The sequence below is a fragment of the Lichenostomus cassidix genome, chromosome 3 (genome assembly GCF_008360975.1).
Source record: "Lichenostomus cassidix isolate B80296 chromosome 3, HeHo_3.0, whole genome shotgun sequence".
NCBI lineage: Eukaryota > Metazoa > Chordata > Aves > Passeriformes > Meliphagidae > Lichenostomus > Lichenostomus cassidix.
In genome coordinates, this window is record NC_139483.1 from 25,282,098 (window position 1) to 25,354,186 (window position 72,089).

The 72,089-nt window shown below is 39.5% G+C and overlaps 1 long non-coding RNA gene across 1 annotated transcript; it reads left to right on the top strand.

Annotated features, from left to right (window-relative positions):
* Window positions 1-6,203: 6,203 nt before the first annotated feature.
* On the top strand, window positions 6,204-35,886 carry LOC146439310 (uncharacterized). The gene is made up of 3 exons (XR_014851239.1): window positions 6,204-6,315; window positions 32,355-32,454; window positions 33,651-35,886. It is a non-coding gene; the product is annotated as an uncharacterized LOC146439310 (long non-coding RNA).
* The last annotated feature ends 36,203 nt before the right edge of the window (window positions 35,887-72,089 follow it).

The window sequence follows — 72,089 nt, forward strand, 5'->3', positions numbered from 1 at the left end:
GTTTTCTTCGTTTTTAAGGCAGGGATTTTTAGCATTGATGTCAAACTGCAAATTCCCTTAACTCTTCTGAAATGTTTTGAGACACTGGTAGAAAGTGCTAGGATAGTGTACACCAGTGGTTATGTCTACAATGCTTTCTGCACAGCCTGGTCATCCCATGTTGTTTCCTCAGAAAGAGGCAATTTTGTTGCTTTCTATCTTTTTATTCACTTTTTAGATTCTTCTGAGTCCAATTAGGATGGTGTGTCCACTACCACAAATTGGTAGTCTAACACTGATTGTAAGCACACTGGTATATTCTGAAAGATTTGTTTTGAAAGTTGATTTTCAATATGATTCTCATCTGCAATGAAACAGCACTTACTTAACCCAGTAAAAATGAGGGCACCCTGATTCAAAATCACATAAAGCTAAAAGAAAGTCATTACATGACTTAGTAAATTTGCAAATGAATGTGTAAGTAAGGGGGGACCCTCAAATGATGCTCATTCCTCATATGAGGGAACCTGAGTCACGGCCAGTATTGCTGTCTCCGTTGCCTATTGCAATTTAGAAATCAGGCAGTGCACTCTAGAATTGGTCCCAGATTTTGAGACCCATTACTTCATCTCGTCTGCAAGATCCATCTCCCTCTCTGACCTGTGGACTCTGTTCCAACAGCTGAATGTAACAAACCTAACTTTTCTTTCCCATTTTTAAGGGTTTAGCCTATTACAGCTCCTTGCTTAGTCAGCAGCTGGCTTGCTGCCAAAAAACCCAGCGTATTGTTGTGTCTGGGTAAAAGCTGGATATTTTCCATGGCTGTCCAACAGCGGCATTGGGTCTTCATTGTCTTGTCGTGTGTAAAGTGTGTGGAAAGTAGAGGGAAGATGCACGTAGCGTTAGTCCAGATGGCATTCCACAGCCTGAGAAGAAACATCTTGACCCTCGAATCTGGGTTAAACTCAACAGATGCCAAGCCCCCAAAAACAAAGAGCTGTTGTGGCTGATGACAGCAAAGGAGTGATAGGCCTTTGGTAACAGAAAGTGTCTTTTCTTTTGGATGTATTTCCCTGCAGATAACCAACACAGTGTCACTGGTAGAAGATTGCTTATTAAAAACAAGCAAAAAAAAAGATGGTTCTCTGCATTAGGCACTGTCCCCCTTCAGTTGTAAAATGTTGCCCCTGGGTGATGGGTTATGCTCGCAGAAAGGATTTGAACATTCAGGCTGCGCTGTGCTCTGACAGAGCCTGCATGCTAAAAGACCTTTTATTTTTTCCTGACTCTGACTCCAATTAATGTACTTTTTAAATGATTAAACATATCATGCTGTGACTTCTGAAATGTCAACAAGCTTCGAAACTTGGGAGACAGGAATGTAATAAAATAGGTAATAGGAGATTCAATAGTTAATAGAGGCCCTGAAGTGTGAGTGTATACAGTAGCTGTATATTGGAAACTGTGCAAATGAAGATGGCTTAGTATTGCAAACTGAGGAAGAAAATTGTTTTTAATTAGCACCTTCATAAGAACTGCTGATTAATACTGTTTGGTTTGGTGAAAAGCTTTCAGCTGAGTAATTTGTACAGCCATTACAACAGTTTTGTTAGACCAGGACTCCTGTTGTTAAACACAAACAGCAGATGATAATGGTGGAAGATGAGTTTGTCATGTAACAATTTACCTTATTGAAAAAAGCTTTATATAAAACCCAATACAGTAGGTACTAGCAGAAATCACATATTTTAAATCCTTTTAAGATTGCAGTGTGCGAGGCTAGTGTGTTTTTTCATGGAGGAGAAACAGATTTTATATCATTTATAAAATTATATATACAATTTAAAGGTGTTGTAGCATGGACAGACCACTTTAGTGGTAATGCTTTACATCAGGACAGTAAAGTGCTGGTATATTCAAACACCTCCTACAAAGGTGTTTATACAAAGTCGCTCTAAAAATTGGAAGGTAATTAAGTAATATTGTTCACATGCAAATGTATGTTGGTGCATTATGCACTGAAATTACAACTGGTGTTTGTGCGATGTCTGGCATTTATACCTAAGACTTTAAGGAGATTTCTCCCAGGTTAACTACTGTTCACAGCAATTGCTTCCCCTTCCTTTCAACTGACAAGAAAAAATTAAAACACCTTATCCATGTCTCCATAATACAAAGGCATATGCATTTTAGTGGCCCGGATAGAAAATTTAGTGCAGTCTGTAGAAACTGGGGGATTTTATTAAATGTGGTAACAATGAAGGAATATCTGCACTAAATTATGACGCTAACCAAGGATGGTAAGATCTGTAAATTATTGGAGTGCTATAATAGAACATGAGAGTTTTCCTTTAGACAGGCCTTCGGGGTAATAACAAGGGTTGAGACTCACGACAGTGCCAAATAAGCTTTAGACAGCATAATAGTCTGCAAAGAAAAGCCACAGAGCACTAATGTAAAAGAAGAGCTGTCCACCACATGCAGTAAAAATCACCAAAGGTCATTTTATGGTAGCAATTGTGACATAAAATTGGTGGTCATGCTACATGTCTAATACTCAGCACAGCTTTATAAATGATGGGCCCCTAGCGATGGCTGTCATTAAGTGCTTTCATCATAATAAACTTTAAACTGTTGGCTTTATGAATCGCCAGCCAGCTTCAGCTGTTCGTTGGATGGAGCTTGCAGTGCCTTAAGTGTGACAAGGCCTATTAGGAACTGCAACCATGTTTCAAGCGTACTTGGCTTTCCCACTCCTGGGGTGATTGCTGCCTATTAAATGGCATCTGGGAAGATTTTCCTCCAGCAATCTCTGATCAAGAGCTTTTTTGGGCTTTGACCTGCATTTCCTTCAAGACTTTCTCTGAGGAGTTTTATAAGAGCAAAACTCCAGAGGATTTATAGCCACTTCTGATTAATACCTTTTCAGTTTTTCTAGCAACTCTCCCACTGCTACATGGAGAAAAGCTTTCATTGTTCCTAAGGTGCTTATTTGTGACCTTTTCTCTGCTTTCTGATTCCCTCTAACATGTTCTCAGTGAAATCCTTGGTGTGCAACCAAGACAGTTGCTGAAGTTGCTGCAGCTTTCTATGCAGTGGCTTTGGTAGTTAAAAAAGAAAATTAATTTAGAAGGAACGCCTCCCATTTCTATTTCAACAGTGGTCTCGCAACTCACGGGTAACAGTTAAATGCCAGCAGTACGGATTTGCTCTCCTAAATGGTGTACATGAGGTAGAGAAACGCCAGTTCCATAGGGCTCCAGCTGTGGAGAATGCAGCTACATAATTATAACAAAAATTTCCTCCTTGAGCCCAGCTTCTCAAATCCCTGTGCAAAGAACCAGCCTCTGTGGCCCGTTGGCAGGGGGTAAGCAAGCTCTGCCATGGCAGGGCCACATCATTCCTTCCAGCAGCTTCCTGTCTTTGTAAGGAAACTGTCCCAGTCCCGAGTTCATTTGCGGTCCCTCGCTGTGTCGAGATGGAGCAGGCAGAGGAGCAAAATGGGAAGTGTTTGCAGCTTTAGAAAGGTCAGGCCAGCACCCCAAAGCTCCCCTGGGTGCAGCAGGTCTCAGTGGGAGACCTCTGGGCACACAGGCTGCCAGGAGCTGGTCCCCCTCTCACCTTGGCATGGGCTCAGGGCACAGCCCCTGAGGTGACACATTCCTGAAGCATGGAGCGCACCAGGCATAACTATACTGCTGAAATATAAAGTTGCATATAAAGATTTCATGGACTAGATTATATTTTCATCACCCTTATGCATATGAAGTCTTTTAATTTCTATAAATCTTACAGTGAGTTAGAATTAAATGGTATTAGTGTGAATAATAAATGTTTAGGGATCACTCATCTAAGAACTTGTAGTATTTAATTTACAAGGACTATACATTTTTCAAATCTCTTAACAGGGAAATTTAAGCACTTCTTGAAGTTTAAAAAAAAAGAGAAAAAATCCAAAAACACAACAGATCTGGAAAGCAAAAATGCTCTATTTTTCCAAGGATCCTGAATGAGTGACTCAGGAGGTATTGTTAATTGCAAAAGCTTTCTGTGTGTAACCTGGCTAATACTCATATTAGCATCTTTTTTAATCCAGGTAACATAATAGTCGAAGTGTCAGATGAATGTCTCAGAAGTGGACCATTAAAAATAAATTGTGAAACCTTTGAGAGATTAGCATTTGAATCCAGCCAGAAGCTCCTTGGGGTTCTTGGGTGTGGATCAGAGTCTGTAATGTATAAGTTGCTATCACAAACCACATCAGCCTCCAAGTTACTTGGAATGAGGAGACAGTAGCCACAATTATTAGTCTTAGCTCTGGAGTTGTTTTCTCTGGGAAGCAAATTAGCAAAATGAAATTTTCACTGCAAAAAGAGGTTCCATTTTCTGAAACTTTTCATTTCTAAGGAAGTTTTAAAAGCAAACAACAAATTGAGTACATTAAACTAGTATTTCCAGAGTAAATACTTACGTTTTATTTCATAGTAATGATAGTTAGCTCTTAACCAAGGCTAACGTGGACTTTACACATTCAACATGCTTTTTAGAGTCATTACTTACATAACATTGTGGGCTGATACAATAGAGAATGGTTTGCCTTTTCCCATGTTGGGAAACTGAGGCAAAGTGAAGTAGCACACATAGAAAGGCTCCATGACAGGCAAAAATGTATTTATAATGCAAGTTTCACTCAAAGACAGTTCTTAAACAGCAGACCTTTAACCATCCATCACAGCTTATTTTTGTGCTTGATGTTGGCATACCCCGGGAACTGCGTATTTTTCAACATCAGGTATCATTTGAAATTCCCTGAAGGGGTTATTGTCCTTTCTGATGGATGGTACCAGTGTTTGATTTCTCGGCAGATGTACTGAAATACAGACAGGAGTGTGGGATGTATAAGAAGTATTTTAATTTGGCATTTCCCTTCTTCTAATGTATTTCAGCAGCAAGCTGCTCATTTTCAAGGGATTGGGTAAGAGCACCAAAGAAAACACATGGAACTTTGTCAAATTTTTACAGGAGAAAAAGGGTGTTTATTTGTTTGGAGGGTGCTCTGATGGTCATTCCTACTGCTTCATACTGTTCTAGTGCTCCTACTGCTATGCTGTTTTCCAGGGGTTGGGGAAGATGCTTAGCAGAGGTGGCTCTAGGTTAACTCTTCGTGATCTCACCAGAAATCTGCAGAAATGGTTTGGGCCACTTTTTGAGACAAGTACTTCCACAGGCCTGCAGGCTACTAGAAGATTTAGGGATGAGGACCACACATAAAGCTTTGTGCAGAGTTAATTTCCAAAGGTCCGTGTGAATCACAGCAAAGGCATTAGTGCTGTGTGAGTGTATTCAATAATTGATGCAAACAGTTAAAGTGGTGACACAACAGGAAGCAAAGTGGTGATTTAACCTTGCATTCCCAGTGCAGGGAACACCAGCAGCTCAGCAGATTACTATAGAAAGGGCAGGTGTTTTTACTGTGGCTCTACAACAGCTTGTGCCAGGTGAGGTGCATCTGTGCTTTTCTGTGCCCACCCTGCAGACAAGGTGCTGCCAGATAACTGCATGGGGAACAAAAAGGGATCATGTCACAGGCACCAACATGCTGGGAATCTGCCAGCTTATGTAGTGAGGTAGAAATATTAGCAAACATGTGGGCAAAGAGTCCATTATGGAAATAAAGGGCATGGGAGAGCACAGAAACAGTGAGCCATATTTTACAGTGGTTTATAGGCTGCACAGAAAAGAAATGGGAGGGAAAAGATGGAATTCTCATCTGAGGGGGAGATATTCACCAGGACAAAAGTCCTTTGGAAAGGTGTTAAGCTCAGTTAAAAGGCAGCCCTTTCAAAGCACTTTCAGAGTTATTTTCAGCTGTGAGCAAAGCAGAGGAATATTGCCACTGGGTAGAAATTGCTGCCAAACAATGGTGGGTGGAAAGGATGCCTACTGCTGAACCCCAGTCCATTTCAGATCACTTTTGGCCTGCTCTTTTCTTTGTTGTAAGGCCCCATTACAGCAAAAAGGACTGCAAAGCATGAGCAGCATCCCATCCTGGCCCTCCATGCCAGGGTGGCAAGGGTTGGAGCCTTGTGTCCAAGGCCTGAAGGACTAAGCATGGGCTGCTTAAAGCATGGGGAGGGCACATCCTGTCAGGTCATGGCTTTAAGAAGGCCCTACTTGTGCACAAAAACTAGGAGTGAGAGCAAAGTGGTTCCAGGTGGGTTCATCACATGACAGTGGATAATCCCGACAGGCATGGAGCTCGGTGAGAAGTGCACCAGCTGTCAGAAGGGCAGCACACACAGCCTGCAGAGCAGCACGGCCACACTGGGGATGCAGGTAAGACTGAGCAGCTTAAATTCTTCTCCAACAGAATCAGTGCCATTTTTAAACTTTTGAAACACAGGCACAGGAACCTGCAAACCACGGATTCGTGTATGTTGAGGAGCCCAAGTATGAGCTACCATTTGTGTTGCAGTGCATCCATGGGATGTGCTGTGTGTGCACTCACCAGGAAAAGATAGAAGGTGAAGGAGCAGCAGGGAATGCTGAGTGCTGAGAGGGCTCACCCTGTGGTGTGTTGGCTTGCCTGGACTCAAGAATACAGTGTAAAGGCAGGGTATGATTGTACATGTGGTTCTGCCTTTATAGCAATCTACCCGATGCTAATGAGGTGACTAGGAATGTGTTTTCCCTAGGTAACCACTCTTGCCAGTAGGCAGGGGGCATTTTATCACCATACAGCCATGCTGTTATTGCTGCTGGATGGGATTCCCCCTGTCCCAGAGCCACCATCCATTTTACCTGGTGCTCCAACACACAGTGCTTCCCACCTGTGCCAAACAGGGTCAAGCTGAAATGAACACGTGCATGAACAGTTCAGATCATTGTACAATCAGATATCTGAGTTGCAGAAGCACAGCACATTTTTCTACTGCTGTTTAGAGGCTGATGTGTGTAGCCTTAACAACAATTTGTTTATTCATCCATCTCAGTAGCTTTGTTCCTGCTGACTTCTATCTAAAATGTGGCGTAATGCACATGTTATGAGCTATAGGGCAGTTCTGGCTTAGAGTGAGTCCATATGCACCAGAACTGGGGGGGGAGGGGGGGGGAAGGGTACTAAAAAAACCTCATAACATCTAGTTTGCTGTTAGTATTCCCCTTTGCTGATTTCATACCTTTTCATAGCATAGAAATAAGAATAAATTTAATACATAATGGTGAAAATGGGCATATTTTCAATGTAGGGAATATGGAGATATATCAGAATATTCAGAAATCTGAGCTTTTCCCAAAGTGTTGAAAAAGCTCTTTCAAATGTGGAGAGGAATGTCACTTTAAACATTCATTTAGAAAATATTGATGTAGCAATATGATGTTCTGCAATGCATCTTTTATGCTTAAAGCACAGGAACCGCTATATTCCCAGGTTTCTTTTAAAATCTGACTTCAAAAGGCAAATAGTCCTGCAGTGATAGTTCAAAACCCTTGTGCTTCTCTGAGGGATGTCTGTGGTACTTTAAACTGCGAGCTGACTGCAAGCTCAGGCACAACATGGCTTCATCTACGTTGACCTCAGCATGCTAAGCCAAGGAATACACTTGAGGTATTTGTGCTTTCTGTCCTGCTCTGGCCAGCTACACTGTGGCCAGTAGAAGTCCTGTGGTTTGTGTGCAAATGTCCAGTCTTGGCCTGTATGAGCTTCCTCTTTCAGGGAGGAGTAGCCTAAGGGTAGACTGCTTATAAATCCAAATCCTCCAGTGGGTAGCTTTGTGACCTGATAAAGAAGTTGTTTTGCTGCATTCTTAGATGGGATGTGTGGACTGCTGTGAGCCTGTTCTTTGTGCCATAGATCTGGGCTAAGCAGGACCATCAGCCTGAACCTTCTCTCTTGGTATTCCCTGAAGGATGCTTCTAGCCTGTGTTTGAGCTTACATCCTCCCAAGGTGCTCTTGTGCAACACAGACATAACCAGTGACTGTAGATTCTCCTGTGGTGGACCATTCCTTTTTCTCTGCTAGGTTAGCTGGGATGTAACTCAGAAACCTCTGCCCCTTTAAGTTTCCTAAAGGAAAACACAACTGCACAAACCTCCATTTGGCTTTGAAAAAGGGCTCTGATAATTTTCTTAAAACCAACCGGAAAATGTGAAGCATTACAAAACATTACACCAGAGCCCATTCGTGCTGCTTATATAGTAAAAGTTTATTTTTATAAACAATTGCTGTGTCTATCACATTTAGACCCAATAGGACCTTCTTACAGGGCCCTGTGACTCCATGAGAATAGAGGCAATTCTCTCTGGGCAGCTATGGATTACAAAGGAAGTCACTACCACTGGGAGTAATGTTATCTTAACAAAAATCTCCCTGCTGTTGCCCAAACCTTGACCTACTGTGTAGTTCTTTTTCTGCTAATATAACTCACTTGACATCTTTACCTTTGTATACCACTTTGCTGTAATTCCCTATGACCCTTTTAAAGAGCTATAGTGGTGGTAGGGCTTCATTGCAAAGATGAGCTGCAAAGTATAGCCAAATTTGAAGGCTCTGGATGGGAGAATAAAGGGTTTCTTGTTACTATTTCATATATAGCCCACCCTAAAGATATAACAATAAACCATACATGGCAGTGAAGATGATGTCTGCCCTCTGTTCTATACAGAATCATTGCAATGGCGCATTCCACACAGGCCTGTTCTTTCTGAAGCTTCCCTAGTTAGTTTTATTGCATCAGGGAAAGCAAAATGGCAAAAATACAAATTATGTTTGAAGTTTCCACACTTCCAACATTAAAAACAGATGCTTTGCTTTGCTGTGCTTTGCTTTTCTGAAGGATCTAGGAAGGTCTGAAGATCACCAATCCAGGTGATGGTGACATACTTTATATCACTTGTCAGGGCTCAAGAAAGATGAAAGCAGAATAGTATCAGGTGTTACATATTTTCTCCTTTTTCTTCCTGCTTATAGTTTTGATATTTGATTTTCAGCTGCTCTGATCCACCTCCGTTTTCTAGCTCCTTGCATTCCTCGAGGACTTTGTGCTCTGCATCCACAGGAGGAGGCCAAAGGGTTGTTTCTGGGAATGCAGGATGGTCATGCACAGGCAAGAACAATTTACAGGATGTGGTCGAACTCTACTCAGACAAGAGATTCTTTTTTCTGAAGTAAAATTGGCAACATGGAGACATCCTTTGAGATTCTAACTTTGCTGCCTCCTCAGTCAATGCCTGTACTCTTCAAGGGTAGTGAGGAAAGCTACATCTTCTCCTTTTGGTAGGATAATAGAAGTGAGGTTATCCACACTGACCTGCACCTTCTGACTTTTCAGTCAACCAGCAAGCTTTTTTCCATCACATGAAGCATGACCTGTTTTACTCCCCTGCTGTTCACTGGTACTTAGATAGCTGGATAACATAAAGGCTTTGGAACACAACTGGAGTTAGGATGCTGCTGGAGAGTATGGAAAACCTGCACAAAAATGCTGTGGTTTTGTCTCCCAAACCCATGAGCCCCTCACATGACAAATGTTGAGTAATGAGGTGTTCTCTGTCACCATCAACTTCACTTGTCCTTTTACATGAACTCCTGCTCAGTACTGAGATAGTACCACTTCTCCTTGGGACTTGCCATACCTTTAGGGTTCTCCACCCTTCCTTCTGTCCTTGCCATACAACACAGAGCCCTCCCTTGCTGCCATCTCTGTGGCACAGCTCCTCAGGCTGTGGAAGCTGTGACCCAGCCAGGGGTGCTGTGCTGAGGGCTCAAATGTCAGCAGTGTTTAGCCCTCCTGTGGGCAACATTGTCCCCACCCCGTCTATCCCTAGCACAGGCCTTTGTTTGCACCCCATGGGAGGAAAATAATCCCCCTGCCTCTGGCCACACCTGGATCCAGCCACCAATTTGGCACCTTGAAAAGTGGGCCAATTCTCTCACACTCTTGCCAGGACTAAAGCCAGGGTGAATGCAGCTAATTCTCACTGCCCTAATTAGGTGTTGAGTTAGCAAGGGGAGACCTCACCTCTTAGAATTTTTTTTTAAAAAGAGAGAGAGGAAAGAGAAAGGAGGGAGGAAAGAAGGCAGACACCAAGAGGGAAAGAAAGGGAGAAAAAGAGGGAGAAACAAACAAACAAACGTACTCCCTGAAAAAGAATAAAGAGACCACTGAGCACTTGACAGAGGTAACAGGGAGGGAGACTGGGAACAGTCCCTTGCTTGCAGGTGCAGGACAGAAGAGAGTGGCCTACACAGGTCAGAGGTTGGAGGAACACTGGGGACCTGGGGGGCAGCCACACTGAGAATGCCTTCCTACATTTTCTGGCTAGCTTTGGCTGTAGGTCTCTGGGGAAGCCTTTGCTGTGGAAATCAGACAAAGGTGTTCCTGTTGTTACTCATGAGAATTCAGTGGTTCAGAGAAATGCCCTGAAAATATGTTGGAATCTAGTTATGCAGCCTCAGACAAACAACAAAAAAAATTCTTCAGTAGTGCTCCACAAGTCCTGGCCAAAAATCAGCATTTCCCCCAGCTTATTTAAGGTGGGGGTGCCTTTCTCCCCATCCCCCCCTGAAGAAAAAGAAACTCACATCTGCTCTAGATGACTTGAAATAAAGGGGGCCAAAAGCTGTATGTGTGGTTTTCTTAGCTTCTCTACACAGAGAGCCAGGGCCATGGAAACATCAGACTAAGAGGCTTAGAGTAAATCCTGGCAGTCTCAGTGCTAGAAACTCTCCCACTGATAACCAAAGCCTAATAAATAAGTTTGAGAAAAAAACTAAATGAGAGTGCGTCAACGTTGAGCAGTTAATTAGGATCCCTCTAAGCATTTGTGCTGCAAGGAACAAGAAAATTAAGGAATATAAAAACATATGTTGGCAAGAGTGAGAACATGCTAAAAGTAAACACTGCTGTTATTATTAGCAGTAAAAATAATATTAATTAGTTGTATTACAGTAGCACCTAGTGGTGCTACTGGATCTCATCCCCAGATGAGATCAAGGTCCCCAAAATATAAAGGTCTTAAATAGAAGTTGCATAGAAGTGCCTCCATATATAGCATACCTATATTGACATGTGTACATAACATATAAATAGACACAAAAATCGAGTGATGAAGAAACCTCAGCAAATGGAAATCAGAGAACAGAATACTTTGTGACTTGGCTTTTCTTATTCCTATCTTTTTATGTGCTGCAGGGCAGCTGTTTGTAATTGTTATTTATGATACAGAGAATAGAGGACTGTATTTGTAGTGCAGGAGTCAGAGTGCATATATGTGTGTGACTGTGTGTGTATTCATATCTAGGTATGTCTATATGTCTGTGTGTGTGCACATAGACATATGTGTATATTCAGACCACATGAAGTTACTGTTTTCTTAACTCTGATCAGGACAACACAGAAAGCTTGGCTGAAGACTGAATAAAAGCTACCCCAAAGGCTCCATTTACTCCCCAAGCCCCATTTCTTCACTACAATGGAACTGCCACTGCCCTTTCTGTGCACATGTGGGCACTTTTGGAGAGAGATGTGTCTCCTCACTGCACTGTAAAATCCTCCCTAAAGAAAGTCATAGTTGAATACTGCCCTCAGCTTAACCAATATAGCTTTGTCTCAAAGGGTACAGAACTACTAGTTACAGTTGCTGCAGCTGCTGCTGACTTCTAGTAAATAATTTAATGATAAATTTTTAAAAACCCACCGCTTTTCCTGATGTGGATTTGCATGCCATAGCAGGGAGAGGCTATAATGACCCAGATGATACACAGTTAACTCTGGATTCCTGAAGAGATGGGAACTAATTTAATTGTTAATGTTTTACTGCCTGGGTTTCCTAAGAAAATGAGCCCTTGCAGATTATCTGGGTTCCTGTTTCAAACAGAGCAGTGCTGAGGGCTTTTTAGAAAAAAACCCTTGTTTTACTCTGAAATAACAGCAACAGTCTTGAGATTTCCAGTGCGGAAATTGCACGGCAGGTCGAGGCGTCAATTTAATGTTCGGAGACATGCTTCGTTTGAATGATAATTTCATTAGATTAGTTTGTAAACTTTTAATGCAGGTTGCATTATATGTCTAAGAAGAAACAATTTGTGTGACAGACTATCCTTCATAATCCCCCTCTTCAGCCTTCTGCTAACAAAAGACCCTTAATACTGAAGATGTTTTGTGGGAGGAGAAACATTTTCCAAACAAGTAGTTTCTCTGTTCCAGCCCAGGTAACAAAGAGGCCTTAGGAATTTCTGTGGGCCTTGTCAGGACTGGCCCATTGGTCTTAAAGCCACCTGCTGCTTAAGCCATTGGTCAATAGATTAACTGCTGCTATTACTAAGTGTTTAGGAAAGTAAGTTATGTGGCAGAGCAAACAAAATCAACTTCCTTAACACATGTTAATTCAAAATTTAATAAATCTGCACTGAGAACAGTAAAGCAATCAAGGACGGTGGGGTGCGCAGGAAAGCTCTTCGTATGCGCTGCCCCTCCAAGCAAAGTATCACATAGCAGATAAAAAGTCTTAAACAAAAGGATAATACTCTATTTGCTTTGCAAAACTAGCTTGACACTTGCCTCCACGCCTCTGCCTTCCTCCTTTTCTTCTGGCTTTTGGATGCTGTTTTGCGCTGAAGGTTTTGGGTGATTTCCAAACCTCAGTCTGAAGTTCACAACAAACAGTAAAAGTTGAGTGAATTCCTGGTGAAAAGGTGGGAAGATTCAAATACTGGCAAAAGCTGCAACACTCTACAGCCTTGCATGTCATTCTTACTCTGTAATAGAACGCATGTTTTAACAGAGCCCATCTCCCCAGAAAGAGAAAGCCTTGTGCCTTCCTTTGCCTGCATTTGGGGGTCTTTGCATGGCCATGGAAGTCCAGGAGGATTTTGGCAGGGGAGCCAAGGAGTTGGATCCGACCTGGGCAAAGGACAGAAAGGTGCTACCAATTCTTCTTAAAATAAGTCATTTAAGTTTGCCTACAGCTCTATGCTATTTCCTGAAATAAAATAAAGACTTGGGAGAAAAAATTTTGGTTTTGCATGCAAAAAAGGGGATAGGGCAATACCAGGTGCTGGAGCATGTTGGCTTAGGAGTTCTTGGGTTTCTGTCACATGCTTCAAGCACTTGCTATTTCTCATAATGCAAATTTAAGTAACTGGTCAAGTATCTTTCTCATTATCGTTTTGGAAAGAGCCACAAAAATTCTTGTAATAAATTTCCATTTTTGTAGTGTCTTTTCTTAACTCTTAACTTTCAGATTTCTGTAGTTCATTAATAACTAATTTGTTTCATATATGAGTCAGTTGTGACCTAAAACTGAAGATCAGGAACATGGTTGGCCTTACTTGGCTTAGAATCACAGGATGGATGCTGCTGTATGGGATGACTCTGTGTTTTGTCAGTGGATACTCAGGGGAAGAGAGAATTCCAGAACAGTGGCAATTCAGATCACAGATAAGTTGCCCACTGATATTTTCCCACTGAGTGTTTGAGGGAGGCAGAAGTAGAGAAATGCATCATAATGTATTCCTGCTCCAGCACATGCACACTTCTACCCAGCGTGAAATGTGGCAGCTGGAATTCCCCTTTTCTTCAGAAATTTGACCATTTGTCACTACTGGGTTTGGGATCTGGGTTTTTGCAGATTTCTCACAAGTCTAATACTCCAATACTGGTTTTGCCAAGCTCATTCCATTGGTTCCAAACATACATGCTGACAATCAGGTGCAGTACGTTGTTAGGAAACAAAGCATCTTCCAATCAAATTTTCAGGGGGAATTTCTCAGGATCAACATGCTGGGTTGTGATTTCCCAGGTCTGGCTTTGGCAGAGCCTTCCTTAACCTGGCACATGAATAAATGCTACTGCAGGCCTCCAGCCATGCTGTTTGGAGGACTGAAAATTCCCCCTTCATGAGGCTGTAAATCTCCTGAGAGGAGAATGTAGTACTAACTCCAAAATGTTTTCCTTGAAGACCTTGTTGAGCTGTTTCTTTTCCTGGTAGGGGAGCATTTAGACCTCTATGAACAAGATAAGATAAATTATTTATTGTGGCATGGTAGGTATTGCTAGGCTATCAGCTGCCATCGTGGAGCCCAAGCTGATGGTTGTAGCAAGATATTAGAAGCTATCTTTGAACAGGACATTTATCTCAGATTTTTATAATATATCAAAGCTCCTTGCATGTCTGGGAGTATTTGGGGGTCAGTAAAATGCTAAAAGTTCCAGCAGTACTGCTATCCTTTCTTTCCATCCCATGACTAATCACCCTCCCTTTGGGCAGTCTGGTAAAATTGTGATGCTAGGTTAAAATCAGAGGTCCGTGTATAATAGAAGATTGCCTGTGTCACATTCTGAAGTTCTTTGACTCCAGGACTTGCTCTCCTGATGGACATAGTGTAAAGAAAGCTAGATCTAGCCCTATATTTGTGCTCTGCAGTGAGGACATTTGCATTCAAAGTATCTTTTTCCAAGAAGGTGGGTGAGCATCTGTCTTCCCAGCTGACACCAAAGCTGGTTTTCAGCTAGTCTGCTGGCAAGAGACATGACTGAGTAGGGTCCCATTTGACAGCTGTAAGCTCAGGGTAGTTTAATGTAATGCAGTTAAAATGAAAGCACTTGCCTGGTTTGTTGTGCAACATCCCCACATTGCCTCAGCCTGGCAAGGTCAGCTGGATGATATTGTGAATGGATACGCCCTGATTCTTTTTCACTTATTTTTAATGTGATGTTGCTTTCTCTACACATATTTGTTGTATAAGCCAAGAAAAAATGTGGAGTAAAGGAATATATTTTTAGATGTTCCTTTTTTTGGAAAGCAAGAGATGCAGTCCCTTCTGGAATTTGATACTCGTAAGCTGAACAGTGCTTTACTGCTGTGATGCAGTTAAATCACACAATTTCTTTTCTGCCTCATAATGAAGAAACCTAAGCTCAACTATTAGCCTCCTTTGAGGCTAAGAATGCAAACTCCCTTTGAGAAAAGACTGATTTTAGATCATTTTCTGTTCTGAGTCTGCTAGGCATTACACAGGGTGCAAAGGCAATACACAGTGTAGCATGACACTTAAACTGTTATTACACTTATATTGCATTTAGAAAAAAAACTTCAATCATTCATAGTTAACCTAGGAGAGTGTTTTCCCCAATGTGATACTTAAATGTTTTTAAAATAATGGGATGATTTGTTTCTTTCCCCTGAATATGAGGCAGCAAGGTTAGAAGGGGAAGCAGAGGGGGGATGAAAAGTGGCTTATATTGTCAAGGTCTCCTTAACTGTTAAGCAGTGGGGGAAAGAATCAGACTGCTTTCCTGGGTGAAAACAGAGAGAGATTCTCCACTGATGACTGTCCTTCTAAGCCTTTCCTATCACAGGCTAGCAGTTAAAATAATACTCACCTACTGGGCATCCAGCAGAGTTGATCTACCTTTTCTGCTAGGAGGTTCACATCCAGTCAAGCCTGATTAATCTGTTGCAAGTCCTGAATGATCCCAAATATAACACATAACAGCTACACCTGTTTATCAAGTCAGTTCATTTCCCTTCCCCTATTCCACACTGAAAAGGAGCATTAATTAAAACAGTAAACAAACGAGCGCCTATTCTAAATCAGAGCTGCAGGCAAAGAAGAGATAACTTAGGCTCTTGAGAAGAGGGATTTTCAGTTAATTTATGGAATCTACTGTCACTCTCAGGGCAAGGGAGCTTACGTAGCTGGGAAATTGAAGCAGACAGGCTTTGTCTAAACACTTCTTTTTCAGTGAATATCTTCTCTTTTTTTCCTATTTTAATTTTTAATCAAGCCCTCTTTTCTTTTCTTTTTTTTTTTTTTTAAGAAAAGAAATTGCTAGATTTTTCCAGTGTTCTGGTGACTCATACAGCTCCTGTAAGATACCCAAAAGGTAGAGGAGAAGAGTGAGGAGGAGAGACAGGAAGCTGAGCTTTAAACAGCAGTGTGAGAATATGAAATGTTCCTTTAGCAAATTATTCCCTGAAAACTAATTGCTCTATTTCCATCCCTTTTATTCACCGTTTCCCCAGCATTTTCATCTGTACCCTGGTCCTGGACCAACACTCATGTGAGTGTTGGCTTTTGTCCTCTCAGATCCCCCATGACTGCAGGGAGCCCACCTGAATTAAATAGTTGCAAAACAGTGTTGAAAAGGGACACTGGGTTATGGTACTGAGGAGCTGTGGGGCTAAGGCAGCAGGCTGATCTGTGCAACATGGAAGTGAGCAGATGAGCAAGCTTACAGGACTGTGACAAAGGATCTGGTTCTGCCTGCACACATCCCAGAGGCTGTCAGGAGAGCACCGTGGGGATCACAGAGGCAAAGCCCGGGGGCTTCACTCCTGGTTGTGCTTTGCAGGTGCTGTTTGCACCCATCTCCCAAACTGGGGGCTGCCAGCCCCAGCTCTGCGGGAGGAGTCTCACAGGGAAATTGCCCTGGTGTGGGTGCTGCAAGGTCAGGGCCTCTGTTTCAATATGGATCTTGATTTGCTTTGGTTTTTATGAGGGAGGCACATATGCATTAAATTTTTGATAGAGGGGAAGAAACAGCAGGGGAGTGCCTCAGAGCTGCAGGAGAAATGGGGGCCAGACCCCCCTGAAAGCAAAGAGGTGATGTGCTCTGAATTCCCCCTCACAAGCACATTGCTGAGCTAATTGAAACTGGCTCTCCCAGATCCCTGGAGAGTGCCCTGACCTCCTACCTACCAGCAGCTGCGGGAAGGGCTGGGAGGCAGAAAAATCCCTTCTCCCTCTTTCCCTCTCCCCCTCTTCTTTTCTCTCCCTCTCACCCTTTCCCTCTTCATTTTAAAATCAACAGTTCTACCCCGAGAAACCTTCCCTGCTGTAGCTCCTGCTCTACACACCCAGGACAACTTTCAACAAATCACCATTTTCTGTCAAAAAATTTGCAACCTGCTCCTGTTATGAGCTGCTTTTCAATTCCAGAACATAGCTAAAACGATTACTGCTCTGCCCAAAATAAAATACTATTGGCAGGGAGACAGTTTAAACTCCTATCAGCCAGGATTTGTCATGATGAAGGCTGTGTTTCTCAGGAATCAAACTATCATTTTGCTTCTTACAATACTGTTGGGACTCTCTCCCTGGGCTAATTAATATATTACACATTTGATTTTATTTCAGACTGAGATTTGGAATAATTCAGTTTGTGAAATTACATTGAAATTGTAGTTTTCATAAAATTACAGACAGACCAAAAAAAGTTCTGTAAACCTTTGTCATTTCAGCTACAAACCTCTTCTAAAGCTACAGGAATGCCTTCTACATATTTCAAGTCATCCAGCTTTTACTGGTGGCATATCCAGTAATCATGTTGACAAATTAATGGTAGAGAATTAGTTGTACATTAAAGATTTAAATTATATTATGCAGCACATTGTCATAAAATGATATAAAACAATTGGCAAATAAATGTAAATTAATTCCAGTTACTGACATGTAAGACACAGAGTGACATCTGTACACTTCTCGCCTTGCGCAGCTGCCATACTTTCAAATGTAAAGCAAAGCGGGAAGAGGGATGGCGCGGTGCAGCGGCAGGCAGGGATGGGCTTGGGAATGGGCCGTGGGCTGGGCAAACCTCACCTCCACTTCTAAACAAACAAATTTGTGTCCAGCATTGCCCCTGCGTGCCCCTGGGGGGATGGTACAAAAGTTTCCTTTGTCAAGCAGGATGAATACCTTGTCATGACAATACTCGGGGTTTTGTATTATCCCACCCTGACCAAAATCCCGCGAGTTCCTATCGACACCAAAGTGTGATTGCTTCCCGGGGCACAACCCCGGGACTTCCAAGGGCTCACACACTACTGTGCTGGCTAATTATATGGATTCCATTTCCTGGTATGAAGGAATGCATTACCTGCAGCAAAGGATGCAGAAAATATTGGGCGCGGGAGGCGCTAGGAGGAAGCAGAAAGCAGCCATGAATTCAAGCCCCAGCCCTGGGTTTATACCCACAATCCAGTCCCATGCTGAGAGCCTAATCACTGGGGCCATTCTTTGGGCTGTTGTCCAATCAGTCCCTGAATAGCAAAACCCCACAATGCGGAGTATGAATTAGAGGGGGGGAATAAACGTGGGCGCAGACTTTTTTTGCAACAATACCTAACCGGGCCTTTCAGCCAGGACAACTCACGGACAAAAGCACGGCGGAAATTGAAGTAACTTTTGGAGGCCCTTGCCAGTAAGAGCTGGCTTGATGAGGGTAGCGCTGGCTTCTTTTTTGTGTGGACCGGATCAATTATTCACTGAGGGGGGAGAGGTGGAGGAAAAAAAGTCTTAAAAATCCAACATTTGTGTTGCACTGGCCTTGGAAATCATGGCTGTTCACTGAATAAAACCAAATATTTTTGTCTCCTCCTCCTCCTTTCCTTGGCGGATGCTGCAGTGATTTAGGGGGTGGTTGGTGGAGTGCTTGCATTCCTCACCCTTCCCCCCCGTGCCCAAAGAAGAGAATAGCTTCTTGAGCTATAGAGATGTCAGGTCCGTGTTTTAAAATTTAGCTTTGTTTACCCAACAGAATGGAATTCATTACTGCGCAAAAGCGGTTCAATTTTCTGACCTTTTTTATTCAAAATGTTGGAAGTAGCAAAAAGCTCATTTGAAGGTCACAGGTTTATGTATCTATTCTCTTAAGTGTTTTAGAAATTCATATGGAGGACACTAAAGGTGGAATATGTGAAAACATACTGTTCATTGTTTACCCTAACCTTGCCATGATTATTAGATAAATGAGGGAAGCAAAATGGCATTAAAAGCCATTGTTAACAGTGAATTTTTTTTTCCCCTGAAGACTGTTCATTTTTGCCCCTGATCTGCAAAGGTCATTTTCTAATTCTTTTCACTGAGTAGTTTATATAACTTCTGCATTTCAAGTCTATAAAAAGCTTTTGCAGACTTTTCATACTGTAAGTAGTAATTTGTTTCATTACTGTTTGAATTTTTATATGTAATTCCTATGGACATTTTGCTGATATTGTCAGGCTTAAAAGCTGAGAGGCTTTTCAGTTCTTTCTTTCTTTTTTTTTTTTTTAAGCCCAGATTCATTCTATCTAGATAATTTGAAATTAGTGGAATCAATCAGTCGGCTGTTTAAAAGCCAAACTTTGCAGCGAAAGATATTCGGAGTAAAATTATTTTATTTTTCTACATCCACAGCTGATTTGAAAGGCCTTTTCAGCTGGTTATCCAAAGCCAATATTTAACTGTTACTTATTCCCCTAATTTCTGTCCTTTGTCAGGGGAACTTTCCTCGCTAGATCTTGTTGCTCCGTTCCGCGCTAATTGCGGCTTACATTATATAAATGGCTTTGTAAAGAAAACTATAACCCCCAGCCTCGAAAGTTGCATGTTTCTATTTGCTCAAACTTGATGCACTTATTTTGAGAGGGTCATTTCGAGGAAAGCTGTGTAGGCACTGAGAATGTCCTGTATAATAAGCTTAAACAGAACCTTTTGTCCGTCCTCGTCTTCTCAGGCCCGAAAATTAGGCCTCCTTTTTCTGGCGGGGGGCTGAAGTGGTTCATTACCGCAGCCTCCTCCAGCAGGCCTTGGCCCAGCCATTCCCAGTACTCGAGCTCTGTAACTTCCTTAGAAAGGACGAAGGAAAACATGGCACACAAAGGTCTTGTTAGCACTTCCTATGTGAAATTAGCAGCTTTCTAAAAGGTACAACTCCAATTACCTCACATTGTGGGGACGCGCACAAACCCAACAATGAGCCCAGTCTTGCAAGTGACATGCTGTCTCTCTGGAGTTACTTCCCTAATTAGGGATGACGAAGCCCCATTCTGGCGAGTGCATCTATTTACAGTGGGCCACAATGCCTTAACTCGAGCATCCTCCTGAAAGGCCAGTGTTAAAAAACACAAGTGCTCTTTTGGCGGAGCCGTCCATGGGGAAGCGCCGCATTCCTCGCGGCTACACCCTCCCGAAAAGGGTGGCCGCTTTCCCCCGCATTGTTCACACTTCAGGATTCATTTGGGACAATAAAGCTCCTGCCCCGTGAGCGCTGGGAATTACAGTGGACAATGGCCAGGCTTTCTTAACGGGGTCTAATGATGGAAAAAAAGAAAAATATTTATTGCTTTTGACAGTTTCACAAGGGGCAAAAATCCTTGTCGTGGCTTTAAGTTTCCACAGCTGTTGGAGGAAGGGTGGTCATATGGACTAAAACAGTTCAGCTCCTTTGTTAAGAGGCTGAGCACAAGGGCCAAGCTGTGAAATTAAAGATTAAGTTCATTAAGGTAAGATAATTGTGCTTGCATCCTTGTTGATACAGGTGTGTACAGGCAGGGCCTGGCTCAGCAGACCTATTTGTTTACCTCCTTTCCTTCATGAGGCAAATCACCTCACGAGGGTGAGGTGCTGGAAATGTATAATGTTTGCATAGCCCGGGACAGGGCTGGTGACCTGCAGCCTGTGTTCACCATGGCCCCATCAAGAGGGGGAGGAGGGCGGAAAACATTTGGGGGCACCACCAAACATACCTTTGCCCACAGGAGACACCCGCCCTGGTTTTGGGCTGGGGCACAAGTCAGCTTCTTTCCTCAGAGGAGAAATGTCTTGAAACACCAGTGGTGCTGCAGTGAGGGAGGCAAAATTATTAATTCCCTGGTAGCTTATTTGGCATAGAAGTGTTACTGATTATTAGTTTGCTGCTGCTAAGTGTTTGGATTCTTCGCTATTATTGTGTTATTTGTATTGTTAACAGTTCACAAGTTCAACAGTTTCAACTAAATTGCACTGTAATATTAGGGTTCCAGTATGAAATTACTGCAGTTAATAATAAAATAAGACCTTTGTGTAGGTATATAGATAGCTTCCCAAATTCATTTAAAAAAAGCCCTTGTGAATTAGTGCAAACATACTGCTGGGGGTTGTGTTGTTTTGGTTCAGCAGAACAATTATCTGTTGTGCTATTTTGGTGACAAAGTAGGATGATAATTTTGAGTGATTAAAAATGCTGCAATACAGTTATTTCATCAAAATAAATATAAAGCAGGGACTTGCATGAAGGAGCCTGGTGGTTCACTTTCTCCGGCTTCCTTCCTCTCACCCAGCGGTCGCCCAGCCCAGCGTCCTGCCCAGTCTGCCGCAAGCGCTTCGCCTGCACCCTAGAGCTAGCTGAGGAGCAGAATCATGTCCAAACCTGGTGCTTAAAAAGCATGCTTTTCAGAGCCTCTTCTGTGTGAGAGAGCAGATCAATTCACTGCTGTTTGCCCTGCAATGATGCTGCTCCTCAGTGCAGTCCTCCCTCCGTGTGTTTCACGGTGCCAAGTGGTTTGTCATAGCACACTGAGGTTAGGAGACACGTCATCTCTCTGATGTATTTTCTGCCACAGATATTGTGCAGGTCAGTGCCAACAAGTGGACATCAGAAATACCTCAGTCTGATGGCTGTGCTTCCCAGGATAGGCCTGTGCATAGAATTAAATTTTCTGTCCCTCTCTACCTTGGCAAGCCAAGAGCTCATATCCCATTTGGGGAAAAACATACGGAAATTGCTCATGACAGAAATTCCTCAAAGACAGCATCTTTTCTGCAAAGCTGAAGAGATGTCTGTATTAAGAGGCACATGAAAAAGACCAAATTCCCTCTCCTTCAAGCTAACAATACATTAGGCCCAATCCTGCTCACATTAAAAACCGGTTCCATTATTTCCTGCCTGCTTTAATCTTTTTTCCCCATATAGGTGCCTAAGGAAGCAAATGGTAGTTCAGGTTAAAAATGTGCTGAGATATAGATATGCTAAATATTAGAAACCCTGCTCTTTTGCAGAGATATTTGTTGTACACAAATTCTCTCCTTCTGGAGAATATAAATGACATATCGGTGATTTTAGAAAGCAAAGGCGTTCAAGTAACATGCAACCTCCATACTCCTTCTTTAAAATTCAGGATCTAGCTTTACTCCTGTGGCATAGATAATGAATTTTCTTTGCTGGATGGAAAGCAAAACCTGTCACATGGCTGGAATACACAGCCTATTACAGCTAACATAACATTTCATCATTTGAACCATTTGATAATGACAAAGAATGTTTCAGGCAACTTCTGAAATATTCTTAAATCTCACTTTATGTTTTGATCCTAGTGAGACCAGTCAGTAGAAGGTGCTTTTTATTGAGGTAAAATGATTTTGATTTTTTTTTTTTTTTAATTTCTGTATGTTTTTCTGTAAAGATCTGGTTCCTATAAAAATAAATCAAACTCTTTTCAGCTAGGAGAATAAAATTTAGTGAAGTCAGTAAAAAGTAATTTATTAAAATTCATTTAAAAACCCCTTAAAATATACACCTTCATCCTTTTTCATTTTAATTTTCATAGGTTGTTGAAAAATACATGTAAAATAAAACTGAACAGTTAATGAGATAATCTGCCTAAAAATCATTAAAATAAATTGGCTTTATTTTCCTGCACATAGACATACCTGAAGAAATATAAGAACTTACAATATTTGTAAATAAATCACAGCCTAATAAAAATTTATATTTTGTTAAGTTAGAAGAAAGAAAGTGAAGAAAATTGGTATTTTAGCTGTGTTTTTCCATCTAAAACATACAGTTTGCACTGTATTTGAAAAATAGTGTTCGTGTTATAGACATTAATGATAAACTATAGTACGTTAATGTGGCCGACAGTGAACATAACCGAGTGTTTGTTTATGAACACAATATCTATACAGATGTATGCATATATACTGATTTGAATACTTAAGCACATTCATATGACTTGATATATATGGTATTGTGGGTTGTTCATTACAACCTGTCCTGGTCTGCATAAAAGTATAACAAATCCAGTAATAATTTAAAAATTACTTTACTTTGAGATAAAGGACTTTCTCTAATGCTGTTTCCATTTCTTCTGCTTTGAGACAAAATAGTGAAATTTTTTTAGAAACCCTTGCCAGATCTTTTATCTTAAGAATCACGCACTGAATTTTCAGCTGTGTTTAATGATTACTGTGCTGCTCTTGTTTTGTGATTGACTAGCTCTTCTTGGAGAGCAATTTTTCCCTTAGGGCTATATATCCAAGTTGAGCAGTACCTGTGCTTTGCTAAACAAACCATTGAATTAAATACAGTCCACACACATATAGTTTCTGCCTGTAATCTGAAGGACAAAACTACACAGTTGCAGTTGTTTACTAGCCAGGTCTCAGGCCTATGAGAAGATTTCGATGTGAATGCAGAATATTGGGTTTGTTGGTTTTTTTCTGATTTATATGCCAGGTGGTTTTGACTAACCAATACATAGTGAATATTGTTAAGAAAATGATGAGATTGCATTTCCCTGTGTCCTCTACAGTATGTCCTAAAATTGTAATCTTACTCAGCTGCTGAGTCCACCTCCTGCTCTCTGTGGATTAGTTATTTAGCTTGGGTATTAAGTATATCAGAAAAGCTTAATCTAAAAGTCATTATATGTGTTTTAATATTGAAATTTGTCTTTGCCAAATCAAATTTTAATATTCTAAAATATGTTCATCACCTTTAACAGCATGATTAGCAAATGTTTTGCAGGGAAAATAGGTGGACATATTCAGTCCATGGTTTTCACGTAGCATGTTGTTCTGTCCTGCTGGAAGTAAAATGCTCAGAGCATTTTTTTTATTGTTATGAAATATTTTTATAAGGGTTAGGACAGCATTTCTGAAGAAATGGGCTAGAAAGGCTGTCACTAAGCATCCATGCCTTTTTTGGCAAGAGAAATTAGCCTTCCTCAAGCTCCATACTAGCTGCTGGTACAAAAATTAACAAACATAGTTAGACTCCAGTGCAAGTTATTTCCTTCAAAACTAACATTACACCTTTTTTTATAAATTATCAGAAATTCTCAGGCATAAAAGCTTGTGGGCATCAGCAGAGAAATGCAGTCAGCTTGTGCACAGGTATACTTCGGCCATCTGGAAAGTCCTCTTGTGAAATCCCCTGGGGACTCCAGAATAAGCACAGGTAGGCATCTGAGTGGGCTACAGTCAATTGCTTTATAAAAGATGAAAGATTTAACTGAGCCTAGCAGGTTACATGCCTAATTGGTTACAGAAGTGTGGAGAAGCCCTTCTTTGCCCCACTTACTTGGCTTCAAAATTATTGCAATAGTTTCTTTCTACACAATGTATGAATTGTCAAAAATGGGAGAAGTTGCTTCCTTCCTATCATTGCACCCAACAACTATTCCCTGTATCAGATCAAAACTATTTATGCTTCCGTGGTGTATATCTGCTCTGCAGGGCTACAAACTTCAAACCAGCAGCTCAGGTAGAGCCCAGGCTTGAACTGAGGAGCACAGTGATCCTGCCTACATGGGGCTTTGACCTCCTGCAGCAAGACCACTTCCAGGGGCTAAGCCAGAACATTGTTCCACAGCACTGCAGTCTGCAGTGCAGAGTCAACCTTAGACAAAGAGTCATCACGTAGCCAGAAATCAGAGAGTCCTCTCTTGAAGAAGTTCTGTTCTCTACTCTTTTGCCTGTTTTTCTACACTTCGTGACATTTATCTTCTGTGGTTTTGAGGTCTATTCTGAGGAGGTTTGTGACTTCAGTTGTTCGAGTCAGGTAATGCAGAGCTTGGATGCTGTTATTCATCAAGTGGGATCTTCTATCTCAAAATCTATATTATCAAATTGTAATTTTAAATAGACGCTGAAAAATATCAGTGATTTTAGTACACTGATTATTTCTAAGAATAAAATTAAGATAATTTCATTTTCTGAAGAGTCTCAGCAGTTCTGATACATTCCTGCATAATGTTTTCCCTCCTTTTTCTTGCGCTTTTATGAAGAATTAAAAAGTGGAAAATAACAATGATGGTCAAAAGGGGTTGAAAAGCTGAATGAAGACAGAGACCAGGAACACTGTTTCAAAAGCAGGAGAAAAACTACTTAAGATGCTACTTAAGGTCCAGAGTAGAAGAAACAAGTCAAGGGAACTACTTAAGGTCCAGAGTAGAAGAAACAAGTCAAGGGAACTGTATGACATTAGACAAGAGAGTAGATTCAGACAAAAAAAGGGGAGGAAAATGTGAGGGAAAGTGCTGGTGAATATGCAGATGTTTTAGACCACTGCAGACAAGGATAGTGAGTTTAAAGGGCATGTGATAAGAGACAGGGAGCCAAAGAAAAGAATGCATCCATGATGCTGGTTGGAAGAAGGCAAAACAAAATTGACTTAGGGGTTGATTCTGAGTTTTTTAAGAATACATTTGAGTCTAAGTACCTAAATAGCTTCACAGAAATCAATCAGATGACTTGTAATGAAAACCATGTATGCACCCATGTACTCTGATGAATTTGAGCTTTTCATCAGAGCATTTACACAGATTTGAGTGAGGGTGGAGTTGGGCAAAAAAAGGTTATTCTAAACAAGATGGCCAGCCGAACAGAAAAAGGCTAATGCAAACTGAATGTTAAAGGTAACAGAACTCTTAAGTTCCAGAGCTTCTTACCAGCTTTTTCTTCCACACCCTCATTTAATAAAAATGTTAATTTTACACCAGAGTGACAGCATTCAAGTTTTAGATTAACCTTCAGGTCTCCTAAGTCGCAGCCCTAAGGATGTGCAATGTTGTAGCTGTAATACACAACCTTTCACTCTTCAGTTCCATTGGCTTAAGTTCACTTGAAACATTCTTGAGCAGAGAGATGTCTTTGACTCTGGGTGATCTGTGGGTGCAGCACAGAACCATCCAGGCACTGATCTTGGTGGAGCTGTAGTTCTGGGTCTCTTTCATTATTTCCAGTTGGAATAGCATCCTACAGACAGTGAGCAAAGTAATTTTAAATTCTGCAGTTTTCTTTTCACAGCATGTGATGAATACCTCTCTTCCCCCACCTTTCCAGTTTTGTCCTGCTGTCATCATCATGTTTGCTGTGCACCAAACATAGTTGGTGATTCACATGTAACAGTGAAGGGTGCCTAAAGACAGAAGTTTTAAGTCCTGACACAAACACTTGCCTCCATTTCCTTGAGAGGTATGTCAGTGTTGGATTGACCAAGATTCTTTCTGTTAGTGAAATCAAGCACTGAAATAGGTGTTGGAGGAATCAGGACATAGAAGTGTGACATGCCATAGTATAACCTTGAGGTTATGAAGTAAGTTATATGCCTTTGTGTCATAAAGATTCAATTATTAATGTAATGATAATACTCACATTTTCTAGTTCCAGAGAATATTGACTTCCTGTTGTCTCTGAAGCCCTTGGTTCTCATGGAAGCATCACTTTGATTTTTCTCTCTCTTTCCTGCCTTGTACATCCATTTGGGCCTGTGAGAGGAGTAAGAGTTCAGGAAAGATAGTTTCTAGTCATGCTGGTGAAGTGTGATGGTGGTGGTGTTAAAAGATGTTCCTTCTATTGTCATGGAGCCATTTCATTCCCAGGAAGCCCTTCCAGTTTGTTAGCTCAGTAGATGTTGGTAGGTGTTTGATGTGACCGTAACAGTGGTGGTTGGATAACTTCATGTTGAAAAGAAATCCTTTAAAACTGTCACAAAGATCAGCAAAGAGCTGCTATTGCTCAATAAAACTCAGTTCCCTGAGATTCAAGGAATACCTGAGGTACAATAAAATCTATGGAAAATATAGATGGTCTTCTATATATCCAGAAATCGAATACTATCAGTATTCAATTTCTACTGTAGTTATGGTCTTCCTGACAAATGTGCTTCACCTGTGAAAGAAGTTTAAGAGAAGCTTTCAGACAAGCTTTCCATCACCTGGATGGCTACAGGTCAAAAGCTTGCACTGCTCTGACTCCACCATAGATTTACACAGTGCCATAATGAGAGAGCTGTGTTCAGCATCCGGAGATTCAGCTGAGAGGCTCAATTAGATGGTGTTGAGCTCTATTGCTAAAGAAAATGCCAGCCCTTCCCTATGTCCCAGGAAGGCAAATAAATACAAAGGCCAGAGCTAGTCGCAAATTGTACATAATTTTTTTCCTGAAAATATAATTCATTAAAAACAAAAAACCCCACCATACATTTTAAAAAAAAAAGAAAGAAAGAAATTTAGCACTGAGCGCTGCACATTCCTTGTGTCCTGATTTCCTGCATCCTAGCTCCCACCTAGCTAGGACTCTCTTTTCATGGGGGCATTTTTCCCAGTATGTTTTATGCAGGGCTGATCCATTCTATTTGACAGAGAAAGGTAACTGTAGCCATAAACTACTATTTTATATTTTGTAGCTGCTTTCTCAATCACCTTTTAGTAGAGTGAGTAAGTTTCTGTCATGTTTTTCTTCATTAAAACATAAGAGTAAGTTTCCTGTAGATCAGGAAAAATAAAAGGCAAAAGTCAAACCTCAAATTTTCAGTGTTCCCAGGGTGAACTCTCCTATAGAAAGACTTTTCAGATATTTTAGAAACATTTTAGACTCTCATTTATAATATAGAAAAAAAACTTTCCTGCTTCAAGAGTTGGTGTGGTATCTGTAGTTGGATGTTAAGATTAATTTTGCAGTATTGGTAACCTAGAATTCAAATACCCACAAATCCAATAATCAGACTCCCTAAGTCAGTTGGAGCTCTGTATCACAAATCCAAACTTGGTTTTGTGGCAAAAAAATTCGAGTGAAATTGATGAGTATCTAAAAACAAAGTATCAGAACTGAGTGCAAAAGTGGTTGGAGCATAAGTGAGACATAATTAAAATACCTTATTACTTTGACTTCCTTCTGATCATCTGTCTTCATCTCTGGGAAAACTGCCTTTTCCTGACTTTGGCTACTAGAACTCCAAACCTCTTGTTTCTGTGTCAGTGCTAAATATACAGAGCCTAACCTAGGTGGCAATGCAAGGTGAAATTAATATTAGGGTTGTGTGGATCAGAACCCTTTTAAGAATATTTCCCTTGACCTTGCCCACCAAAATCAACAAGAAAAGCCATTCTAGGAAACTGTATACAGGAAATTCTATCGAAAAAAATATTATTTAGGTAGAAATTTGAAATTGTCATTTTTGTTCATACTTCCAACCTGATTTTGCCTCTGTGTTAGACAGGCTTTATAAGGCCTGGGTTTACCTGTTTTTCCAGAGGATGAAAGCTTGCATTCATTAATGTGATACATCATGATAGAGGAAAGCATGAAGAGTAATATTGCAGAGGTAACCATAACTCTCAGTAAATCCTAGCTGCTAATATTTAATATCCCACCAAAACTAAGCAGATAATATATTATTTATGCATATGCACATATCTTTTTTAATTGGGTACAATGTATTGGTCTCTTCTTCAAATTGCCAGTGTGGTTAGTTGGGGTTTTTTATTGTCCCTGGGCATTTTCCCCCTGCTTTCTTACCTGCTCATACCACATCAGTTGTCAGGTTTTGGAGTGTTTGACATTGCTGCTGCCATTGTAAATTGAAAGATGGAACCATGGGCTGGATTGCTTTTATCTGTTATCCAGTTTTGATCTTTTCATCTGCTCTTTGCCAAGTAATGTCAGCCATGATTATTTCTAACTTGCCAAAATTCTGAACAGCTTTTAAACAGGTGACATTTTCCTATAAAAAGACTCTACCACAAGCATGTTTCTTTTTCCAGCCCCGAATGTCACCTTTTCTCCCATAATTACAGTGGTCTAAGTGACACATTTCTGGACTACTGACAGTTTTAAAGATTTGCTGTTTGTGGGTATTGCAATTACCGTGCATTACCTTCTCCCTTCTGAGAGGAGTGAAATTATCTCTGTAGAAGTTGCTGCTTTCACAGTTTTGCCTTTGCTTTTTCACAGCTGGCTCTAGACTGGATCTAGACTTGGAAGTTGCTGGGAATAACTTAGTGTCAGGCAAATAAAGAACTTTGGATTAAGCTACTGTCACCACTCAGATGACATCTTTCTTAAACTTTTTCCTTCTTTCCTGGAAGCATTTTTACCTGAAAAAACACTGTACCCTGAGTAGACTTTGTGGGCAAATATTTTTGAGCCTGTGGTCACTTGTGAATGTCAACAACACCTCAGTTATAATTATTCTCTTGTGTGGGTTCATCTCCTGCACGTGTCTGCCCTTTGTGAGTCAACCTCATGTGATGATACTGCATTTAGCCCATGGCTAATGATGACACAGGCAGTCCATATATTTTTGCTGGCATTCCACGTCTTCATGTAGAGAAAGAGTAGGTAGAAATTAAGTCAGTAAACCGACTGCTGTGATTTACTTGGTCTGTCTTCTGCCTTTCTATTTCATTGCACAAATAAAAGAGTGACCAACAAACATTACTGACCCAGGCATCGTGCAATTTAAATGACATGTACCGTAAAAAAATCTGATAGTTCCTTGTCTCATCACTTCTTTTGTTTCTACATAAACCCCCTGGGAGAGAGCAAAGACACAAACCAGATATTTATTTGTGGACTCCTAGTCTTTTATTCTATGTATCATAGCAAACAGTTCCAGGGCATACTTACTCAAGCCTTATACAAACTGTAGAATTAGGATTCTCACAACTGTATTTGAACACTAGCCATGAATTTTAATATTCCAGATTTGGATAACAATATACATAAATCTGTCCATCTGCACTACAGCTCTCTGAAACGAAAAGAAGAATTATACTGGGAATTTATTAAAAAATCCACTCCTTTGTTGATGAATTCTGGACAATTGTTTTATAATATATGCACATTTACATCCAAAAATTACCTACAGATATTAGGAGCCTGAAACAGGAGTTTAAAGAATGGAAAGAACAAGAGCAACAATAGACTTCACAGTCAGTTTCCTTTAAGTCCGTAGTATAGTCACGAAGTTAAGATACAAAAGCATTTGCAACAACAACATAGTGGGCAGAGAGTATAAAAGAGAGGCCATGAGGCCATTAAGGCAATTAAGAAAGATTAAGATTGCTTGTGGTGGAAAGACCCATTAATCAATAGGCCAGAAATCACAGCATGTTGCAGAATATACTTCACCAAAAAAAAGAGAACAAACAGGCTGAATATATCCCATAGCAAAGGTCACAGGGTTCTCATTAATGAGACATCATATTAATCCCTCAGATATTGCTGGCTTGTTGCATAGTTACGTTTTCCATTTGCACACACAGGAACAGCACTGATGAAATGCACCCTAAGTGATGCAGAACCACCGTTGAAAAAATTCCTGTCCACAGCTGGCACCACAGATAGATGCAGCAATATTTGTGGAGGCAAAGCAGAGCTTACTCAAGAGGGCATGGGTTGCTGCTGCTCAGCGTTCTGCAGGACAGGGAAGTGACTGTGGTTATTCATTGCTGGCAACAATGACGTGCAAGCCCCCATTCACGAATCTAAAGCTGCTGTACAAAGATGATGACACGATGCCTGTCAGAGGATGGGTAATTGAAAATCCTTGCCTTTGCAAAATGCCTCTGGGCATCTAATGCAAGTCTTCATATGGTAATGAGGAGAGGAAACAAAGTGGGAGGGCTACTGCACATGCTAAAACTTGCACCTGAAATAATTGAAAATTGTCTTAGACAGGCATGTAACCAGGCTGAAACCAGCTCTAGGGCACTCAGCTTCATCTTCAGCAGCAAGGTCACCACCCAATTCCAGGCCTATGCTTTTTGTCTGGAGGAGCAGCCACAGGTGGGCAGAAACAGATTTGCTAACTGGTTTTGCAGAAATAGCTACAGCTAGTTGGGATTTTTTTTTTTTTTTTAGTTCTTAAGACTGCTGAAAAGCAGAGGTGGAAGCAGGTGTGCTTCTTTCAGCAAGAGGTTGGTTTCAGTAATTTTGGAACCTGAAACTACTCCCTAGAACTGTTCCTTGGAAATGTTCTGCTTCTTGGTTCAGAATAAACTATTCTTCACTGATTTGAGCCAATAATATGGAAAAAAATTAATTATCAAAACCACAGAAATGAAATATTTGAATCATCCAAACTATGCTGTTTTGATTCACTGGTTTACAAGCATTCTTAAAGTACTGTTTCAGGGAGGGATTTATTTGTTGGTTTTGAGGTTTTTAATTGCCATTCAGGTAAGGAAAATGCTTTCTTACAAAATTTAATGTGAATCTGGAGTATATAGAAACAATGAATGAGGTTTCTTTTGCATTCTTGAGTTAAATTATTGTTTTGGAGTTTTTATAAATGTAGTCAGGATATATTTCTTTGATTAATGTCACTAGAAGGTACTTGTCAGAGGCATGGTAAGAGCCAAAAGGAATTAAGAAAAGAAGGCTGGAGTCAAGTTTGCCTCATAGTAGTTTTGCTGTTGGGTGTATAGCGATTAATATGGGATAAAACAGAATTCTACTGAAGGTATTCAAGGCAATATTTGACAGCTATTTTCACTGATTCAAGGGAAGTCAAGTAGTCACAGTGTTGCATCAATTTCAAGCAAGGCTACAGGCATCTGGACTTTCTTATTGTCTATATATTCCACTTCTTTGTTTTAGTGCAGAACAACTCACAAGACTCCCAGAAAAGCAGGACAACTTATGTAACAAATCTTTCCGAAGCACTTGATTTTTAGGATAACTGTGGAACAGCAAAATCTGACATAGGGTACCTCTACTCTAGCTTCTACTGGCAAATGATTTCTTTACACTGCTTCTTCATAGTTAAGAAAATGCCATGTGGTGCCTTCTGGCTGGACAAGCAAGCCTGAAGAGTTGTCTGACCCCATGACTGCAGAGAGAAAAATTATTTTCCTATATGACAGTTGCAATTTGAAGATCTTGGAGCCTATTCTGATACCAAATGTGTGCTACTGTTTTGGGAGGCAAAGGCAGTCAGTAGATATTTTTTGTCTGCAGTGGTAGAGGAGCCTAGGATTTCCAAGTTTCTTGATCTTGGTGCTACTCATATTCTAGCAGACATTTTTTTGTGTCACAGTCATGTCTGAGAATATTAGCTAGTCTGTTCTCTGCCATTCCTGTTCGATATATCATCACCTCATCTTCTATTGCAACTTCTCAATTTTACTGCATAAACACACCTTCTATCATATTGTTTATCCATGCATGGAGCAAGAAAATAATCTGACTGCACCATTCTGGACCTCTTGACATTTAGAGAGAGTTGGGATTTAGACAAACCGTAGGAGGAATTGCAGTATTCAAGATGTGAAGTGATTAAGATGTGAACAAGGATTTCAGCAGAAGCAAGGTCAAGGTAAAGATGAACTCAAGCAGAATTTCAGAGGTGGGAATAAGAAGAGTGGGGAAGACAGTTTGCCATTATGAAAAAGCAATTTATTGTTTTAATATTTTAAATTTTGCACTGCTGGGATAGAAATTTAAAGGCCTTTAATATCCTTTAATTGTGTTGTTCTACCCAAAGCACAGAGATGCTAAACACATGACACATTGCTGCAGTTTTTGCTATAACTGTCTTTTACAATTTTAATTTACCTCTGCATTCAGGAATTCAAAACTCTTCTTGGTGTCAAAGTAGTCAGCACAACTCCCAATGTCTGATACCAGGGAGAAAGAAGACTTCCAGGGAGTAATGTGGTGTTTCCAGGTCAGATTTGTTTTGCTTTTCCGTTATCTCTCCTCCTCTAGTGGTTCTTTTGTATACAGAATAGCCTGTAATTCTCAGGTCTACTGCTGGAAAACCTCTGGTCCCAGCCACTGGAAGAATCCTCAGCTCCTCCAACATTCTCCTGCTATGTGGAAGGCACTGCAAGTAGAGAAGGGTGAAGTGCAAATGTTTAGAAGGGGACATCAAGGCTGCTGGACCTTTCATAGTTTGACAGTGCTAGCTTTAGTAAGATTCATTCTTTGGTTAAAAACCTCAGTGCGATATTTTTTGATGCTTATATGCTAATTTCAATGTGCACATGTAACTATTAGCCAAACTATTTGACTTCTCACACTAGAGGAACCTCACAGCTCTATCAAAAAATAGCCCACCACTGATATTTGCCAAATGTTTTCGTTCCATCTGTTTCATCACAAGGCTCTACTTTTTCCAGTTCCCTTCTCCTGCTTTCTATTGCATGGTTTCATCCACTGAATATTTCTGCATAGTATTCTTACCTGGAGATGAGCGGTACTTCTGCTGATAGGTTGAAATAAGCCAACATTTTACTGGATTAATATGCATTGTTTCATCCTTCTATGCATTCTTTGTACTGTGTTACTAAAGTAAATGGAATCATATGAAAATCAAAATATCATATGAAATCATGTCATTTCCTTATAAGAGAATTTGGACAAAAATATTTTATTAAAATTTCCTGGCATTGTCAAAACATCTTGTTTTGATATCTTTGGGAATACAGACTTTTCACTTTCCTCTTTCCAAACCTTTTTCTTTCAAATGTCTTTAAATATTGTCTTAGGTACTACAGAATCATGTAAAAATTAAAAGTTAAAGCTTAATGACGCATCTTAACTAACTGAAAGCAAAATCTACTTTATATTTCAAATTTTGGTAGCCCAAATCTAAAAAATATTTGTGCACTTTGGTCTTGTTTGGAATTTTAAACCCCCTCACAATATGAGAGCTCTAAGTCCTCTGAAAAATGCATCTTTGAATTTATTTTTAAAATTTTTCAGTGCTTTTTTTGTGGCTTATTTTGGTGGCTTTTTTGGTGGCTTTTATTGGCTCTGGGCATCTGAGAGAAAGAACTTTTGAGTCCAAGTTCCTGATCTCATATTCTCTTTCAGGCTGAGCATCCTCACTGATTATCACTAACTGCTCAATTTAAGCAGGAGAGAGGCAACCTCTTCACAAGCAGAATGCCATTTAGGGCTCTTAGGGTGGATGCAGTCACCATGTCGATGAGAGGCAACGTGGGCAGCACCAAGTTACTCTTTCAAGTGTTGTCGAGCATGTTCCATCCTGAGTCTTGTCAACAGGGGCAGAAAGGTACCTCCCACTCAACTCCCTTCCCCACTGATGAATTGCCAGCATGGCTTTAAGTCAACAACCTTAAATGCCATCAGGAGACTAGTTGCTGGCCAGCACAGATGCCAGTGAGACAAACTGTTTTGCAAACCTGCCACACTGCAACAATTTCAGTTTCTGACTGGGTAGGCTGCTTTGAGTTAGAGGTGATGAAGACTACACAGTACTAATGAAGTTTGTCCTTGAGAGAAGAGCTTCCACCACCAGAGCTAAGGACAGCAACTTGTAAGACTAGGAATTTCTGTAAAGATGCTCAGCTTTCCTTTGCTCCCTCTCAGTTTTACACTACCTTAAAATCTAACCACCCAGCCAGGCTGCCAATACAAATAACAAAGGGCTTCTCTTTTTTTGATGAACAACAAGCCCAGTCGTACTTCTTATTCTCTTCCATTGCATCTAACTCTACCTCACCTGCATGAAATTCAGCCAGTGGGTCATTGTGCATTTGCCAGACAAAGTATTCCATCCTTTTGGCCAGAATGGAAATGGAACTGGTCATGAGAAGTGCTTCAAGAAGCTCTAAATTTCCTTGCTACTTATCAAATATCAAACATGGGGCAGGTACTTTTACAATATCTGTGAGAACAATATTACAATATCTGCAAAGAGAACAAGATACTGCTCCAAGTAGTACCTTAGTGACATTCACCAGCAATGCCTGGTGAATGGGCCTGCTCATTTTTGTTATATTTTTCCAAGAAATAGGTTATTTTGCTGTTGGAATCATAGCCATATTCAATGTGAATTCTGCATTCTCCTTCCAGATGTTTAATCAGCTTGTAGGCTTTACCTGCTGACTTGGTTAATAACAGTAGCAAACATTTGGTATCACTCTACTTTCTCTGCCGTGTATGAAGCTCATTCCCATTCCAGTTAATTTTGTTAGTTTATAGTGTCAGATAATGTCAATAATTCTAGATGGGGGGTGAGATTTTTTCAGTTTTTGAAAGTCCTTTATTTCTGTCACCTCCTCCTCCATGAGAGGCTTAATAGAAAATGTGAAGTTTACATGAAAAACTACAACTGATTTGTGGAAAACCCACAGACAAAACACACATGGAGTATAACCCAGAACAGATATTTTTTAAAAATTTAGATAGATATACTATGTTAAAACAAATCCATATCCAGCTTCTTCATTCTTGTTAAGGTCACTTCATTAAACAATCCCCCCCACCCCTATCTCATGTATTTATACCTCCAGTTCAGAAGCTGCTCTAGATAGCTGTAAGTAGAAGAGCAGTCCTACTGCTGTGGTCAAAGTTAGACATGTCTTGAAACAGAGCACACCAGATTCATGCATGTTTGAAGTTTATGTAAAACTTTATTCACAATTTACTACAGTAAATTTCTGGCTCTGCAACAATTAAAGTGTAAATAAATAACTATGCAAATACAATTCAGTAAATTGACTTTATTGATGTAAACAGGCATTATGAAGGCTAAGATGTATGGGCTTGCAAATGAAGACAAACCTAAAAAGACAGTTCACTCTCGCTTATACAATGAAATATGTCTACTTATTCATTGTTCATTGACCAATATTTTTATAGCAAATGAGGCAGAAAGAAATTGTGCACATGAACAGGTCTGGAAAAAAAAGTCAAAAGAATCCCTCACTTGATGTGACATTGTGAAATACTGCAGGTTTTTGCACTCTATGTGTATATTTATCTTACCACTGTTTGTATAACAAAACATCAAAGAATAAGAGGTTTATTTGTATGTACAGCAGAAGTAGCTTTTCTGAGATGTTTTACCTCTTAATGCACAGGCAATCTAAATATTAATATTCATCATGTTCTAATTTCCTTATTCCTATGCCAAGCTCAGAAACACTTAGAATTAAGCCTCTTCTGTTTTTCTGCTGTTACATGTGGTTTTGTCTGATTTCACTTCAGCTTGTATAGTTCCACCAAAACAAACAGCTATGCAAGATTGCTTTCCAGCTTCAAACTGTGATGTGTGGAGGAAATAAATTCCTGATGTGTTGCTGGTAAGTAATGATGTCTGCATGTCCATTTTAACATATGACCCAGAATTCCCTGTCATGCAATCAGGTTTGTGTAGTTCCTGTTGCACTTTTTCTGTATTTTTTTAAAACCTTCTGGAAGGCATCCTGACCCTTGATGAAAGTTGTTATTGTTTTCAGCATAGGCAAGTATTTATTCACAGTGCTTATGTAGACCTTGACTTGCAGAAATACCTAAATACTTACCTTTCCATGTAGAATCTGTGGAACAGAATTTGTTGTAGACAGTGAAAGAATCAAACTTGATAATCACTAAGAGATTCAAAGTATTTCCAAAACTCGTTATGCTTCTCCAAAAAATTTTGATGAAGGGGGCTGAAGCTCCATCTGAACAGAGTTAAAATCCTAGAACTGTAAAATGACATAATTAAAAAAAAACATTATAAACCAGCAATACTACTCTATGAGCTGCAACTAAATTGCGAATGTCAGGATGAGTCCAGAGTCTGGATCTAAAGATCTGAGAAACCATACATATTCTGGCAAAGATTGCAAGGCCATGAACAGAACTGTTCTGCCTAAAATCTCTTGAGACTTCACACTCAGAAAGTCTTGCTATTAATCCTTTCTTAGGTGGATGGTGCAGAGTCCTATTTAAAATACCATCATAATGGTGAATTTTGCTGGAGTCTGGAGCAGGGGTAGGCTTACATGTTTTTCAGGGTAAAAAAATCCCTATCCATGTAGATATGAAAAAAATCCTGTGAAGTTCTTAAGTATAAAAAAAATTATTCTTCTATGTCTGGTAGCAACACAACTTCATATACTGGTGTGCATGCTTTTTTTTGTAATTAATTTTTCAAATCTGAAACAATAGAAAGGAATTTTGCTGCTGAATTCAAGCACAACCGGGTGTTATCCAGAGGCTAAATTCTTTTCCTACTTAACATAAGAACATAATAAGAACATAAGAGGCATACTGGTTCAGAACAAAGGTCAGTGTAGCCCAATATCCTGGCTCCAACAATAGCCATAAGTGGGTATGCAGAGAAGAGTAGAGAACCAGCCTTGCATATCTGATGCCTCCCCCTAAGTATTCTCCCAGCTTTCAGCTACTCATGGCTAAAGAATTTCCTGAAATGGATGTAGTTCGGAAGTGTTTAAAAACCCTGTATATATTTCTGCTCTGTGGTCTTGCCCAGTCTCCCCTTGAGGCTATGTAAACTTATAGTAAGTACTAGCTGATGCCAAATGGGAAGAGGGCATCTGGATCTTGTGGCAAAAATTGATTAATGTCATTAGGGATAATGCTATCTCTGTATCTTCATTAATACAATAGTTATAGAACATATCTGGTGATTTACAGTCATATGATGAGAAGAAGTGGGAATATATCCAAAATATTGCCATGTTTTCTTTAAAATATCTATGCAATCACTGTGATTTGAAACAAAAAAAAAATAGAGTGGAGGTCTGGCAGGGCAGAACACTAATAAACTCTTGATAAAAGAGTAGCCTGTGGGCTCAATGAAGAGATACTTAAACTGTTCAGGCAGAGTGCTAGAGGCAAAGAACTACATGATTACCTTCGAATGACGGTGCAGTTCTGAATAAGAGGAGAATAACTGACAGAAGCCCATGGACATTTTTCAGCCTTGCCAAGGAGTAGGCAGACATGAAATGATATACCCATTCAGTGGCAAATTCCAGTTAGATTGCTCTCAGACCAGACTACAAGAGATTCTTGCATTTGTCTTCCTCAATTTTTCAAACATTTTCACTTCCATTTTTTTCAATGACTTTTATCCATTGTTTATAATTACATATATGTAATATTAACTTCCTGAGATCATGCCACTCATTTACATTTCCCCATATTTGGTGGATGTGCAAAATGAACCAAATGCAGAGATACATATGCAACAAACCTTCTTGTCTCCAAGTGCTTGCAAACAACAAAGGCACTTGAATATTCTTATGACAGGGCTTGTATAAGGACTGTGGCTAGACAGAGTGAATATTTTCTGTGCCTACTGAAACCAGCTGTATCTCATGCTGTTCTGAATCACTAAGTTCAAATCATTGGCCTCCAAGAATTCTGTAGTTGGAAATGTTGAAAACAGAAATCTCTAATTGGTAATTTTGGACAGCCTCCTGCCAGGACATGATTAATCCCTCCAGAGCTATGTTAGTGCTTGATGGACAGCAACACTAGCTACAAATGAACAATGTTGTCCACAAACATAGATGAGCAGAAAGAAGATACTGGTGCCTGTGGTCAGCAGATGATATCTTCCTCTGTAGCCTGGGCTTTTATTCTGTGTTGTCTTTAATTTTATTCCTCATGTTAGATAGGCAGGAAAAGGAAGGGCTATTTGAAAAGCTCCATGAGAAACCGAAGTCCTTAACTTATCAATTTCTTAACTTATCAATTTCTGTTGGTTTTATTCTGTTTGCTTCTTGGACATCTGCGTGTTTTTCCTAATGTGTTGTGGGTTTTTTTCCTCAGAGTGTATATGTGGATTTTGTAGTGTGGTGATGTTCATCACCTATTTGTAGGCTTTGTGTGTCCCTCAAAGGATGTCTTGTTTGATTGACAGGTTGTTCCTGGTTCTTGAAAACTTATGGGTTCTCACTGGCATCATCTGATTACGCTACTGGCTGTTTTTCCAATGAGAAGTTTTAGTAAGGTTGTTTCAGTAAGAGTGAAGTCTATAATCTTCATTTTGGGAACAGTAGAGCGATTTTTTTTTTCTTTTTTTGGAGTAATGGTAAATGTCTGTTACTTTTACAAAGTGTTGAATGTGTTGGAGAAATTTTTGAACCTACTGGTAAAATGGTGCTGGACTCTCTCTCTAGCTGGTAAAATCATCTGATGGCATCCACATGAGAGAAGGGGATTGTCAGTACTAGTCTTTAGTGGTCACATTTAATGAAATTTTTCAAGCTTTTGGTATGGTCTCTCTCAATCTGCAAGTTCATTAGAATCCTTAATGGTACTGTCCATGGCAGTAGCTATGAATGTTTTCATCTAATCTACTTGGTGATGGAGCTGTATTCAATTTCATCTCAACATTAGATCTCTGCAATGCACCTACATCCAGTTACACCACGAGACCAGAGCCAAATTTCAGTTGCGCTTTATTTTTGATGGGGTGTTCCATTAACAGCCATATCTACACACCACCAGTTCAAAATAATTTTTTACTGGGTTTTTCCCTTAAATAGTTATGATCCTTCTGTAGAAACCATCTCCCTTTTCTGTGTTATTCTGTATCAGTGGAAATGAACTGATGTGCCTTGAGGGATCAGGAGTTTATCAGCCTTGAATCAGATGGATAACTCCTTGGCTGGTTGAGCTATGCCTCTTATGGTCTCTGCAGAACTGTGGGCTCTCAGGTGACACTGTAAAACTCAAGTTTACCCACTTGAGTTTTGGGAAGGGAGGGCAGGTGCCAATAGGGTATGATGACAACAACGCATTTTTTGTTTTGAACTGTGAGGATTTGAGAGTATCTTTGCTCTGGTAACAATCAGTGATGACTAATTGTGAATCCAAATAGGTGTGTTTTTATGTTCTGAAGTATTAAGTGATAGGCACACTTTGCCCAAGCACAAATCCTTCTCAAATGGCAATTTCTCCATTCTACTTCTGTTACACCTGATGTGCTTGGGGTTATACTTTCATGTGTGTAATTAAATTACTCTTAAAGAACATCAAAATGTATGTGAGAGATGATGTTTTCTGTTGCTAGCTATCAAGGTTTTGCAGTTCCCCAATTCCAGTTTCAAACATATTTATTGCAGTTGGTAATATTTGAGGCTAAATGGTCTATTGTCTACATCTTTTGTGTGTTCCTTTTGCTGCTTCCCTGGGCAAAGCATGACAGTGTTACATATCCTCTAGAGGTTCACAGCCAAGGGAAATTTGTTTCTCTATTAAAAAATACTTCTTCCTCCTAGAAGCAGCCTTAGAAGGAATCAGATTTTCTGTGTTTGGTTATAATGCTACACATCTCACATGAAAAATAACAGCCCTTTATTTTAGGAAAATAATTAAGTTCATGATATTCTGCTTCCCCCTCCTGAACTGAACTTAGATATGAATGGGACTTCAGTACTTGGTGTCCTGAAATGAAGTATTTCCCTCAGCTGGAGCCCACAGTGGGTGAAGACCCGGGATGGACGGGGCAAAGTTTTGATGTGGTGGTGACTCAGGAGATGTGCAGAGATGACAGCCTGGATAATTTTACCAGAGTGCAAAGAGAACTTACAGAGTTTATCTGGAGCCCATTTCTGTCACTGGCAGAACTCCCCACTCATTCAGCCGGAGCAGGCTGAGGCTCAGTGTTCGTAAAATGTATGCTCGTGATCCTCAGGTTTCTTACACAAAGATGATTACTCTAATAATTTATATGACTTTTCTCTAAACTGACTATTCTTATTTGTTGAGCAGAATTGCCCATTTTTCTCCTTGATGCATATATTCAAAGTACCTTTTCTTTTTCTTGTCTTTTAGGTAGGCTTTTCTGTCAGCATATTTTATTTGGGAAATAGCATGGGATGCTTCTGAATCTTCCCCTTTCCTTTTCTTGTTTTCTGATTAAAAACACCTGCAGCATAGAAAAGCCTTGGAAAAGTCAAGCAAGAGTCTGTGTGCTGTGATGTGCTGCAGCAACAAATATATTCTAGAGTACATTGAGCAACATAAATACATAAAGGTTTTACAACATGTGTAGTTACATATCCTACCTTTATTTTATCCCCTTGCACTGCATACATAAAGTTACATATATCTAGTAGAGTCTGCTCTGTTAATGCTGAATATGTAAATCCCCCCAGATTTTATAACCAGTGCTTTAGGTTGCATTTACTGTAAACAAAGATGTATTTTTGGGGGCTGTTGGTTTGAGTTTATTGTTTATGTAAATCTCTCAGAATGTGACATAGCCAGATAGCTTCCTATGTTGTGCTGATCCACATTTTAGGCCAGCAGCCAAAGTATTTTATCTTTTACTTCATTATAGTGATCTTCCAATTAGCTGTGGTCTGTAATACCCTGATTTTGGTGGCAGTGGTTTGGGGAGGATTGTTTGATAGTTCTGCTCGAGAGGCAAAATGAGGGGCCTTATTATAGAAAGTGCAGAGGTTGTGCAGTAGCTGAGTTCTGTTGCAAAGTTTGCCGATAAGGGAAAACTGGCCCTTGAGCATCCATTCTATTCTGTATATTAACACTTCTAATCTGCACTGCTGATAAAACTGCAAGCCATTTGCCTTTGGAGGAATTAGTTCTGCCTCACTTGTGTAACCAGGCGATGGTGATTAACCTTTAAACTGTCCAATATTCTCAGCAGACTCCTGCTCCAGATTAGAAACTATTTAGTTATGACCAACTAAATTAACAACATTCCCTCCTCTGAAGAATAAGATTTGGAAGGTATGCATTTTAAGGTGGAATGTGGATAATGTCCTTATTTATTCACCACTTCTGCTACATAAAATGCTTTTGTCAGTTGAAAAGAAAGAGAAAGGAGAGAGGGAGTTACATTTCAGATTGAAACAATCCACAATTAGTTGTGTACAGAAGGTGATTTGGGTGAATTTGGCTCGGGGTGCTGCTTTAGATGGCTGAGACAGGTTTCTGACTTTTCATTCTTAAATAAACTTACCTGGCAGGGGATAAAATGGGCAGGTTGTGCTCTGGTGTGGGCAGCAGTTTAGGAAAAAGATTTCCTTCCTTTGAAAGGAAAGGCAGTTATCTCAATTCTTCAGAAGAGTAATTTTTGGAAGTTTGCTAACCTTTTTGTCACAACCATGCAAAACAAAAGGTTTTATGTGTGGTGGTTACAGACCAATATATCCAATGGACTTTAGCTGCTGTGATAACCTAGTACTGTACCATTGTATCTACATATTTTAAATGTGTAATTTATCAGTTGAAACATACCCTTCAATACATGTGCCATAAAAGAAAAGAGTGAGGGCAATTATGTAATAGTATAGTGTTTGTCTGACATGCCTTAAATCCCCATATTGTTATTCCTCACTGAATAACAAATACAAAATCCCTGTTAGCAATGTTTTCCGTTTTACCAGTTTTATATTAGCTGCCTCCTTAAAAATTGCTAATCTAGATACTACATTAGTAGGATGTCAGTCAAACTGCAATCCACAGTGAAGCCTTCTTCATATACCAATTTAAATCATTCATGGTCCTTTCTTTGGCATTATTCAAAAGATCATAATAATTTTCTTGTGCCCACAGCACAAAAAAATCAATTATTTCCCCACAAAGACTTGAAAGTACTTAGCGAGTGCTGTAAGAAAAGCTGAGGGTTATATCAAATTGAAATTGCACTCATTACACACAACACAATTAGTTGCCACTAGTCTGGCCGGTGCTTTAATTCTGAATGGCATATCTTTATTATTACAGAAACAAGCATGCAAATGGCATTGTTCAGGATTTGCAGAAATCAATAGGATATAGTGCTGTGTGTTTGGTGGCCACTGTCACTCAGTCTGCTGTGGATTTGAGATAATGTGTGTATTTGAATTAATGAAGGGAACGTGAGACATCATAAGTGACACCCAAATAAAAGAAATGGGTACATGATATTTGTAATTATTCTACTTGTGTTTTTGTTGTAAATACTTGTGCTTTTTGTTTTTTAATCAAAGGATTAATTGCATTTTAATAAGGCATTATGATTTTCAGAGCTTTAGTTAATTAAAACTTGTAGTATATAATTATGAAGTGATGCTGAGATTTGTCTAAAGATCACCCATACATTTAGAATATGTATATTTTTCCTTGTTAAGCAGTTGCTACATTTTATGAATTATATTAAATGTTTGAAAGACGATGGCAGTTCCAAATGGATTTCTGTAAATGGCAGCTCGGAACGTAGATTATGTTGTTGGAGAAATTAAAGCAGAGGAACTACTGGGGTTGGAAACACTTTTTGGTTGTAGTGCTGGAACATTCATTTGCACAAATGTTAGCTTTCAGCCGCAGGAGTAAGAACAGATGTATTTGTTCAATGTATCATATCATTCCGCCCATTAATTCCCAGTGAAATGACTGTAGTTTGAAATTCTGAGGATAGGCCATGAAGACTCACTGGTGGTGTGTGGAAAAGATTATTTTCCATGTGACAAAAGGGTTTTTAAAGGAGGCAGAAAGTAGGGGTGTGTGTGTGTGTGTGTGTGTTTGCACAGACATCTCTGTGTATCGCCTGGTCTCCCTAAGAGAGATGAATATTCCTGGTACGAAGCTTTAATCACTCACAGTCTAACCTGGAATATATACATATATTCATATATATAAAGATTGTTTCCTGTGGGAGTATATTATGTCTGGACTGATAGACTAATTGCTAGATAGATAAAACAGAGTTAAACAGTATTAGAAAGTTAAAATCTTAATGTTTCAAATGAAGCTTTCATTTGGCAGTATTTTAAAAACAGATCTCCTTTTAGATTTATTCCATTCCTTTAGTAAGTGCATATTGAAAGTAAAAGCTAATTTTGCTCTTCTTTTATATAAAGTGGGAAAAATATTGCTTTGTTGTTGAATGGTGAGAGGGCTTTTCCTACTTCTTGTCAGCTATAAAATTAAATATGTGCTTATGCAGAATAGTCCAGCATAGCCATGGATTTCTATAACACAGCCTCATGAACTAAAAAGCGTTCCTTATGCTCTCTCTTGAAGTAAGGATCTTAAATTAGACTTCAGCCTTTCCTACCTGGAAACTTAGCTCCTGCAGTGCACAAATGTATGTATGTTTGTTTGTTTGTTTATAACACCCAGGTTTGCAGATACTTTTTGAGACAAACCTACTCAAGAGCTCAGGTGAGGTGGGGAAATGAAGCCTGCAGAGAGACCAAAAGAAAGAACAAGAATTCTCAAAAAAATTTACATTGACTTCACCACTCCAACCAGGATTTTAATAGGTATCTATAAATGGATTTTAAGTAGGATATTCCCATGTTTTCTCCCAAAGCTGATTTAAAATCTAATATTATTAGATTGGTCACAGCCTTCATATTTTAACTGTCAAACCCAAAGTCTGAAAGGTGATTCATTCAACGCTTGCTAAAATATTTGCTCAGCAGCACAATAGTGTGTGATGGAAAATAAACTCCTCTGGAGCATCTCACCCTATCAGCCATGGCCTGCAGCAGGAAAAGAATGAGGGAAGGTCAGTCAATTATGTGTGGTAATCACCGTAAGCATATTATCTGAGACACAGATGTCTTCCCTGACCCCACACGACATAGCTATTAACCCCACAGTAGTATAAAAATGGGGAGGAGGAGGAGCTGGTCCCCTAGGTAAAGCAGACCTTTTCAGCCCAGCCTTGTCCAGCGGCTCAGCCAAGTTGTGGTGGCGAAGGCGCTGTTGTGGGGAGCTGGTCCTGCGCTCCTCTTCGGGGACCTTTCTACAGACCTAGTCATGTGAGATAAATAGTTGCATCATAGGAAAAATGAGGCTGGCAAATTGACTTGGGAGATATTTCGGGAGTGTTAACAGCCCTGGAATGCCAGGCACTGCCCATGCTTTCATGGGAACAACTTCTGTGTTCCTGAGAACACCTACACAGATGCATTAGTGCTGATACAGTATAATGCCACTATCATGCAATCATCTAATGCTTCTAGAAAACAGAGATGATTTTCTCATTACACTGAGTAACGTGTTGATTACCACATACAGCTTCTTTTGAGTTCAAGTTCTGCTTATATTTACTTCAGAAAAATGATCAGCTGCTTATTCAAGTGAAAGGGATTTTTTCAGTGTGGATGTTCAAACACATGAAGTAAGAAAAGCAGGGGTTTTAACTGGCTATTTAAACTGCTGAACTTGAAGGCTTATTTAAATATTTGGTTGCTGAGTAGGAAACATGCTTCCTTCACCAGCTCTGAACTTCCTAACACCAGTTCTTAACCCTGAAAGTAGGTCTGTTTATTTCTTGTAGCCTTTGGAAAATCTTTTCTTTAGTTAAAGCTTTGTTACCTTTTGGGAGGCCATTTTGTATTTTTCAACCAAAAAGACCATTAAGCAAAGTAAGCTATTGCAGTTCAGCACAACACAGAGTACAAGAGAGTTCACAACAAACACAGACAAGATTTTTTCTCCTTGTTAAATAATTGATTGTAAGGACATTTTGGTCTTGTGACATCCTTGTAACTGAGATCAGACTGAACCAGTGAATACCAGAGTGTGAAAGGAACACTTTGCTCGTCAGATTTCCTCAGAATGTAACAGAGGAATCCCCAGGTTTCCTTTCTGACTAAAGGAATTATTAAAATATATTTTCTTTGGCACTCTGTCCTTTCCCAGCGTTAATCACCATGTGAGCGAACATTTGCATGCATTGCTGGGCTACAGGTTAAAGACAAGGAAAGTGGTGGGTTGAGCACATGGATGAGCCTAACCACTAGACTACCAGGAAGAGAAAATCTATTAGAGATATGGGATTTTTCCATGGTGCAGGGTGAACACAGGTTACCTCGTTCACTGATCTCAGGGATGACCTGAAAGTAGATGAAAAGGATGGTGGAAGTGTCTCCCTAGGGTAGCTGGGCTGAAGGGAGTGTTGCAAGTTCCTATCACAGCCACTGCTGACCAAATTCAGCTGGAGTCCAAAGAAGAGATTTGGGCTATCCTTCTTATGAGTAAATCCCCTGTGGGAGTCTCGGCTATGTGGAAAGATACCATTTACACTTCCTCCTGTTATTGTGGTCAGTCTTCAATTCTGGGCTTCTAGTAGTTCCTTATTAAACTTCCATCCTATTGTCATTTTAGCCTCTGTCTAAATGTTGCTAAGTAACCTCCTGAGTCAAATACTTTTTCTGCTGGGAGAGAATCTTGCATCAGTCACCTATTGTGACTGCCAGATTAGATACCGTAATGTGCTCGACATGGGACTGTGCTTTACTTCTATCTGGAAACTGCAGCTGATACAGGATTTGGCAGACTACTTGTTAAGCTGCATTTTTTTTCCTTGAGCATATTAAAGCAGCTCTGAACAACTTGTACAGTTCTTTTACTGGTCGCTGGGCTGATTTTTAACTTTGGAGATTTAGGACTTCTTTTATTTTACCTTTCACCTCTAAATCTAACCGGTCTGAGTGAGCAACTCTGGTGAAAAACACATTGGTCCACTTGCAAACAAATGGTAAAGGCTGGGAGTTAAGACCTTGCCTTTGAAAGAGAGCGAGCAGTGCATTCCTGGAGCTTTAGTGAGTCATGGTTCCTATGAGGCTCTTTTATTGTGTTTTCTTGTGGGGCCAAATAAAAGCCAAATTCTGACGATCACTTGTGTAAGTAGAAATCCGGAGTAATGCCATTTAAATAATATGTAATTAGGCTAGAGTGAATGAGAATGGAACTTGGTCCAAATTGATTATATATTTCAGGTCAGTTGACATAATGGAGCAGCCTTTTCTGTCTCAGCTTAATGCAGTGGTTCTGAAGAGTTCATCACCTGCTCTTGGCTCTCTTTCCTATTTCCAGCTGATAAATCATCTTTAATGTGTTTCCTAATATTACTTTTCCATGTGGTTATAGTTATATGTGACAGCAATGGGGGGTAGGGAGGGGAGAGCAGGCAATAATTTCACTGACACAGAAATTACTCTAAAAATGCATTAATGTGTCTTAAGTATAATTGACATACTTTGAAATATATATTGCCTATAGGCAAAATTAAATTTTGCTAGCCAAAACCAGAGGTAGGCAGAACTTCTGTAGCATCATTCCTGGATATATACTAAATAATAATTATGGTTTGCATTGAAGCATTTGTAAAATATTGTCAAATTTCACATGTGGAAATCACGTCTTATTCAGTCATGCTTTCTCAGTTAACCTTTTCTTATGTGATATTTTTCTAGAGGAATTTTTTTTTTAAAATAATTTTAAATACATGATTTACCATGCTAACACTTGTCACTTATAACATGCTTATCAGTTTCTTGTTGATTTGATTTTAACCCTCTATGTCAAAGGAAAAGCTGAGTATTTTTCACAAAGATGTGGGAAGTCAGATTGACTTTTCTTCTCTAAATTTTATCCTAATCATAAATAACTGTGGCCAAAAAATATTTTTTAAAAAACCCAAAAATCTTGCACCAAAGTTTTATCATTTGCCTAAAACCCTCTCCTGAATTATGAGAGTGCTCTGAGAATTTTTGAGTTTTATTTATCCAAGTAAACCTATAGCTTTAGATATAGAGTTTTAGATACCAAAAAGCACTGATCAGTGCTATTCAAAAGCACTGACTTCTTCACTGTAGAGAAGGAAAATAGATCTCTATATACTTGATAAGCCTACTGGTTTCAGGGAAACCAGTCACTCACACAATGGCTTAAGTGTCAGACACTGCACATGTGAACCACATTCACTGTGTTGTAGTATGGTCAGGAAAATTATATGCAGATTAGAAGAGAGGAGGGAACTTTCATGTCGAGTTTTTTGGTATTGGATCATGCAGGAGATACAGAGCATTTCATAGGTGAGATGTCTCAAATCAAACTCAAAGTTGTGTTGGCTATACTGACACTATAAGCAGGAGTTTATTTCTGCAAACTGATGTTTACAATTTTATGAAAGGAGTGGAAACCTTCGGGAAATTCATGGATAATTACTAAACACAAAGGTCTGTATTCAGACAAGGTTAAATATAGGTGTAAGCTCAAAAATATGTCTTTGCACCAGCCCAAATTTTCTCTGTATTAAACACTTCTGACTACATCTGTCATATTATTTGAGTCAAAATGTATTTTCAGTATGCCTCTAAGTTAAAGGGTAAAAAGGTTAAGTTGCTGTCATGCCAATGTGTGCTGCCCCTTCCATTTTTATGAGAACATTTCACCTGGGTTCTTGTCTGTGAACATCTATGTTAGGAAGAAAAGTATGGCTTGGATATAAGAGGTAGGAGTAGTTTTTAATCTCCTACTGATCTGTAATCAAGCAGAGTAAATACAAACTTTTGGGCTGAACCTCCTGTGACATTTGAGAAGATTTTGATTGTGAGTCAAAGTAGACAATTTTTTTCTGTGAAAGTATTGTTGCACTGCTAGCCAGCAGAACATCTGAAATGAAGTGGATACAAAGAGTACTTCACTCTGAAAAACAAAGTCAGGTTTTTGATGTGGCTCATTTGGGTTTTAAGTAACATATTGACAGAATAATTTGTATTGTTCTGGCTGACAAGGAATAGGGATTGGAGTAGCTCCAGTTAATAACTGGCCTCAGAGATTCCAGGTAATTTTCTTCTTTGTCTGTTAAAAATTAGGCAGAAGCAATTAACTCGGAAATTTCAAGTTCTAAAACAATATGAAACAAGAAAAACAAAATACTCATTTTCAGTACAGTTCAGTGCCCAGTAAGGGCAGAGGCTGTCCATGACTTTTGCAGAGGTCTTCAATATTAGCTACGTAAGTGATGATCTTACAGAGTACAAACCGACAGAATAAAAAGTCTGGAAGAGAAAGCTTAGAAAGAGGAGTTGAGGTTTTGCTCCATTGTTTCCTGTCTGACATTGTCCAATAAAAGAAAATTGAATGCCAGACCTACAAACTCCTGGGCTGAGAAGTATACGAAAATGCTGGCTTTGGACTTTAATTTAGGCTCTGAAGTGTAAAGGTACCAAGAATTTTACAGAAGAAGTCAAATAATTTTCTCAAAATCATGTGAAATACTGCTCCTAGAGCTCAGAGTTGCTAAATCCTCTTCATCACAACTGTTCTTGCTGCTGTCATCTAGGCCTATTTAAATCCCTCACACCATATTTTTTGCAGTAGTGTTGCACTTGTGCTGGGCTTAACATACTGCAGGGTACAGGTGCCCACACTGTTCTTTCACAAGCTGGCACATTGGCTGTTTTGTGATCCTCTCATGTTCTCAGCTCTTTCTGCTCAATCACTACATCCTTCAGCTGTTACTTTACCTCCCTCTTACCTTCTTCTCTCACTCTCTTTCCCTCTGCATCAGTTCTTCCTCTCCACCAGGCATTCAGATTCAGATCTCAGTCTTTCCACATTTCTCTCCCATGTCCTTTGCACATGCTGAGAACAAAATTTAGAAGAGTGTCACTGATACTTGCAACTTCCATGCATATCCTTTCCTGATATTTGTCTTGCACATCCAGTCACCTTTCCGGATGCAACTTGAGCATCATTCCCTATGGTTGCCTTTCCCTCTCCATTGCATTAGCCTGACTCAGCTGCAAAGGTATACAGCAAAACTGCTGATAGGCTTTTCTTTAACCTCTGCCATTAGCAAACCTTGGATCAACTCTCTTAATCCCTACAAAGGTTATATCCTTTACCCTTTTCCCACAAAGCACTAGTCCTTCCTGACCTCTCACTTTCTACGTTCCCCTCTATGACAAGCAACTCATCACATTAACAGCTTTAAGCAAAAAGTCTTTTTGCCTTGAGGAAAAAAATTCATCAAACCATACCTGGAGAAAAAATTGCAGACAACAATGTTAGAAATATTTTTCTGATTAGAAAAATACAAATTTACTTTTGCATTCCTGGCATACTTCCTTAAATCATTGTCACATTTCTTATCTGCCTTTCACCTTTTTTGAAGATACTTCATCTTTTGTAGGGCCAAAGCTGACCTCTTCTGCTTCCCTCTGTACCCTGGCTCTACTTTGTCTCCTGTTCTTCATTACACTGATCAACGCTGCTATCACTTCCTGTGACCATAGACCTACTAAACTGCCATTTTGTCCCTCCAAAAAAGTAGCCAAGCCCATTTTCCTTTAGGCAGAAAACAAGGAAAACTCTAAACTTTTATAGTCTCTTGCACTTCTTTCTTTCTGGTCTTTCTTGCTCTTAAACACGTCATGTCTCTGATAAACACAGAAAGCCAGCCCTAGTCATGCCTGGTATTCCACGTATTCAGTCTTGCTTATTCCTCCTTTCCTAATGCCTTCCCATTGCTCTAAGCTCAGGTCCATCAAGAAGCAGCCTTTCCTCCTAGCTGCCACCAACCTACACCCTGTTCCTGGCTGGCAGCTTGTCTGGACACATTAATTGTTTTTAACACAAATTAGCACCCAGTGGGCACATTTGTAAGGCTCTCTTCATTCTTCAGCCATTTCTGCAAAAACCACATCTGCTGCAGCAACAACTGGTGGAAACCTCCTGGGATCACAGTTGGCACAAAAGCTTTTAATACTCTTAGGAGAATGGAGAGGGGCAGGAAGGGGTGCAGATGCTTACAATGAGAGCAGGGACATGTGTCTTTGATTTTATAATTTTTGTTTTCCAGCTCTTGTGTATTTATTTGACTTATTTGAATTCTTTGACTGCAAGCTCTCTGGAGCAGGGATGTTCTGCCTTGAGCAGTGCTATCTCTGTGGATTCCTAAAGCCAATGGAAGCCTCTGTGTGCCACTGCAGCAACCTCACTGGTTCATACCCCCATCCAGAGTGCTGGGCATCCTGGAAATGGTCTGTGTTTGCATCCATACTCCTCACCCTCTTTCCCATGCTTAGTTAGCATTTCTTTCTCAGGCAAGAACGAAGTGATTAAATCCATCAACCTGCAAAGTGCTTGTATTTAAAATGTGTATGTCACATATGTTTTGTGGAACTTTCACAGTCAAAATGTTTATATTAATTTAGTGACATATTTTTTCTCAGGAAAACAGGCAGTTCAGGGCAGACACAGATTCTTGCAGCTGTAAAGAATGATTGCTTTCCAGTTTGGCTAATGATATAATCCACTGTGGTTGCAAGTCTTGCTTTTCTCTTTAGATGATGTCAACATTTCCATGAACTACATGTGTTGTATTCATAAGTGGTACTTAGAAGTGCGTGTTCTGTAATCTCCTCCTTATGCCTGACACTTTACACATGTGTTTATCTACAAGGAGTGGTGACATTAGCTTGCTAATTTTGCCAGTGTGCTGTACCAGTGAGGGTGTGAAAGACTGAGAAGGATATTTAAACTGGCAAAGAGAGAATTATTGACATTAGCTATGAGTACTTTGTAAGACTCTGTTTTGGAATGTCATTTGTTAGAAAATCTTTGCTGCTGAAAGTCATCCATCATTCCCAGATGGACCTGCAAGACTTACAGAAAACTGTCTTCCCAAATCCCACTCACTGCCAGTAGCCAAAAGTACTCACTGTGCTGATTTGAGCTGGGATAGAGTTAATTTTCTTCTTAGTAGCTGGTATGGGGCTATGCTTTAGATTTGTGTTGGAAACTGTGTTGATAATACAGGGATATTTTCACTGCTGCTGAGCAGAGCTTGCCCAGCACCAAGACCTTCCCTGCTTCCTCACATCACACTGCCAGAGAGGGGGTGGGGATGCACAAGGAGTCTGGAGAGGACCGAGCTGGGACAGCTGACCATGGGTATCATGGTCTGCATAAAAAGCTGGAGGAAGAAGAATGGAGGGAGGGAAGGATTTTCAGAGTGATGAAGTTTGTCTTCCAAAGTGATCATTAAGTGTGATGGGAATGGAGATGGCTGTGTTGGAGATGGCTGAATATTGGCTGCCTGACAGCGGGTAGCAGTGAATGAATTTCTTGGTTTGCTTTGCTTGCACACATGCCTTTTTTTCACTATTAAATTTTCTCCATCTCAACCCACAAGTATTCTTTCACCCTTTCTGTTTTCTGCCTCATCCCAGCAGTGGGAGTGAGCAAGTGGCTGTGTGGGGCTTCACTGCCAGCTAGGATTAAACCATGACTGTTGTTTTTGGTGCCCAACGTGGGACTCGAAGTTTGACAGATTGGAATTTGGGTTTGACAGATTTGATTGGAATGTGATAGATTGAATTTATAACTGTTCCTGCTGTTTAGCTAATAATTGACAGGCTCCTGTGGGCGAGGAGGGGTTTTGATTTCGCCATAGGCTTCTCTTGCCTTGCTGTATATTTAGGCCATGCTGGAGCAGACACATCTCTTAAGCCATTGTGGCACTTGGAGAAAGCCACACTGGAAGATGGGCAGCTCAAAGCTAATGTGGCTGTGGCTGTGGATGTGGATAAGTCTGTGTTGCAGCATTCTCTCCCTGGGGAGACCATGGCTCATAGATAAGGCTCCACGTGGAGCAGGTACACCTCTATGGGACTGCAGTCTGTGGATAAACTCAACCTGGGGCAGGGGCAAGGAGGTAAGTTTATTGCAATGTTAAATTGTGGCCTGGCCCACAATTTAAAGGGACCGGGGTGGAGACTGTAATGGATATACCTTTAAATTGTGGTAACCCATTCTTTGAGTTGTTTATCATAGGAATTGTTAAGGCAGGAACTACCTGAACCAGTGGAGGACAAGCCTTAAAAGAAGTAGTTGCAGTGCATTGGGGATTGGACCAGAGCTGGCTTTGGTACACAGTAACTCCACACAACACACAACCTCTCCTGTCCTGAGTGACCACCATAACAGATGGAGCCCAAAGTCATGAACTAAATGAGCTCAAAGGGCATTCTGTGGATATTTGTGTACACTTATAGACATTTTACAAACATTTCACAGAAGTGATCCATAGATGAAAGGATTGATATCTGACTATATTGAAGGAGGGGAAAGGTGGTGGTGGTTAAAGGGGATGCATTGGATAATGTGGGACCTGAGCATGATACAAATGATATGGAATAAAGGCTGGATAATGTGCTAGTTTTACTTGAGATATAGTCCGTTTTCTTTGTAGTAGCTAGGATGGAACTTTGTTCTGGGTTTGTCCTGGAAACAGTGTTGATACAAGGATATTTTTGGTGTTGCTGAGCAGAGCTTACAGAGTCTAGGTCTTTTCTGCCCCTCACCCCACCATTGGCAGGGCTGAGGGTGCATCAAGATCTGGGACAGGACATAGCTGGGATAGGAGACCCCAGCTGACCAAAAGGATATTCCATACCATGTGGAATCACGATGATCATATAAACCTGGTGGAAGAAGGGGGAATAAGGGAGATGTTTAGAGTTCTGGCATTTTGTCTTCCCCAGTAACTGTTATGTGTCACAGAGCACTGCTTTCCTAAATATGGCTGAACACCTGCCTGCCCATGGGAAGTAGTGAATTAATTCCTTATTTTGCTTTGCTTGTGCACACAGCTTTTACTTACCTATTAAGCTATTCTCATCCAAACCCGCAAGTTTTCTCACTTTTACACTTCTGATTCTCCCACTGATCTCTCCAGGGGAGAGTGAATTCGTAGTGCTGGATTGTTGGTTGGGGCTAAACCACAACACTTGCCTATTGACATTGGCAAACCAGATATACAGATATTATTCCCTGAGAAGTGGAGTGCACAAATGGTATAAGACATGGTTTTCTTGGCTGCTGAATGGACTTCAGTGCTGAAAAAAAAGCTCATGTGCCAGAACTCCACCTACACACTCCTGTGTAGCCATGGAACTCAGCTTTTCTTTATTAACTAGGCTGTATGCACGATATTCACATGGTGAAGATCCTCAGCAAGAGCTCATACTGCCCATGTAAGTGTTTTTTTAAAGAATCAAGCTCTTACCTCTCAAAATTACATTCATATGGTATTGTTCAATATGTATGGCTGACTACTAGAGAAAGCAACAACAGGGTACAATACACTAATTTTATCACACTTTGACTTTGAAAATATAATCGGTACTTATAAAAATTGTAAATACTACAGAATCATGCTAGTAAGGTTATTCAAAAATGGAAGTGCTAATACATAAGAAAAATAGCTTTGCTATTCCTAACTGGCTCCTATTATCACCATTATCAGAGAAGACACACCTTTGGCAACAAAAGTGTGCTGGAGCACAAATGAAAAAAAAAAAAAAATATATGTGTACAAGAGACACAAGATTTAAGGTGGTGATTATTTTTATTTTCCAATGAACTTTGTTCTCTTGAGTGGCGCTGTTAGAGTAGTAAGTGCAATATCTTATATCCAGTGGCCAAGTTTCATCTAGCTAATGAAGTGGTAACCCAATAAAATACCCATAACTACCCATTTTACACTATTCCTCCGTGCATTAGGCAAAAAGTACAATCACCCTTGATGCATTATGTATTCATAATCTTACCTCTAAGGGTCTATTGTACATAAATTATTAGATTAACAAGCAGAAAAAGCATCATTCTGGAGTAATCATTCAATCAATCACTCAATCAGAATCATCACAGGCTAAGAGGTTTTCCATATGAAAGACAATGCCTGAAGTAAGGGGTGTTTTTTTTCTCAGGTTGTGTTATAGAATCTATTTTTGCATATCACTGCGTCAAATGTTAAATTGCCTATAATGAGAAATTGCAACAACAACGTAGTGATTTGGACACTTTTTTGGGGGAGAAAGATCTACCCACCACTGGTTTCAACTGAGCTGAAGATGGTGTAAACGCCATTGTCCAATCACCAGTGACAGTCTTGATAATTTCTCCTGTGTCCCTTTTTGTGGAGTTTTCATAGGTTGTGTTTCAGATTACTGCAGCCTGCTTGTGCCAGCCTCCCTGTGCTGAAGGTGTTGTGTCAGCACCGTGTCAGAGCATCTGAAGCCAGAAGTTCCCCTCAGGAGTCCTATCAAATGTAATTGCTCACAGTCAAAGCTTCCTGGACTCTGCAGGGATTCATCTCATCCTCATCAAGAAGACACTGTGTTGACTTTGGGACTGTCACAGCATGTAGAAGCATGGCAGCCCCCCAAGGAAAATGAAGGAAAAGGATAACTAAAGTCCTCTCCCTACCTTGAGAAGGGCACCTTTGCAAGTGAAAGCAAGTGAACACCAACCTCACTTCTCTTTCATAGCTCAATACACATCTGGTCAGCAAGACAGTTGTAGCCAGCCCCTCACTGCCCACTGAAACAATGCTCTGCTTGAGCCTGACACCTTAGCACAGCAGCAATGGATCTTAATGTCCCGTTATTCCCAATGAATAAAGGGCAAAATCTAGTCATTGCCCTTTCTACAAATACCTTCTGAAGTGCAATTTAGTTGCTCTCTAACTTGTCTGAGTTGACAGATTCCCTTATCTAAGTTAGGTAATGTTTGTGAAATGTGCTCCAGTCCTGACAAGAACTTCTTACTCACTGAAATATTAGTAGCAGTGGAAGTGGTGACAGAAGAATGTAAGAACTGATTCATTTGCAAGATGAGTAAGAAGAAACAGGTGAAATGATTGTAGAGAGAAAGGCAGACAGCTTCAGACCTGTGCAAGTTAAGAGTATCAAGTAAGAAAGAAAGTCCTCAATTCACGTAGTTGAGTTCAGGATCTTTGGGTACTGATGGTAAATGATCGAGCATTTGTTATGGATCAAGGTCAGAACTGCATACCTGTGACATGTTTAGGTGAGATGGAAGGATTCGTTTTGGTGTAATTAATACAACATAAGAGTGCAGTGGGCATGAAAGGCTTCTGCTGGCATTGATGGGTGGATTAAATCTTTGGCTTTCATCTCATTTAAAATGGAGCTGGTTAGCGGCTCAAAACAACAGTCTGCTAGAAGATGCTGATTAAGTGCATAAGTCCTGGAACAGTACTAGGCTGAGACATATCTGCCAGACAGCATCTGTTTTGATGGTTCATGCTCAGTGTTTAATAGAACACTGAGTCGTCCAAAACGCCTTGAGGTAAAATAAATTGTTGCCAGCAGCTTGCTCTCTCGCTGGCTTAGTACATCTTAACAGTGATCTTTTGTCCTCAACTGCAAGGTGATTCCTAAACACCTCTTCCAAGGTTTTGTTTGCAAATGACAATCAGTAATTTATACAATAAGTGTTTACATTATTTGCAACAATAGAGAGCAGTGGCAATAGAATTACTCTGTGGAAATTAACTAGTTGTATCATAAAGGCACAATTTGTTCAATAGGCAAATTAAAGCATCTATGCCCTCTGCAAAATCCTGATGAGTGGATTTATTTGGGTTGGTGGACATCTGGTTAATCCTGGCTGTCTTCACTTGGATGCTGATATGAATTCCTCACATTGTGAGGAAATTTCTTGTTAGCTGTTAGCTAAAACCAATGAGATTTGACTGAGCTTTCTGTACCCATGGAAGACAGCCAGGATGCTGTTTGGAGAACACATGCAAAGTGTTTCCTGAGCACTTTTCAGCTGTTGCCTGTTCCTGGTGCTCTGGGTACAGGAAAAACTCTATACCACAATTCATAGGGAAGTTTCATGCCTTTCTGGATGGAGAAGGGAAATGAGTATTTTCACCTTGATACAGGATCTTCAAAGCAGCTGCCTACTGCTTGCTTAAAGAGAGAGATTTTTGTGTCTATTCCAGTAGTAAGTAATCTTAATAATTATGTCTTAAGATTATTATAATAATATATATAATATCTTAATGTCATAGAGGCATCTGTCTGTCTTCTTTGGGGATGGAATGTACAAGGAGAAGTGTTGAAAGTGAGCAGAACATCTCCATCAGCTTGATTCCTCAGTATTCCCTGAACTTTGTCTTTCAGGGCATTGACCCACATGTAGCCTAAGCAGGACATTTTCTCCCATCCTTCTCCTTGCTACTGATGAAGATCCAGTGGAACACAACTGTTTTCATTACTGAGGCTCATGAGGTAGTGTAGAGTGCAGGTGCATGGATTTGCTCTTCTCTGTGTTCAACATCTAGCAAAAGGTAATCTTGCACCAATAACTTTGCTTTCTTGAGATATATTACAAGTGTTGGATAGCAAAGGTTCTGTGGATGTTCAAAATCTATGCAAGCCCATTAGAAAAACTAAGTGAAAAGCTTTCAATTTGCTGGTCTATTTTTAGTATGACTTTACTTCAGGTATCCAAAGAATGTGGCTGAAGTTCTCTTCATGTCTGGAGATGAGTATGATAAACATGATGTAAGAATCATAAACTGGGGGAAGCAATTGGAAGTGGTGACTGCTGTTATATTATTCTGCTTGACTGAGTGCATTTTTTATTACTCACATTTGCAAGATGCAAGGACCCCACAAAGTTGAAAATGTGAACTATTTTTCTCTTCTTCAGTAAAAAATCCATAGCAATATTTGCATTAAAATGTTACTCATAGCTGTGTTTGGAGTTCCAAAATCTACTGATGCAAAAATTTTCTAAGAAATATTGCAAGAGGTCTCTGCAAAATGTGGAGCTGAGATTGACAGTCTGATGGAATCAATCCAATTTATTATCTAAACTGTCATAAACACTTGCAAAATCTCTGCTTGGTACTTATTGGTTAGTGAAACATTACTAACTATGGCATTTTCCAGGAAGGCAGAATGTTGTAAATACACTCTGCATATATTAGATAGCCAACAGTTCTGGACACATAATTTGCACAGAAATCCTAAAATTCAAATAAAAATATGGATTTTTTTTGTTCCAATTCACTTGTGACCTTTAAATGAGTACTCTCCAGGCCAAGTGAAATAGGCATTAGTACATAAATGATTGAATGTTTAGAATTTGAAAGCACTCTACACTTTTTAGAGTGTGCTCAGGCCTTAGCTGAATTGGATTACTGCAGTAGGAAAAGGCATGTCTTTTTTTTTTGTTGTTGTTGTTGTTTTGTTTTTTTGGGAGTACTGCTTTCCCCAGAAATGTCATTGTAGTTTACCAAAGCTGGGGATAGAGGCAGATAAGTCAGTAACTTATATTAAGAATTATTTTATCTATTCTGTCCTGTCAAGACATGCAACCTAAATAAATGTTGAATTTTTAAGGTACTTCTGAGCACCCCTTGCCAAGAACTGGTTGTCAGAGGTTCTCAATATACACCAGGATCATATCTCATATTTATAGAAAAAAAAGGTGACTCTTGAGAACTGTCACACATGAATATGGAATATAATAAGTTGCTGATTTGCAGTGGAGTACATTTGCACATAAATACATAAAACAATAACAACAACAAAAAAACCCTTGATAAATATTTATCATTTTTGTAGAGTAAAATGAATAATTTTATGCACAGCAGAATCTGTTCATATAATCAGTTATATTTCCCTTACTGGGCTTATAAATATATAACTACATATATATATGAAGAAAAGTCATATATTGTATTATCTTGGAATTATTGGCCAGGTAGAATGTTACAGTAGAACAGAAAATCATCTTCTTGTCTGAATTACTGTCACCATGGAACAAATTGGAAAAAATATTATTTTGTGTCAACCAGTTGCACCCCACTGCACACATGGATGTCTCTTAAAGCCATCAAGATAATATCTGAGCATGTAATCATAGCTGGAACAGTAAGGAATCCTCTTTTTCTGCAGCAACCAAACAGCACATTGAGCCCACAAAGATATGACCAACATTGTCACTCTCAGCCAAAGTTAGAAACTAGATTTCTGCCTTATGGCCTTTGAGATATCTCTTTTTTTTTTTCCCCCCCAAATGTGCAGGCAGGAAATTTTGTAGACAACCCTAGCATACAAAGTCACTTGCATAGCTAAGGCTAAAACTGTAAGCTTTGCAAGTCACTAGAAATTTCAAACCAGAAACAAAGTAGGCTTAAATTATGTTTAAGAAGTATTTCTATGTCTATACAACTGTCCATCACCTGGTCTTTGTGCAAATCTTCTTCCTATGATACAGATTACAAATTTAATAATGCTTACTGCATTTACCACACAAAAATGTTTTAATTGCTTCATCCAATCTGACTATATGTATTTTATTCAGCATTCGTTGTGTAACTCTTGTATAAACATACCAGCTCTCTCTCTATATATATAATACATTATACATAAATATATATAATTATATTTCTAACCAAAACTCTGCTTCAAGTAACTTTATTCTAAAGATTTAACTTGCAAGATGCTGAATGCTCCAAGCACACTAAAATGTACAATGGATGCTCAGCACCACACAGGAAGTGCACAGCTCTTAACAGCATCAATTTATTTACCATTCCATCAGTGATTTTCTGTTATCCCTAATCAGCCAAACTACTATGTATTTTGGTTTGGAATTTTTTTCTAATTGAAGAAAATTGCCATTTTGGTTAGGTTTTGTTGGGGGGAAAAAAGAAAGAAAACACAGCTGGTAAATATAAGTTTCCTTTGGTTTCACCATGTTTTCTTGCTTATGGTTCTAACTAATATAAAGTTCTGCTGTTTAGTTCTACTTCTAAATGCAAACCAAAGCTAGTCTACACTGCAAGAAGTCTATGGGTACCTAAATGAAACCAATGCATTTGTTCTCTAGTGATCATTTTGCAGAAAACACATTGAAGTACAATTTATCCAGTTTACAAAAACACTGTAACATTTCTGTGTTTAGCATTATGTTCATGGAGGGATGACTATTCTGCAACAAAATGAAATATTTACTGTACTTGCAATTTTCTACACTTCCTGTCTACCAATAACTAAGAAAGATGAACTGTGAACAAGTCTAGTAGATCCCAGTCTATTAGTACACTGTAGTTTTATTTTAGAATAAAATGGTTTGAAGCACAGAGAAGGAGCATCATTTTGTCAATTTAAGTGAACTTTTATGGCCAAGAATCTGGGCCTTGTCTGTTCTGGGCATTTATGATACTGGATGAATTATTTGCCACTTCTGTTTAAATATGATTCTTCCTAAATTGATTCAGGGAAAGATTTTCAAATCCTCATCTCTAGGAATGTTGCTGTCAAGAAAAAGGAGAGGGGAATGTAGCTGCACTGGCTCAGCAACAAGACAGGGATCAGAGAACGATTTGACTGTTCTGGTGCACAGTTTGTATTTCTAGGAACTAAATTACCCACTAACAAAACTAGTTGCCTTCAGTGGTCCTCTACAGCCTAACAATAGTGTTGAAATTATTTTGCCATTAATATAGACAGAAAAAATTGTGAATTAAAACTTATGCCAAGACACAGACTAGATTCACAGCACCCTTATAATGCCGGATATGGCATCCTATTGACTAAAACTAGTCTTTGGTGAAATTTCTGACACATCCAAATGACTATAATTTGTAGCCTCTGCCTACAAATTAGCACCTCAAACTCTTCTAAGACTAGCAGACCACAGCAGTGTGGACATAATGCATCCAAGCATTGCTATTTTAGGCAGAACTCCAAAGTCCAGCTTCCTTCAGGGAAAATTGCACAAAAATTTTCCTATTACATTTGTGCTGATACATTGCTTGGGTTTGATCACTGTATCTGAGTTGTTAGTAACTGTTGTCTTGTCTTTAATGGCTACGTGTGTTTCTAGTTCTAAACAAAGGGAAAAAGATCATGGGGTTTGATATATTTTGGGATCTCTTCCCACAGATATCAAGAAACAGAATGTTGTAGATCAAAGGAAGGAAACCACAGGATAGTGCAAGATCCATAATGCTGCCTACCCTCAGATTTCCTAGCAGCTTATTTCTGAGATGCAGATATTTTGAGCGCTGGAAAGGACTCCCCAACCTGTAGAAAAGCCAGTATCTTAGAATAGATAGCTACTATCTATTAGTATAGAAAAAGCTACTGAATTATGCATAGCTTTTAGGAGGATTTTATCTGCATTGTGTCTTCATGAAAAATGCTATGGTTTTCCACAATTTTTTTTCTTTTGTGATACAGTTATTAATTTGTCAGTGTCTCCTCCTATTTTTCACCACTGTTACAGGAAAATGGACCAGGCTGGTTGAGCAAAATTGTGTAACCTTGTACAAACAGCAAAACTGAAGGTCATATGAAGTAGTGCTACCAAAAGCAACTCACTGAGCAATAGAGAGTCAGTAGTAATTTAATTAGCTGCTTATAGCAGTCATAGCATGAAAAGCCAGCTGTGTAACTGCAGCCTTCACAGTTTCCAGGAGAAAAGTAACACCAAAACAACCCCAAATATATTCTTCAGGACTGTCAATTCTAAGGGTGTTTATTAGCCTTTAGTAACATGAATAGTAAACTTCACAGAGGAGTTTGCTAATGACTATATACACTGCTTGTATTACATATGCTTATGATGTTGTATTTAAAAAAAATAGAGATGTGGATATAATGTGAGCTTTTTGCTGGTGTGGAAATGGAAATTGCAAAATAACTGAGTTTTCACCACATGGAAGTGTTTTTGCAAAGTTTTTGAACATAGACATAGTTCCCATACTGGGAAAGTGGGTAAACAATTGATCATCATTGTAAGAGCTAAACTTGGCAGCAATATTCCCCACAGCAGAAGCAGAAACTGAAGCGCAGAGGGGACAAGCAGTGTGGCAGTGACTCATGGCAATTCCTGGGCAGCCTGAGGCTCCTTCTTGCCTTCACTTCTTAACAGTATGACCTAAAGGGCCAAAGGGGGTTGTTGTGAGGTATGCTGCTATTGTGGAATACATGACAATAACATCATCTTCTAGAAGAGAGGGAGTTCAGGGTGGTTTTCTTTTTTATTTCCCCAAAAACTACCAGCTTGGTTTCTGCTTATTGACAACAGCAGTCTTGTGTGAGCTCCAACCCAGGTCCAAACAGGCTTTGTGCTAAACATACAGCTTGGTTTGCTCTTCTCCTTTGGATACTTCTCAGTGGTAAAAATAATATTGCCCCTCACAGCCCCACAGACACCACTGGGAGTACTGGGAGCTGGAACTGTCAGTGCCGACCATGAGAGATTCACAAGTGCACAGCTCATTTTTGGAACTAATTAATTATGTCATGAAAGGGAGATTTATTCTTCCCCCCTCCTTCCAGCCCCCACCTTCCCCAATCCTTGCTAATCTTGCTTTCTGAATAACAGAGGGAAAATGAGGAAGGTGTTTAGCAGTCTCAGTTGTCTCTGTGATTCAAATCACAGAATGAAGCCAGACAGCAAAACAAGTGCAGATCAGGCAAAGACTGCCTGCTCAGCTTGTGTTTTCTCTGCAAGAATCAGTTTCAAATATTAGGTGGATTTTTTTTTTCTGTTGCAATTAACTAAGAAAAATGTTTCAAAGCTGTATAATTAAAGGCCAGCATTTTATTCGGTTTTAAAATAGCCTTTATGAAATCTACTCCTGCCACTGGTAATTACAATGTACATCTTAATACACCTCTGCTAGGCCTGAGCTGGAGATAACAGTCCTGTGTGTATTGCATTTGGCTTGTGCATAGAAGGTAAAATCCTTTATCTTATCTCAATCTCCAAACAACCAGCCTCTCTTCCAATTCAGCCCTAATCTTCTTAGTAAATAATACTGATATTTTTCACCATAACAAAAATGGAGCTGCCAGATTCAGACTGATAGCACTTCTCATTTACACACCATTCTCTGTCAAAATCTGCCTGATTTTTCTTAATCTCTTTAACTCATCAAAAAATACTTTTTTACATTCAGCCATGGTAAGTTCCTTGCTACCAAATAATATTATTATAAATAAATCCATTGAATACAGCTGCCTCTTTGGATAAATATTGGAGCTCCCCTCTTTCCTGTCTTGTTTCATTGAATGATGACAAATTATTGTTGTCCAATTTAATTTTGCTGTAAAATTTGGTATTCTAACAAAATGACCTAAAAGGATTGTTTAACTGAGATCATGCCTAAAAGGCATATTTTTTTCCACAGATGTCATCTCAGTTCACTTCTCTTGAGAATGTTGTCTTTGCACTCCCATCCTTTCCTTTGCAATGGCTTATCTTTAAAACAAGGGAAATGATAACCTAAGTCTTAGGATTTTTTTATAGCCTATTAATTATCTCTGTATGATTTCTTAAATTGCACAAAAACAGCAGAGACAATGGCAGGGAAAAAAAGCTGGATGTCTGGACTTCTGCTTAGAGTGATTAAATGGAAAGAATATACTTTAATGTGACTGCTTATTTCAGCAGCAACCTAATGTCTAAGTGACACAGACATTGGGGGGTCCTGTCCTAATATGGCAAAACATCCATGTAAGTAAACATTGATTCAGTTGTTTTACACCAAACCTGTTTTCACCCACTGCGATGTAACAGTCTGTAGGATACACCACACCAGCAATTTGGGATTTCCCATATCAGGGGAAAACAATCTGAAATTCTATAGCAGAATATGGCCCAGAACTTCCTGATGTTACAGCTGGCAGGGGTTGGTATTTGTCTCCTGCAGAGCTTGTGGACTTGAAACACTAATTCCTTCCTCTGATAGAATTTAGTGGGATATATTTAAAAGCATGGCAAAAGGGCTTGTGTTCCACTAACTTTTTGGAGGCTTTTCCAGGGTCATTTTTACACCACTCTTTCTAACTTTTTAAAGGTTGCAGAACTGTTTTTCAGAAGCAAGGCTGCACATGTTCATTATGAAACAATAAGATCTTGTTTCAAGGCTTGAAATCTTGCTGACATGCTTCCAAAGTGCTAATTAGGCTGATTTAATAGGAAATCACCCACAACATCACTATCCAGGTCAGGATTATGGAAAAGATGAATCAGATTATTTAGATAATCTGTCGTCTTTGTATCACTCTGAGACAGGTAAGAGCTTGTAATACTAGTGAGTACAAACCTGATACCTTGTAAGGCTGGTGTGCAATGAGGTGTGTGGTTAGCAAGAGATGGGGGGCATTGGTCTTGGCCAATAGATGACCACTGGCAGGGCTCCAAAACAGGTCCCTGACTGCTGTGTAGCACTGCTGTTTCTTCTGTTGCTCATTTGATCACAAAGCTGGGCTAGAGTGCCAGAGGTTCTTAGAAGGAGGCACTGTATGAAACTGAGACAAACAAAAGATCCCTGCCTGATGGGCTAACATTTTCATCTAAATGTTTTAACTATGTATACATATATATGTAATGGGACAAGTTCCCTGAGAGATGTAAGTAGCTCCCTGCAGTCTGATCAGTAGCTAGCACTGACTCCTGATAATATCCATCACACAGGAGACATGAATGGTCAGTCTTACTACAGACTGGAAGAAGAAAGCTTACGTCCTGAATGTGAGTTAAGGTACATGTGGTTTTTCTTCTACTGACAGCCTCTGTATTCATAGGTATCCCTGACTGAGTACTTGGTTTAGTCTTTATTTTCTCTTTCATTTTGGGTAGCCCTCTCTGCACCTGGTCCTGTTTTGATTTATCTAGCCTGAGATTGTTTAACAGGACTGTATTAACACTTACAGGGAGGTCTCAGCACAGATTTTCACAGTGGAGCCAGTCCTCCTCTACACACCTAAAATACACCTGCTGACACATTCCTTGTGGGCCCTTTTTTACTGCAGTATCTCACTGCTTGCTCTCAGCTGTAGTGTGACAGACAGCTAACCTGGGGTCTCCTTTTAGCTCAGTCTTTTCTAACTGATTCCTAATTTTTGTTATTAGTTTCCAAATGCATTATCTTCATTTGGGGATAAGTGACTAGCTTCATTATCTTCAAAATACTGCTTCTCATCCCTTTCCTATTACACCTGTCCTTACTGTCATCCAGCCTTTTTCTGCATGATATCCTTCTCTCCTGTGTATTGATAGTGCCAACCTATGCAGTATCACAACATTCCAAATATTTGTGTCATGATCTTAATTGAAATAAGAAGGAGATCAGACCCAAGACTGATCCATAAAGAATTCCACTGCTAACTGGTAACCCTCACGTTACTTTTCCTTTCAACACTATCTTTTGCTGTCGTTCCTTGAGACAGTCTTTACCTATCTTTCAATTCCTCTACTAATCCCTATCTTCTCCAGCTTAACAAATAATTTCCCATGTGGCACCATACCATACGTATTACTGAAGACTAGATAGATGACACTGACTCCTTTTCCTTTGTCTAGAAAATCAGCTATCTTATCAAAGGAAGCTATTAAGCTGGCCTGCCTAGATCTCCCTTCTTTTATTAGATATCCTACTACACTATATCCAATAGTTCCTTCACCTCCATGTCTTTATTTATCTGTTCCTTCAAAATCTGTTCTAAAATGCTGCAAACTTTTAAAGGTTAGGTTAATGAACCAACACTGGCCAAAATACTCTTTTTTTTTTTAACTTTCATTTACTATACTTTCTGTTCTCTGATCATATAGCACTATCTTTTTACGCATCTAGGGTTTGTCCCCACTTTTGGCTCGAAAGACAAACTTTCTCAAGTTTTTCACTTCAAGAAATTCAAGGTCTAATTGCCATCCAAGTCTGTTAGTTCATCATTTCACATGATCTCAAAACCTGATTGCATTACTTCTTTCTTATTACTAGAGAACATTTGTTCTGTAGCAATAATATTAGTTGCAACGTTTTCCAAAGGCCTGTCATTTAATTCAAACTGCTTAGCTCATTATCCCGTTTTGTCTCTCATAACCAGATTTTTGTTTGGCCCGTAACAGTTTTGATGATGGGTGTTCATGTTTTACATTGAGATGAAGAGGTAGTTTTTTTCTTTATCCTTCGTAAGTGATATCAAATGGATCCAGACAACTTCAGAAGAGAAATACAAGAGTAATGGGAGGTCTGACTGTGAAGGAAAGGGAGCCTAGGATTGATATTATTCAGTTTTGCTAAGAAAACTGAATAAAAATTGAAGTTGGGAAGAACATTTGCAAGTTGATGCTTACTACATGCAATTTTTTAACACTATCCAAAGCAGGGCAGGAATATAATTTGCTGAACATCCGCTCATGTGGACAGTCATCTTTGCAGCAAGCAAAAAGAAAGATACTATGAAATAGATGACAAAAAATCAGGACTAACCCAGAGGTCTCAAATCACCTTGCTTCTTATTCTGATTTGAAAATTCTACATAAACTATCCCAATTCAAATATACGTTTGACTATGTGCTCTTATCTCACTCAGCGTTCACAGAGTTTCTTTCCATTTGAATGTCGTCAGAAGGCTGGGCAAAGGGCAGAACAGACAGCACTTCTTGGATAAGTTTACACTTATAAATGTTTCTTCTTATTTTAAATTTTTTTCAGTTACTCCATTTTACTAATTTTATTGTTCTACTTCTCCTCAGTAAGCTGTTAGTAGAAAACTATGAAATCAGCTGCCCCTCAACTATGAGTACATCTTCCCTGAATCTAGTCAGGGACATGCAAAAGCAAAATGATGGCAGCCCTCTATGCTTTTATAAGCTTCTCAGGACTTCCAAAATTAACTGGCCTGTGTCGATATATGTCTGTTTCAATTGTGTGTGTGGGACTATTCTACCCTGTATGGTTAGTGAGCTGATTTACAGAATACTTTCAGCAATTTTTGTTTAGCCCTCAAGTTGAAAAAATTAAAGCACATATTCAGTACTGACAGAAATGGGGTCTTGAAAAGTTAATTTCCTGACCAATATTTAAGGACCAAAGTCTGTTCCTGATTACACTGGCCCTGTATTAGAGATCCTTCCAGATGTCAAAGAAGGAAAGTGAGCATGCAGCTTTTGCATAGTACTTTCCAAACTTTGAAATTTCTGCCACATTCCCACTGAGCAGAAAACATTCAAGTTCAAGTGGGATATAGGATTGTTATTTAAATCTTACAGTCAAATTAGACCCTAGAGACATGATTGCCTAGCTTTATTGTCTCAGTCCCCATGAAGTTAAGTGTTCTCATATCAAATATTCTGTGTTTCAGCTTGCCACCTACTGTACAAGTATTCATCTCATTGTTAAAAGATACCAGGCAAAGTGGTGCTTTGTTTATTTTCACATGTATCAATTATTTTTCGTGGTAATGTGACACTACTGCCTTTTCCAGTGAGTCACAGGAACATGAAGTTCTACCTAATGCTCTTAGCCATGTTAACAATGAGAGAACCTGCAGGCTTTGCTTAAAGATCAGGATGGCATTTTTTGTTGTGTCTTGCTTTTGAAGGTTATTTTTGCTGTGAAGTGCTGCTCTCTTCTCTCTTACTGTGAAGTGCTTCTCTCTTCTGTCGGGAGGAGTGGGCGTTCTGAGTGTGAGTTTTGGTGAGGGCCCAAAGGCACAAATGTTGATGAGAAAGCAGAGCCACATGGCTGCGAGCTTGGCAGGCAGGGAGCACCAGCCCCTCGCTTGGAAGGCTGCTGCCATACAGAGCAGTCTGGGACACGGGGACATCAGTGAGCCAAGAGGGATACCAAAACCTGGCAAGAAAGATTTGTAGGAAACTACCTCCTTGAGAAGTCCTGGTTCTGCTGAAACCAAATTACACAGCAAACATTCAGCTTGATTTCATCTGAATTTTCGAAGGAAGGAAGGAAGGAAGGAAGGAAGGAAGGAAGGAAGGAAGGAAAGGAAGGAAGGAAGGAAGGAGGAAAAAAAGCTAAAATAATCCATTTTAACATTGTTGGGCTTTTCACTTGAAATTATTTTTTGCTACTGTATTATATTTTTTCTAATACAAGAGATTATTTATTACAGCACAAATGCAAATATGAACTTCAAAATGAGATATCATGAGTGATCTTTTGTGGTTTTCGTATAGTTGTTAGTGAGAAATTTTGAAATATCTGTATTTCATTCCTGGCACAGAATGAAACTCTTGTCACAAAAGCTCCTCCTGCATAGCCTCAGCATAAGTCTGCAACTGATTTAGGAAGAAAGGATTGGATTTGGACTTGTCTCTCTGGCTAGCTCACAAACACTCGTGTTTCTAAACATTGTTTCTTACATATTCCATGATTTCTAAGAAGTCTGGAGCTGTGGTCCTTTAAAGTCACCGGAAACCTTTTCCCTGGCTGCAGCTTGGACCTTAGACACAAAATTTTGAACACTTCGGTAGCATCACTATTGGTACTTGTCCCTTTCTTTAGTAGGGTGATAGGTGATACACAAGGAAAAGTAGAAGACATTTGTAGGTAGGTATTACTGGAAGATGAGTTGAGATGACAACCCTTCTGATCTTAACATTAATTACAAATAAAATCCAGAGTTCCTAGTCTCCCTGAGCCATTAAAACAGTACCCAGTTGCAGCTGAAAACATCCTTCTCCTTAAATTTTTTTGCAGTGATTTAGCCAAGATACATTTTGCATTAGGACTTCCTTTCACACCTGTATAAATTATGCTGTTGGGTAGCCAATGTTTTTTAAAACAGCATAGCTGTCAATTGCTTGTGTAATGGCACAATTTCTAATACTATCAGATGACATATAACTTGTTAAATTGCACTGAAAAATATTGGAAAGAATTGCACTATAATTAAATGACAATAATAATGAGACCAATATTAGCTGCTGCCATCAATTATGTAAGAATGAGCATTTATTATATATTAAAAAAAAAAAACTTGCCTAGTGGTTGAAAACACATTTCATTCAAAACTCTGCTGGTGCTTTTAATATTTATAGAGATGTTAACCTTTGAATTCACATTCAGATGTTTATACCATGCCCGGAGGAGAACATCTATGCACAAGAAGTTTGCTAAAGCTCTGTGAGGTTCTTTTAAAGACATTTTATTAATTAATTGAATATTGTCCATTTTTGATCACTCTTTTTGTTTGTTTTATATCTGGGCAATTAACAAGTTATTAAAAAAATTCAGTCCTGATAATCTAGTAAAATTGCATTTCCATGTAAATTTTTTGTTGACTGTGGAATACTGTTTAGTGCTATTGTCTCATGGTGAGGGCACATCTCTTCAACATGGTCCAGTTAATGCAATTTTCAAACAGCAACACTATCACTAACACGTACACATTTTCACCTCTGAAATATCAGCACCTACTTCTTTAACACTGCAGCAAATACCTTCTGTTGTGTTTTCAGAAATTCTGCTTTTGCCTGTACCAGATATCCCCCTGGCACAGGGTCGGGATTGGATCTGTGTATGCACTGCACAAGGAAGCCACCCTTTGCAAATGTGTTGGGGTCCTTTGGAAAAGCCATGGACTATGTGCACAGGGGAGCTCAGCTGATAAATTTTTGGTTTTCATTTTCAACAGCATCACTCAACAGAGGCTCTTAAGGAAGTAAGCTGACATGAAAGAAGTGGTAGGAAAAGAGTTTTATCCTCATATGATTAAAGGTTAGGAAACACAGTCTGTGAATGACTGGTGAATTTTTTTAACAGAGTAATATTTCCAATCAGGTCTCACAAAAACTTATTTGTAAGTTATTGCATATTTGTAAATTATTTAGAAAAGCAGTGGTTGCCAAGGTATCAAAGCATATTGTTGATCTGAGTGTCGGGAAGGGAAGGGAAGGGAAGGGAAGGGAAGGGAAGGGAAGGGAAGGGAAGGGAAGGGAAGGGAAGGGAAGGGAAGGGAAAGGAGATTTAACACTTGTGCTGGAGGAACTAGGAATAGATTTAGATTTCTTAGTCTAGGAAGAGATAACTAAGTGGGATGTGATGGAAATGTTTAAAATCACAAATGGTGTGGATCATTTTCAAGGATTTTCACAGTGCAACAGCTAAGGGGAACACATCAAATAAACAAATGGGAGTACAAGAAGGCAAAAGAACACTCCTTTCCCTCTCAGTTCATAAACTGCTCTTACTCATTTGTACACCATTTTGTGGATGTTCACATTGATTCAAAACAGTCCATAAAAGTTGTTAAAAAACAGAGGTGTCACCACTGGCTCAGAAGTTGCTGAGTTGCCAGTTGTTCTAGGGTGAGAAAGCACATCTGGAAAGCAATGTCCTCAGCCTGCACTGGGTGAACTGCTGTACTAATTGACTTCAGCTGATACCAAAATCTACTAGTACCAAATCAACTTCAGGAAAAGTGCCAAGGGAACATTGGATTGTTCAAGCTTCATTGAATCTTTAGCTGAGTTTTGAGCACATTTTGTTAATGCCCTTTTTCTGTAGCAGGTGGTAGAGAATAGGTAATTTCTGAACCATGCCTCAGAAAATTAGCACAAACAGTGTTTGATCTTAAATATTCTCTGGATTGAAGAAGGTGAAATTATAACCACAAACCAAAAATGTATGTAGCAACTACAGAGCTTCTCTTTTGTCCTTTTTTTTCGCTGTCCCCATTGCACAACTTACCAAGACTGGATCCTATGTCAGAAAAGGCAGCAGGACAAGAGGGTTCAAGTTCTGTGAAATGTAAGCCCTAAAATTTCAAAGTGAGAATAAAAAGAGGAAAACCTAATTCAAAAGCTTAAAAAAAGAAAAGAACTTCAATAGGCTAATTGGAAAAATAGGATAAGATATTGCAAGCAAATGTCTTCCATGGTAGTGCTACACTTGAGCTTGTAGTATGATGATAGTGTGAGGGGAAAGAGTTAACTGATAGACTTACAGAATACATTTTCAGAGGAATAAATGATAAGGTAAAGGTTAGGTGCTCATTTTTTAGAACTGTGGGAGTGGCAATAAAATGGCAGATGAAATTCAGTGCTGATCAGTGATACACATGAGAAGAAACAATCCTAACTTTATATATGCAATAAGGTAACTAGCACTGGATGGGCAGCTATTAAAAGAGGGAAAATGCTCTTTCGAATGGTAATGCTTTTTTCAGATAAGAAATGTCCTTAGGTAACATTGTAAATGGAAATAAATTAAAACCTGGCTACTCAAATGTTTTGCACTAGTAAGGGGAGAAAAAACAAATAATTGCATGTCAGGATGTTCACTCACCAGGTTACACAAGGAGCACGAGCCTATTTTGGAACCAGCCTGCTCTCTGCTTATTATCTCTGTCAGACATTACAAATATGCAAAATACTCCAGTCGGTGTTGTTTTTGAAGGATGGTTAAAGCAGATGGGTGGATTGGTTTAGGTGAAAATAGAACTGGCTTCTAATCTGGTCCTCTATTTTTTAAAGTGCTCTCTCTCTCTGAACCTATTTTTCTGAAGTTTAGTAAAACCTGAGATTCACATGCTTCTGCATTTCCTGTTTTTGACCAATAGAGGAAACAGAAACACCGAAATACTGTAAGATGTTATTTTTAAAATATTTACACTCAGCCAGCCAGGAAGTTCTGGAAATCTTGCAAGAAGTCTAATCCTGTAGGCTATGTAATCCAAAAATGGTCACACAAGTTTGTCCAGTATTTCAGGTATTTATAGTCCTATCTGATGAGGATCAAACATATAGAGAGAGCTCTCTGTTAGTGTGAAAAAGTTTGGCATGTGTTGCCTCTGAAGAGCTTAATTCCCGGATGGGAAATATGCAGTAACCCAAGCTGCAGCTGAGTGCCAAATGCCAAGGGGCTGTGGAGGAGGTGGGGGCTGAGCTGCTGCCCAGGATAACAAGGCTCTGTGGCAGAAACTGCAACTGCAGCTAAGGACACCCATGGCTTTCTGCAGGGTGGCTGGGAGAGAGGGAAATTGGCACAGGATGGATGGATGCATGGATGGATGGATGGATGGATGGATGATGGATGGATCATGGGTGAGATGTGGAGCCTCAGTAAGAGGATTGAGAAACAGTCAGGCAGGAACTGGAGAAACCAACAGCAGCAGTCCAGGGGCTGGGATAGTGTGGGAGCAGAGTGCAGTGCAGTGTGTGTGTGGGACACAAGTCCATACATGCTGTTTAGCAGAAGGCAGAAGGCACAGGGTGCTGAGGAAAGTGAGGTGTGGAGAAAAGGGGATTAGATCTAGAGTTTTTAACACCAGTGACAATGTTGCAATATGTTCAGGGAGTGTCACTCTACAAAGGTGTGCCATGAGGTGGGCGACAGTCAGGCAACGAGCCCACAGTGAGTGAATGTCAAAAGTAAATGGATTTACTTTGAAGTATGGTAGAGACAAAAAATTGAGAATGGAGATATCCATCTTACAGAAAGAAAGCAATGAGCAAAAAAGAAAGCCTCAAAGACCTAAGTTTGTGTTGCAATATTCAATTTTAACTTCCAGCTTCTCAAGACTTTTCTGCTTCTTTTCCTTCTGGAACTGTTTATTAAGGGCTGTCCAAGCAGGGGCAACCAGTGCATCAGGGAGTGCTAGAGTACCAGAGTAGCTGGTATGTGAAAGCTGGTATTGATTTAGGGATGGCACTTAACAGCTTTTGTATTTTGTGATTTGTGCTTTTGTTTAAACTTCTTCATATCTTGACTCCTGATGGTATGAATGTTAGTCTAAAGCAAGACAAGGATATGCTTAACATATTGGAGGTGGATTTAGTTCATGTGACTGAAGAAGAGTTTTCCATATTATGAAATATCATATGTTTTAAACAAATAACATGAAAGCTGCTTTTTCCTATGATGTTTATAAAACACGAGAAACTGAAAACACAATAAATCCCAGAACATTTCATATCATTCACTAAAAGAAATTTTTAAGCTGTTGTATCGTGTTCTAGAACAAAAAATGTACCTTCTATTAACTCAAATTCTTGTGCATTTTACAAAGTATCTATTTTAGGATGAATGTTTATAAGTGCATTGTAGTGTCCCTTAGTCAGATATGTAGTGAATTTAAAGGCGAAAAAGGAGGAATTGTTTCTGTTAGTTGTGTCTAAATAACAATAAGAGAACTTGAAAGTCCTGTGGGCTCCTGAAAACAAGTGTTGTAAGACGGCCAG